This window comes from Narcine bancroftii, chromosome 1 (assembly GCF_036971445.1).
Source record: "Narcine bancroftii isolate sNarBan1 chromosome 1, sNarBan1.hap1, whole genome shotgun sequence".
NCBI lineage: Eukaryota > Metazoa > Chordata > Chondrichthyes > Torpediniformes > Narcinidae > Narcine > Narcine bancroftii.
The window spans coordinates 16,767,528-16,839,616 of NC_091469.1; the positions used below are offsets into that span (position 1 = coordinate 16,767,528).

The window sequence follows — 72,089 nt, forward strand, 5'->3', positions numbered from 1 at the left end:
GAGTCGCGGCAGGCGGAAGTGACATCATCATTATGGTAAGCCACGGCGCATAGGTTGGGGACAGTAGCAGGTAAGATGGCGCCCCCCCCCCCCTTAACACGCATGCAGTCGGTACCAGAAGTTCCTTGGGCACACACACCGCGCTGCCCCTGGACAGGGGTCTGGACCTATAGACCTTCTGGTAATGGCCCTTCTTCCCACAGCCCGAGCATGTGGTTCCTTTTGCGGAGTAGATGTGTCGAATGCCTAGCCTGCCCACAAAACTTGCACCTCGATGATGCTGATGGTGTCACCACAGCGGTGGTCGGATCGGTAACCCCGAATGCTGAGTCTCAGGATGGCGGCCCTCGTGGTGGGACATACGTGGTAGGTCCATTTCTGCCTGCGATCGACTCCGCGTGGCACTGGGCCAAGACTAGAGTTCTGATCAGGCTGATCACCTTTTTTAGCGTGAGTTGATCGTTCTCGAGGAGATGCTGTCGGATATAATGTGACCTCAATCCTGACATGCGGGCATTTCGGACCAGATCTTCCACGCACTGGGTCAACGATATTGTGGCTGTGGGGTTCCCCAAAGTGTCTTTTCCCAGTGTGACCAAGGATCAGATGAACTCTTCAGCGGACTCATCAGGCTGTTGTTTTCAGGACACCAGCAAATAATGGGAGTAGATCTTGTTCACTTTTGGCTTGTACAGCTCAGCCATCACCTCGACATAGGTCGCGCTACCTTGGATGGCCAGGAAGGCCCTCTGCCTGACTTGTGCCTGTAGGACCTTCAGCTTCGTCTTGTTGGAATCGACCACTTCTTCAGCGGCGGCATCGAGGAAATTATTAAAACAGTTCACCCACTGTTCCAAGAGTACAGATGCACCTAGGACTTGGGGGTCTACCTCTAGCCGATTGGGGCGCAGCAACTTCTCCATTACCAGAGACCTTCAAAATCTTGTGTAATAAATTGTTGGGTGCTACCAGTTGCCCCAATAGTTACAGAGACAAAGACTGAGGGGAACGATAGGCTTTATTATACAAGAGACTGCTGGCCTGGGTCAAGGCAAAGGAAAATGAGGAGAGGAAGAGGGGACTCGACCTTTTGGCCTGGGTCAAATGGGAGGAGATCAGGGAGGATGTCATCAGGAGGGCAGGCCATACAACCATATCATTGCAACCATTTACTAAACATCTTGGTTCAAATCAACATTTGAAAAAAAAAAGCAAAATATGTAGGAATATACTCATTGAAGGGTCATTGAATGAAACCATGCACAAGGTCAGAGTTGTTTCCATTGGAGAAGGAGGACAATTGTTTGTGTGTGAGCAGGTCCTTTGATTTTCAATTATTCATTCAAAGGAAGAGGGGAAATGATGAGACCACATGCACACAGTCCTATTTCGACAGTCACTCATCACTATAAAGTTAAATTTCCTTTTGTAGTTTGTCATCTCACATTCACAATAAAGTCATGGTTAGTATCGCATGAACATAATGAAATTTTCCACTCAAACAAAAACAACAGTGATGGAAAGAAGACACTTGGGAGACTGAAGATGCTGGAATCTGAAGCTAAACACAATCAGCTGAAGAAGCACAACTGGTCGAACAGCATTAATGGGAAATAAAGAATGGTTGAAATTTCAAGCCAAAACACTTTATTGAATCCCATTATGATGGAAACTATTGTTCTTTGTTTACTTTCATTTTTCTAGAATATAACAATACTTTCCAAATATGGATTTACCTTTTTTGCTAATAGGAACAGATAAGTGGGAAGATATTACAGGAATCTGAGTGATACCATCTCAAAATCAATCCGTCATCTCCATACTGGTCTAGAAACCACCAGATTTCAAAGAAATGAAGGTTTTGTAGACTTAATCTTCCATAAAAATTGACCTACTGAGGCACATTGTGATTAACATAACTTCACATCTCACATTCATCTACTATGGGATGCCAGCCAATTAAATCATCCTCTGTAGCTACGTGGTTCCCAAAATCTTTGGGGCTTCACAGCAGTGAACAATCTGCAACTTAAGTGGTTCAATGTTAGACCTCAAATAAAACAACAAAAGCCCCACAAAGAACCTCACTAACATCTTGCTGACAGCATGAGCTTCTGAAGGTGATGCTCAACTAACTGATACTTCTTTAAAAATAAATTAAAAACAATAATAAATGTACATGCAATTTTGATAAATTTGTTAAAAACATGATGAATCCTATTTTCAGGTACACGATCCATTATCCGGAAACCTTGGGGGACAGTGTGTTCCGAATTTTGGATTTTTCCGGATTTCGGAAAGCCAGATTTAAGCACACCCGAATTGAGCTGCTGTGTCCCCCCGCACCCCACCCCCTTCCAGTCACCCTGCTGTCTCCCCCCCCACCCCCGACCTCGCCCACCTGACTCATGCTGTCAGTCTCTCCCCCTCAGCCGGTCTCCCAGCTGCTCGACTCATGCTGCTGGTCTCCCCCCGCCCGACTCGCTCTGGCGGTCTCACCCCCCCTCCACACCCTTGCCCGCCCCACTCGCACTGCTTGTCTCTCGGCCACCTGATTCATGCTACCGGCCTCCCCCTCCCCCCTGACTCGCTCTGCCAGGCTCTTGCCCTCACCCGCCCAACTCGTGCTGCCGCCTCTCTCCACACTTGCCGGATTTTGGAGCTTTCCGGATTTTAGATGTCCGGATAAATGATTGTGTACCTGTAATATAAAGTTTAAAAAAAAGACACACTTCAATTATCCCTTCCATTAACATCAATACAGAGTGGTTAGCCACTGAAAGGATAGCCAGATTACAGTTTGCCAAGAATTTAAAAGAGCCTACAGAATTTTGGAAAAAAAAGTGTCACGTGGACAGACGAGACAAAGATTAACCAGTATGAGAGTAATGGCAAGAACAAAGTGCAGAGACATAAAGGAGCTGTGCAAATTCCAAAGCATTCTATATTTTCCATGGTTAGCATTTTGCAATGTAGCCTCTGCATTTCTGTTCATGAAGTATCCTGCGGACAGTAGTCATTGACATATCTATACCTACCTCCTGAAGAGTATTTCTGATCTGTTAGACATACATTTGGGATTTATCTTCATTGCAATGAGAATTCCTTTGTCATCAACAGTGGAGGTCTTCCATGCCATACCAGTCCCTTTGTTATTACTCAACTCACCAGTTCACTCTTTCTTCTTAATGATATTCCAAACTGTTGATGTTGGTAATCCGAAGGATTGGGCAATGACTTTTACTGTTTTATTTTTGTTTTTCAGCTTCATAATGGCTTCTTTGACTTTCATTGGCACAACTCTGGCCCTCACGTTGAAAAATAGGAACCACAGACTCCAAAGGTGATCAAAAGCTTAGAGGCAAATCTTGCTCACTTATACCTGTACCAATGAAGCAATTAAACATATTTGAGTTCTCAAACACTTGTCTCAAACATTCAATGTTGCAGAAGATGGCATCAAGAAAAATACATCTATCCTTGGATATACATGATATGCATCAACTTTTGCCTGCAACGCTTTGTGATACACTGCCCAGCACAGGTGCCACTATCTTGGCCACAGACCTCTGTAGTTGCAGGATTTTAAAAAAAACACTATCAGATCCTTTAACAGGTTGTTTGAAGTCTGAACAGAACCACTGCAACATTAACCAGGCAGTATGTCCCTGTGGAACAGTGCTATGTCTCTGGTACCCAAGGTCCATACCAGCAGCAGTGCTGACATTACAGTATCTCCAGAGTACTGCAGATCAACATTTAATCATTGCAGTAACTTCTGAAATGATGTTCATGGCACCAAGCACGGAGGAGGATGCACATGGTCATCTTGTGCAACCTCACAATAAACAAGTGTAATTTACAAACATATGTATATGACTTCTAATCAGAGACTCTGCTTGCAACCATTAATACCATTCCTTTCTGTGTGGCAAGAGATGGGAACTCCAGTTATTGAAGATACCAGAAAAATGCAAGGTCTTGATTCTGCCTCCACACTTGTTTCAATTAATAAAGTTAAAATGTCCCACTTGGGCCCTTCAATTCATTCACACATAGACCTTCAAATGGTGATTCAAAAAAATGCCAAAACTGCAATGCTGCACTTGACTTTATTTTGAACAACAAAGTAGCAGTCAACAATCTCCAATTATAGGTTCCTAACTTATTCATGAACCATGAACTGGGGTTTTTGCTATTGTCCACACATGATAATTGAAGCAGAGGTGAAACATTGAAGAAGGGCTCATGCACACAACAGCATTTCTCTACTTTTACCTCCTGTGGACACTACAAGACCTGCTGCATTATTCCAGCATTTCCGTGTTTTTCATTTCCCCACATGAAAGTCACTGGCTTGCCTTTTCATTCCAGTCAAATTTTTGCCCAGTTCTGCAACTCGCCCATGCTCCCACTCAGGCTCAGTGTCAGGGGCTTAAAATCCATTTAATGTTGTACTCAAAGTTTCAATGACTTTGTCGCTTTTGATGGCTTCACTCTGTTCATTACAGGGGAGAAGAATGTACACTCATTGAGTTCTTAACTTGCGATGAAGTCCATTGAAGACTCAAGGTAATCACACAAATTCTGTGCAGTATTTATTTCAGATATTTTGCAGTCTTCATTCAAAGTTCCCAGAAAACACTTTTTTTTTCTAATTGGAATAAATGGAATCCATTTTCAATTTCTCTTCTTATCAGGTCCAACACAGGCAATTTTGGTCTTCTGATTACACCCTTTACTATGTGTGGCTCATCTTCCTCCACTTGATCCTTTTGTTTATCTTGGATTTTTCTCCCTTTACATGGCATCTGCCAATCGACTGACTGTCTGTCCCTCATGCTTCACCTCTCCCTGGTTCACCCATCCCACATCGGCATCTGCCCCGCTCCTTCAACCCTCTCCTCTTTGTACTAGCTCCTGTTCGATAGTCTCAGTCTTGATAGAGGCCTTCAGCCTGAAATGTTGACCATTCCTTTCTCTCACTGATGCTGCTCAACCTGCTGAGTTCCTCAAGCAGATTGTGTGTGCTTTACTTCAAAATTCCAGCATTTGGATTCTCTTGCGTGTTCCCATCAAACATTATTGCAACTCAGGGAGCAACAAGTCCAACGACTAAATCCTGGTAGGGTTTGAAATAAATCAACAGGGGATTTATTGGGTGAGCCCTCCCATCCTAAAAGAGCTGAGCCGAGTGTCAGTACTTTCCTGAGTTAGGAAAATAACTCCAAACTGCCTCAAGCAGTTCTGCTCACTCTCCCACAGCACAGCAGGAAATGACTGCAAGCAGCAGAAGAAAGTAATATCAATTGAGCAGGCACTGTCACATATGGTGTGAAATAACCAGCAAAGAAGCAAATAACAGCTACGAGTGTGATTTTATCTGCTACTTAATTGGAAGTCCAATAGTGACTACTGAAAGAACTGATTAAATGTTTCATTTCGATAAGTTCCGGACACATGCATATGGCTCATTCATTGCTTTTCAGATTGCTTTTTTATTTTGAATTTGGGGACCAAAATGCTAGTATCTGGCATCAGGTACTGGGATCCAAATAGGATATACCCACATATTATAGGAAATTAATATCTCTGAAGCCAAACTCCAAGAATGAATTGTGAAAGGTGAAGGAAGTAACTGTCGTGTCATAGACAGGCACAATTCCAAATTTGGGTTTGAATTTTTTTATAATTTTTTAGAATATATATATATTTTTTAAAAAGGCGTATTTCTTTGATTATAGTCTTCATGGTACAAAATTGGTCAGAATAATTTTCACAAAGAAATAGGATTATTCACAAGTAGAAAATAATCTTATTGACTCAACTGATCTGAACAAGAAGGCTCTAAACTATTGAAACTAGGACAAAAGAGAATCTCAATCAAAAACCAGATTATACCCATCAACGTCCCCAGATCAATTATTTTAAAATATATATACCTGTATGATGACATTGTCACAAAAGTCAACAAGTAAGGCATTAGACAGTTTTATGAAATGATAACAGTAGTGGTTCTTAGACCAAATGAATTAAGATGATCTCAAACAAAAATACCTGTTCCATGCTGCTGAGTGGTATTTTTTGTTTAATAAAGTCCCTCAGGAGTTAATAGAATAAATTTCTCATGGTGACTGTCACACCATGCTGAAGGTGTCACATCTGCTGAGGCACAGTCCTTTTCCATGCAGTTTTCTTTTTATTTTTGTCTGAATAAATGAGGGGAAAGTGCATTTGCAGCAATAATTGTGGCAGCAATTATATCAACGTTCCATTGATTATACCACTTCATTCTTAACTGGCAAAGAATGCAAGGAGTTCCTCATCAAGTATATTTTGAATTGTTATTGAAAGTATTTGGAAGGAATCCATATTTTCATCAATTTTAAGATCCTTCCTGCGGTGAAAGACCTACAATCACCAAATCTCCCTCTGAGAATTTTCTGCAACTGGGCTAGAGCTAAACAACTGGCAGAGTACTACATTCCTTTCCGGGGAATGTGCTCACAGGATATGATGAGGGCACATCACATTTCATTGCATCTATCTCTGCTTCTCTTTATTCCATATGAATTCCAACTGAAATTCAATTTTTCATATCAGTTTACAGTGACAGGAAAATGCTATTCAGCTTTTCTTGAACCACAGATCTCACTACAGCACTCAATGCAATGCATCGGCATACACATGCCCTTGATGCCTCTCTCCAACTGGACAGACTCATTGTCCATCAAAGTTGTCCAGGTTTGCAGAACCACTTCATTCATTACTGCATTTGATGTTTCACCAAAAAATTATTCTCAGCCGTCAAATAATGCAAACTTCGATAACTAAAACCATTTCTGAATCTCTCTGCTACATCCACTTACTTTTAACTCATTCTCTCCATCACCCCAACTCTTAAGCCTTACGGAATTATCACAATTTCTTCTGATTATCCCCTTTTGAACCAGCTCACAATAGAGGCTTCTGTTTTTAATTTTCTGTGGCTCCATCTGAATACATGCTGAACCTGGCATGAATTCACCTCGACCTTTGGCCCATTGAGAATCACAATGTCATAAAGCAGGCCATTTGGCCAAACTCACCCATGCCAACCAAGTTGGCATTCTGGGCTTGTCCCATTTGCTGTTATTTGATCCATAGCCTTCTGAACCTTTCCTATCCATACAGCTATCCAAATGACTATTGAAAGTTGTGATTGAACCTGCTTCTGTAGCTTCCTTTGGAGGTCATTTGACAAGCACTCTGGGTGAAAAAGCTGCCCATCAGATGCCTCTTAAATTTCTCCCCCCATTTCATTGTCGAAATTATTTCGACCTCTCTGGCCCCTCATTCTCTCTGGATCTTTTCATCTTGTACTCCTGCACCACAGCACCTGTCTCAGTTTTTTCACTGCTATTACTCACTCGAAACCTATCTCCTTCTGAACCTACCCTACTTTTCTTATTACTAGTAAACTCAGCAATATCAATATACCTGTTTTGAACAGTCTTGCTGCTTTATCTTACCCAAGGGATAGCTTCCCCAAAGCCTGAATATCAGCTTCCTGAACATCTCCTTTATCCCACTCTGATCCATAATATCTTCACTGAGCCTCAAGCCATTGCTTCCCAGATGGTCAAAGATAACATTTCCTCTGGAAATCTTCCCATATTGGGTGCCAGTCTCACAGATCTGCAAGCGCAATCTGCTTCTACCTCCTCTCCAACACCCTCAGGTAGGAGTGCCCCTGTAAACTCTGTGTGCCCATTTGTTTTTGCCCAATAGAATTTATTCCTTGAATCTATTCTTTCCCTCCCAATGCAGTTTCTTCTCACTTATATCTGTAACATTTGCATTTATATAATTTCAATTTCTTTGTCCCTACCACCATTTTTTACTCATGGTCATCCAAACCTTGACAGCTCCATCCCATATTGTTCTACTACACTTCTTTGAAGAACAGCTCAACCAGTTTCCCATTCAACACTTGACTGATTTTATTTTCCCTCACATTGAGCAAGTCTGCCTTTAACTCCACTAACTTCCTCCAAATCAAAAGTGGAGTCATGGGAACTGGGTCCATTCTATGCCTGTCACTTTGGCAAATCTGTGGAATTGTCCTTGTTGCAGTTACTTGCTCTCATATTTTTTTCCTGGGGCACTGATAACTGTTCTGTTTCCTGTTCTGAAATAGAACACAGATATTTCATCAACTTTATTCCAATTCCCACTTTGGCCTCAATAGCTTATCATATATTTCCTTTTCTTGACTATTTTTACCTTCAGAGATAGGTCAACTGCCAACATCCATTTGAAGCCCAATGCACCTCACATTTATCTGGACCATACCTCCTTACTTTCTGTTTTTTTGCAAACAGAGCAAGAAACTCTGTTCTATTCTTTTATTTGCTCAGCATCTTTCACTTTTCTTCTGATAAAAATATTTTCTGTAAGTGCTTTTGAGTTTACTTCCTTTTATTCTAACTGTACCACCTTCCACCACAGCTGATAGGGTCACTCCACAATCTCTGTTCCATTTACTGTATTTAACACACAACCTTCTGATTTAATTCATGAATTTCGTACCCTTGACAGATTGCTTTACCATTTTACAGAATTTTTAGTCTGCAAAGGTAATTCCACTCTTGTTGCCTTTCACTTTAATTCTCCATCTCAATACAAACTCACTTTCACAATAACCTCACAGATTCAACTGCATACTTTACAGCCCACACGATTCAAATCATGAATCAACAATCCATGCAACTCATGAACCCAAGTCAGTATCAAAATCAGTTAATTTTAATGTAAGCTCATCAACCTGTGATATGAACTCATTTGATATACAAGTTTGCATTTAGAGATAAAACACAGTAATAGGCCTTTCTGGCCCATGAGCCCTGCCACCCAAATAGACCAATAACTGAATAATTTTTTGAAGGGTGGGAGAAAACCCAGATGGTCATGGGGAGAAGGAACAAACTCCTAACAGACAGCATCAAATTCAAACATGGGCTGCCGATGCTAAACCACAATACTAATCTTATCCTTTCTCACCAGAGGTGCTGTCTGACTTGCTGAGTACTGCCAGTGTTTATTTTTGATTTGCAATGCTTTTATCTAAAACACCCAGAATTGTTTCTTTCTTTTGACATTCCTGATTAAAAGATTTGGTTAGAAATACTGTCTCTCCCTCTATTGCCTTCTATGGATGCTAGCTGACCCGTTGAATTCCGCGAGCATTATATGCATTGCTCCAGTTTCCAGCATCTGCAATCTCTCTTTTTATCTCACAAACTGTCTAACTGGTTTTGATATTACAGCCGTCACTTGTCCTGGGAGAAGTTTCCATTTTGCACTGGAACTTTCTAGTCATCTATGAGCCAGAAGATAATTGAGCCCAATTAAATAATTAATTTTGAGGGTTGCAGTCAGAAGGCATGAAAAATCCCGTGGAAGCTGCAGCAACCTGGCCTACTACCCCCTGTCAATTCTTAATTTGCCAATTACTAATACATCCCTGCCTCCAATCTATTACTTTGCAACTTCAAAGTATTATGCTTCCAACAGTTGCAAATTCAAGCTACAAATTTAGCAATGGTTTGCTGTTAAACTCTCAGATTTCCCATCATGTCAATGATTGGCCTTATGTTTCCCCTGGTAATTCCTTTGCCCTTAATACACTAAAAGAACACCTTCAGATATACCTTTATTCTTTCTGCCAATTAATTTTCATGACTCCTCTTTTCCTTTCTAATGCTCTTTATTCATCATGTATCTAAACATTTTATGCTCTAGGCAGGCAACGTTTCTTTTTAGTTCCTTGTACCTGCCAAATGTATCCATTTTAGCCTTTATCTAGCCTTTAAATGAGGTACATGCATCTACTATCTGCATATTATTCATCAGGTTGGCATAGTGATCAGTGCCACACTTGTAGTGGCAGCAGCCCACGTTCGAATCCAATGCTGTAAAAAGTTTGAACATTTTCCCCATGTCCACGTGGGATACCTTTGGTTTCCTCCCACATTCCAAAGTTAGTAGGTTAATTGGTCATTTGGGTGTATTTGTGTGGTCTGTGCTTGTAGGCCAGAAGGGCCTGTTGCAATACTTGATCTCTGAATAATATCCCTGATATCCAAGGCTCCCTCAAATTGTTACCATTGGTTTTAGCCTTACAGGAACATGTTGACCTTAAATTCTTGCCACTTCACCTTTGACCATTTCTAACTGTGCCAAATTACATTTACCTGCAAGTAGATTTAACTTTCCATGTTGTCTCTTGTTAATGAAATTGGCTTTCCTCCAATTTAAGACCCTGATTATTGGTCCATTGATATTATTTTCAATATTATTTTAAAATACACAGAATTCATGGGCACCATTGCCAATATATTCCCCCACTAACATTACTTCCACTGGATCAGATCCAGTAATGTTTCTTACCTTATTTGTCTGTCTACATATTGCATAAAATGGCTCTTGGACTCAAAAATACAGCCCACTCTCATCCTTTAATGTGAAGGCAATCTTAGTTATATTGGGGAAATTGAAATCCTCCAAATATGATAACCCTAATTTTATTGCACTTCAATGATATCTGCCCAGAGATCTATACTCCTGTTTATCGTTGGGAAGCTTTTAATATATTCTTAGCATTGAGGCAACACCCTTTTTGTTTCTAAACTCTACCCATTTGGCAATATTGATTCCTCTCCTCAATTCTGAGGTAATGGACTCTGTGACTCACACACAAATATCTCTTCCCTTCATACTCCATCTGTCTCACCTGGAAATTCCATACCTTTGGAAACAAGTTAGCAATCTTTCCTGGCAGTAACATTCCCTGCCTTTCTCCCCATAACCCTTAATACCCTGACTAAGCAGATAGATACCTCACAATCACAGCTTTAAATACACCAAACAACCTCAGTTCCATGGCCACTTGTGGCCACAAGTTCCATGGACTCACAACCCTCTGAATAAAGAATTTTCCCGCATCTGTTTTAAAATGACATCAATTTATTCTGAAAATATGCCCTCTTGTCTGAGAATCCTTGCCACATCTAATTCGTCCAGGTCTTTCAGCATTTGAAATGCTTGTTTGAGGTCTCCCCTCATTCTTCTTTACTCCAATGAGTACAGTCCAAGAGATGACAATCATTCCTCATATGCTAACTCTTGTATTCCTGGTATTGTTACAAGGCCAGAGGACCCCAAAACCCAGCAGCAATAGAAATTCACCAAGACGTGGTTATTTAAACAAAAGTTACTTTTAATCATCTTTACACATGAAAACAGAATCACACTTTAACTTATCTCTATTGACTTAATTTACCTAACTTAACCCCCCTCTAATTCTTAGCGCACATGTGTGTAAGTTCAGAAAAGTTCTTTGATTCACAGTCCAATCTCACTTCTCATTCCTCCAAGTTCACTGGTTGTAGGCAATTCTTATACTCTGCACAGAATTTAACCTTTATAAAGTTCTCCAGGCATTGGTGCTTGAAAGGTAAATAGTTACCACTCAGAAAGGATCTTGTTGGTTTTCAGAGAGATATGTTGTTGGTTGGACACCCACAACTGATTCCTTTTTAATCAGCCACATCAATGTCTTGCTGAAGAAACTTGCCCCCTCAGGGTTCTCCAGATGATAACCTCTTTTATTCAGGTCACCACAGTTCCTTTTTGTTTTTTATTTCAAGTGAAACATTAGACAGCCAGCCCTCTCCTCTTGCATGAATCACAAGTGCTTTGACCAGGCTGAACTAAGAACTCATAACCCATCTTCCAAATGGGGTTTCCCACAAGTTTGCCAGCTTGTCCTGTTCCAGTCCCTGCTGCTGCTGACTGCAAAACTACACACACACACACACACACACACACACACACACACACACACACACACACACACACACACACATTTTCTCTGCTTGCAAAACCACGTGACCCTCCTATGACAACAAGTTCCACTCCAGACAGCCAGAGGCTCCGATAAGTTATTTCATCTGTCGTGTTAGTGAAGTGCTTTGGCAGTCTCCATGTATATTGCAAAGGCTCTGGGGCTGACATGTCTAGCACAAGCAGAACTCCAGTATTTTAAATAAGATCTGTTTTGAAGTGTTTGTATGTGACCTACATTAAAAAAAACTTGCACAAACTTATCTCCCAAAACCATATCTATATGCAAAATCTGTCACATTATCATTGTTACAAATATTTTCCAAAACCTCTCCAATGCCAACACATCTTTTCACAAATAAGGAACACAAAACTGTACACAGTACTTGAAATGAGGTCTCACCAGTGTCTTACATCCCTGCTCTCATATGCTAATCGACTAGAAAGGAATGCCAACATTGTATTCACCTTCTTCTTTACAGACTCAACCTGGAGATCAAACATTAGGGTGTCCTGAGGATGTTTCCCAAGTCCCTTTGCACCTTGGAAGTTTGAATTTTCTCCCCATTTAAATAATAATCTGCCATCTATTTCTTCTACCAGAGTGCATGGCCACCCATTTTCCACATTTTCAGCTGCCACCTGTTTGCCCATTCTCTTAATCTATCCAAGATTCTCTATAGCATTTCCATATCCTCAGCACAACCTTCCCCACCATCTATTTTGGAATCAGCTTGAAATTTAGCCACAAAGCTATCTATTCCATCATCCAAATCATTTATATACAACATAAAAAGTAGCAGCTCCAACACCGACCCCTGCAGAACACCATTGGTAACCAGTAGTCAACCAGAATAGAATCCCTTTACTCCTCCTCTGTTTCCTGTTGATCAGCCATGCTAGTAGCCTTCCTCTAATTCCATGTGCTCTCATCTTGTTTGGCAGCGTTATATGCAGCACTTTCAAAGGCCTGTTGAATGTCCAAATACACCGCATCCACTGCTTCTGCTCTATCTATCCTACTTCAAAAAATTCAAAAAATGTTTATCAGGCATGATTTTCCTCTCAGAAAACCATGTTGACTTGGGCCTATCATGTACCTCCAGGTATTCCATAACCACATCCTTGACAATTGACTCCAACCGCTTCCCAACCACCAAGTTCAAGCTAATAGGTCCATAATTTCCTTTAGGCTGTCTTCCTCTCTTCTTAAACAGCAGAGTAACATCCATGATCCTCCAGTCCAGCAGAACTATGCCAGAGTCCATTTATTTCTGGAAGATGATTACCAATAACTCCACAATCTCGACAGTTCCCTCCTTCAGGACCTGATGATGCATTCCATCCAGTCCAGGAGACTTATCTACCCTTGGACCATTTACCTCGCCAAGTACCTTCTCTCTCATGATCCCCACTGCACTCGGTTCTCTTCCAAGAGAGCAAAGAGAGTCTGGTACATTGCTAATATCTTCCACAGAGAAGAATGATCAAACATTTTCATTCAGTTCCTCTGCCATCTCATTGTTTATCATTACAATTTCTCCAGCATTGATTTTTATGTCAACTTTGGTCATTCTTTTACTCTTTATACACTTAAAACAGCTTTTAGTATCCTCTTTGATATTAGTTGCTAACATCCTTTCATAATTCATCTTTTCCTTCCTAATGAGCTTCCTGCTGGTCTTCTCTAAATTTTTAGAAGCTTCCCAGTCCTCTATGCTCCCATGTATTTTTACTTCCTTCTCCTTTGCTCTTACTTCTCTCATCATCCACAATTGTTTCACTTTTCCATTCACAATGCTCTTTCTCTTTGCTACATGCCTGTCCTGCACTTGGCTCATTTCACACACAAACTCCAGCCACTGCTGATCTGCTCTCTTCCCCATCAATGTGTTTTTCCCAATCGACTTTGGCTAGTTCCTCCCTCAAGTGACTGTAATTTCCTTCACATCACTGAAATACCGACATTGGAATTTAGCCTCTCCTCTTCAATTTTCAAAGTGAACTCAATGATATTGTGATCCCTCCCTTTACCTTAAGCTCTCTAATCACCAGGGTTCATTACACATCATCCAGACCGGAACAGCAGATCCCCTGGTGGCTAATCAAGAAGCTGCTCCAAACAAAAAACACCCTGTAGGCATTCCACAAACTCTCTCTCCTGAAATCCCGTACCGACCTGACTTTCCTAATCTATTTTCATGCATTCATGTTTAAGTCCTTCATGATTATCACAATGTTAGCCTTCCAACATGCCTTATCTATTTCTAGTTGTAATTTGCAATCCACATCACAGCTGCGGATTGAGGCCCTGCATACAACTGCCATTAGTGTCCTTTATGTTTACCAATCCTTAACTCCATCTCTTCTATTCTTATGTCCCTTCTTTCCAATGATTTAATAGTGTTGCTTACCAGCAGAGCTATGCCACCCCCTCGGCCTACCTGCCTATCCTTGCTGTGCACTTACCTTCACTTCATTGCCTTTTCCCAATTCTTCAGCCCTGTCCCTCTGGCAAATTAGTTTAACCTTCTCTAAAAGCTAGACAAAAACTGCCCACCAGGGTATTAGTCCCCTTTGGGTTCACAAGCAACACTCCTTTCTTGTATAGGTTGCACCTGCCCAAAAAGAGATCCCAATGATCTAAGAAGCTGAGGCCCTGCCCCAGTTTCTCAGTTACTTATTTATTTGCCTGATCTCGCTATTATTGCCCTCACCAGCACATTCTACAGGCTGTAATTGTGAAATTACCATCCTGGTCCTGCTTCTCAGCATCCTCCCTTATTCCCAGTTCAGGACCACTAGACTTTTCTTATTAAGGTCATGGGTACCAACATGTAACCAAGACTTCTTGCTGTTCACCCTCTCCCCTCAGAGTACTCGGGACTTGATTGTAGACATCCCATACCATAGCACTAAGGAGGCAACACACCCTCCAAGTGTCTGTATCATGCTCACAATGGAATCTCCCATCATTATTGCCTGCTCTTCACCCTCTCCACTACAGAGCCATGCTCAGTGCCAGAGAACTGGTCCCTATCGTTGCCCTCTGTCAGGTCATCCTTCCGAAACCTATCTAGAATGATAAACTTGTTGCTGAGGGGGAATTATCATAGAGGTGTTCTCTACATATTCCCTGTGACTCCAATCTGTCACTTCCTCACTCTCCCCAATGAGCCATAGGTCATCAAGCTGCAGCTCCAGTTCCTTAACACGGTCCCTTAGGAGCTGCACCTCAGATCACATGGTGGAGATATGGGTATCAGGTCTCGGAGTCTCCCTGGAGCCCTACATCCAACATTCTTCACAGAAAACTAAACCTAACATCATATTGCCTAATCCATTAGCACTCATAAGTATTGAGCAATACACTCACCCCCACCTCATACTTGTTGTTGCTGAACCCTGTTGAGCTAAAGGTTTACCACTCTGCCTCAACAAACACTCTGCTACACAGTTCCTCACTTTTATGGTGATGCTCCACTTGAACACCCGATCACATCTCCACCAATTTTTATCTACCTATTTTTGTATCAGCATCAAATCAGGCAATATCAGATAATCCTGTCAACCAGCCATTGACGTAAATTGTAAATAATTAATGCCTCAGTCCTGATCCCTGTAAAACCCCTTAAATACTGATTATCCATCCATATGTCCCACTCTTTTTCCTGTAAACTCCCCTTTCTATGCTAATCTCAACCCAGAACACAGATATCCTGTGCAGTAATATCTTCTGTCGCACCTTCTCAAATGCCTTTAAGAAATCCAAATATTGGTGTTTCCCTTTAGCTCTGTTTGCTACATTTTCAGAGAATTGGCCAAACCAAGCTAACTCTGCTTAATTATCAAATAATTCTCTAATTGTTTTGGTACTAACTACTTAATAATAAATTCCAGCATTTTTCTCTGACAAATATCCAACTCTCTGACCTATCATTACTCCTTGAGAATATTAATGATCAAGTTGTTCAAAATGCTCAATCTACATTTAGCTATGCAAAGGCTTACTAAAATATCAAAAATCCATCAGCTCGGTAAACAATACTGTGGACAAAGAAGGAGACTGTCACTTTCCCTCTAATTGTTCTAGTTCGAGCCTCACTTGAGTTGACTTCACATTTTTGAATGTCCCCTCAAATCTTGTATATCAAATAACTCCATCTGAACCCCCTGATACTGCATTTCAATCACAAACCAATTGACCTTCAATCATCCAATCTTAAAAAGTCTTTGAAGTTGCACTTTTTTTGTACATGCTTCAGCCTGACTTCATACAATATTCTCACCACCAAATGTGAAACTTCAAAAATTTCCAAAAGTAATACATTTTACAATCTTTTCAAATATCCTCATGAGAGACCTCCTCCTTAGTGCACACCATCATCAAACATATTGGCATGTTGTAAATCTAGTCTTTTTACCGTTGGCCACATTACCCTTTTCTACATCCTCTCCTGAGACCTCAACATCATTTATTTTTCTCTTTGAACTCTGCATAGAGAGAAAGTAGCAATAATTTCTCACACTTTTCAAATTCACCCACATATCCACAATGCCCATTGATTATCATGGTACCCATTTAACCCTGAACACTTTGTTCTCCCTTCTTTTGCATAGTTATTGTCTTGCTGCTTCTTTTACAAAAATATTCAAAATTTGCTGCAACTTTCATCACCACAGATTGTTCCAGAATAACCCAAAATATAAGACAGAGCTTCCAAGAAGACATCTTTTGTTGAAGACAAACAACACTCAAATAACTACATTAGTTTATGCAACAGTACAATCTTAGATTACAGTGTTTATGAGAATATCTACACTCCATATCAATCACACAATTTTCTGGAAACGTTTGGTGGAAATGTGTGAACATTTCAAACACAATGACATCAACATAAAATCAGAAAATGCTTGAACGATTCAACATATTGAATACCATCTGTGGTAAAAGAAACAGGGTGAAGATTTGAGGTCAATGATCTGGAAAACTGGAAAATATTCCAGACTGTAAGCAACTCCAGATGGGTGATGTAAAATTTACTCAAAACAGGTTGTGCCATGGCCTTACTTGATTATTCTTGTTTCTCTTTAATCTTTGCTTCTCAACCCTGAGAAATAAAATGCACCCAGTATCAGAAAATGAGATCAGACTTCTTCCCATATTTAAATTGGTCAAAAAACAACTTACCTTTCATGATTACCACCTCTGGGGCTTCAAAATATAAGGCACTTTGAAAGATAAGCAATGATCTACCTGAACAAAAGACATTTTCTAAACAATAAGGTTTCAGTTGCACAAGGATCTTTTCCATGAATATATTCTGCAAAAATAAATCTTAACACCAAATATTCATGTACACTATACTAAATATAGGGGAGAATAAAAAGATTATTAGCACTCCAATTTGTCTTCCTTTCCAACAAAGCGCTCTGCAGTGACATTACAGGTGATGATTCCTGTTGATTCGTGGAACTGTTTTTGCAATTTCAGACAAGTACCAAGGAAAAAAATGAGAATCGCTGTCAACACTGACATACTGTTGGACATCCATATATCACATATATTGAATTTTTTTTAATGATGTATAAAATCTGGTTGCCAATTACTTTATTTGTATAGAAATGACTTTCAAGGGACTTTATTATATTCTTGAGCAAAAGTTTTCAGGTTGGTTGATACTTGTAAAGTCAAATCTTGTCAGTTCCAGTTTTAAAAGTGAACACAAAAGCAATGAGAATATTTTAAGCATTCAATTTACAACATAGTAACATGAGCATTCCCTTACTACTGCAATGAGGTGCATTTATTCATTAGAAAACACATTTAATGTCATGCAGATATATTAACTTTAGCTGGGCACATATTTGTTATCCCTTGCCTTGCAACAGTTGTATTTGCTTGTTTGCAATTGCTACTGAGGACCAAATTGACCTTCAAATACATCCCAACTATGGCAAGGAGTGCAGGCCATTACAGCCTACAAAGTGAGGGTGAACATTATAGATGGCTGTGATACTTCATTACTCAATGAGCTGAACACCTTCTATGCTCGGTTTGAGAAGAAAAACAAAACAGTGCCTACTAGAATCCCTGAAAAAGGCTGAGAACTCTGTGATATCGGTTTCTGAGGGTGACGTCAGAACATCATTCAAGAGGGTGAACCCTCCCAAGGGTCAACCCAAATTTAAATACAGATCATGAAACACAGTAGAGTGTTATGGAGAGATCATTTGGAAGGAAGCAAGGGTATGTTATTTTACCAATGTTTAGAAGACCAGTAGCAGTGGAATAGAAACTTCTCTTTAATTTTATGGTGTGCGATTTCATAATTGTGAATCTTCTTACTGTCAGATAGAGGAAGTTGCAGGGGTGGGATGAGGTCTTCAATATGTTGGCAGCTTTCGTGAAGCCAATAGAAGGTTTGTGTGATGGTCTGAGTCGTCTGTGCATTTTCTTGCAGTCTTAGACAGAGCAGTTCCTGATCAACAAAATGGTGCCTCCAAATTGGATATTTTCAATGATGCATCCATAGAAGTTGTTGAAGGATACAAGTGAAATGTTGAACTTCTTCAGGCTTCAGAGAAAATTGAGGCTTTGGTATGTTTAGCCATCACAGTGACATGGTAGGACCAGGACAGGTCATAGGAGTTATTTACACTTAATTACTTAAAGCTGTCTTCCCTTTTCATCTCAGTGCCATTCATGTAGACAGGGAAGTGAAAAATGTATGACCAACTCCTTTGTTTGGCTGACTTTGAAGGAGAGGTTGTTATCCTGGCATAAAGACATGAGTCTCCATCTCTATTTCATTGTTTGAGATCCAGTTAACAACTGGAGTAATCTACAGATTTATTGATGGAGTTGGAGCAGTATTTAGCTACACAGTTAAAGGTATATAGGAAATAATAAGGGGCAGAATCTGCAGTCTTGTAGGTACTGGTTCAAGGGAGGCATTATCTCCAGTCCACCTGTCTTCATTGGTCTGCATTACAGGAAGTTGAGGACCCAGTTTCAGGAGTACTTGCTGAGCCCAAGGTTCCAGGGTTTGGGGATGAATTTACTTGGGACAGCAATGTTATTTAGGTGAGATTATACTCATTGGTTTTTCCAAGGAATATGGTTTCCTCAACAACAACATTATCTACCTTTAGGAAACTTATTGTCTTTTGCAATTAGGACCAGTGTTTCCCAGAATTGATTTGTATTCTCTCAGTCTTCCTGAAAGAGCACCGTTATTCCCAAACTTTAATCAATAAAATGTCTGCTTTGTTTAAGGTTCAAATTGGGAAATTGATGTGGTATCAGAATAAACTTCGATCAAAGGTATAAATTTAAAATAAATTTGTAACTACATCCTAAACCTGGTTCGCTATTCCAAAAGTGATGGTGTTTACTCCATCCAGGTTAACAATGACTGCATTTTTAGAGTGTTTAATTGGTTATGAAGTCCATTGGTATTTTTTTTTCAATTTTCTCCACAAAGGGTTAATGCTTGAACCCCAAATCACAGTCAATTTCTGTACAATTACCACATCTGTTAACAAACATTTGCACAATAATTTATTCTGTCACCTTTGACATGTTTGACACTGACAACCTGCAGACAGTAATGACATGTAGTCCATCCATCGGCTATTTACATTTTTCTCTTCATACCATAGAATAGATACATGGCTAGATGCTGACTGTCTTTTTAGAAGCTTGTGCATTGCCATAGCTTAACATCTACAAATGAAATCAGTGGATAGAATGAAGCAAACTAATCCTCTCAGGCCACAAAGCTTCCCATCTGCCATTTGCTGAAATACAATTGACTGCGCTGTTACAAACTGCTTGAAGGAGATGCATGGATCAGTCCCAAGCTGAAGGGAAAAGCTGTATGTTAATGTAGAGATCTATTATTAACAGCATCAAGAGAATAAAATAATAGAAACATTTTTATGACGAAGAAATCAATATTTAAACATACGTTCATACTGTAAACAAAATATGTGCTCAGATAAGGATCTTCCAATTGCAGAAAATGGCTGGAATATTTGGCAGGTCAGACTGTATCCATGGGAAGAAAAACAGAGACAATATTTCATCTTGATACCTTTAGATTTCCAGCATCTGTGGGTGTTATTTTTTTCAGAACATAGAACACAGAATGTTAGAGCATATTTTTGGCCTTTCAGCCCAAAATATTGTGTTGATCAATGTAAACCTACACCACAACAATCTAAGGTTTTCATTCCTCATACCCATAACACTTTATTCTTCTTACATCTATGTGCCTATCTAAGAATATTTTGAATGTATCTGTGTGTGTATATATATGTGTGTGTGTGTATAGACACATACACCGGATATAGTGTCTGTAAATAAATAAAACCTTGAAAACCTCTATTAAGTCATCTCTCACCTTTCATTATTCCAAAGAGAAAAGCCATAGCTCTGTCAACCTTGCCTCATATAACATGTTCTCCAAACCAGGTAATATCATGGTAAATCTTTTCTGCACCATCTCTAAAGCAAATCCATCTCTCCTATTGCCTAATCCTTCCAAATAGTCTCTAACAAAATACCACTAACATACCAACTGAAATACCAGAGGAGCCAACACCTCATAAAGAATGCATGCAGAGCCATCCCATGAACACACTTCAGAAAGTCTCATTACCTGGCTGTACTTCTACTCCTGCTGAACAAGCAGAAACTGAGGGTGACAGCACAAGTGGCTAAGACAGCGACTGTACAGTCAAGGGAAGTGGAGGAGCACCTGCCAGATTGCTTTGATTTCGTGGACTGGACCATATTCAAGGACATCCTGAGACCTGAATGACTATGCAACAAGCCTCACAGACTTCATCAATTCCTGTGGGGCAAATGTGCGCACCCACACACATAGTAGAAATACTCCAACCAGAAGCCTTGGATGTATCAGAAGATTTAAAACCTGCTGAGGGTGAGATCAAGTGCTCCAGTGATCCAGATCTCTAAAGAAGTCTAAATATAACCTGCAGAAGACTAGCTCTGCAACAAAGAAGCAATTCCAGAGGAAGATAGAGGCAGAGACAGTACCTCTGAGAATCCCTACAAAGGCTAAGGGCGGTGTCAGTACATCATTAAAGAAGTTGAACCCTCTCAAGGCGCAAGACCCCAATGGGATACACGACAAGGTACTGAAAATCTGTGCCAACCAACTAATTGGAGTGGTCACAGATATTTTCAGTCTCTCACTGCTGCAGTCATAAGTTTCCATCGCTTCAAAAGGGCATCAATCATTCTGGGGCCCAAGAAGAGTAGTGTGAGCTGCCTCAATGACTATCACCCAGTAGCACTAACATCTACTATGATGAAATGCTTTGAGAGATTGGTCTTGGCCAAAATTAACACGTATCTAAGAAAGGGACTGGACCCACTGCAATTTGCCTACCATCACAATCGCTCCACAGCAGATGCAACATCTCTGGCTCTCCACTCAGCTTTGAATCAACTCAAAAACAGAAACTCATACATATGGCTGCTCTTCATCGACTACAAGTTCACCATTCAACATCATTATTCCTTCAACAAGCTCCAAACCTGGACCTCTGCACCCCATTCTGCAACCGGATCTGTGACTTTCTCATTGGAAAACGACAGTCAGAATAAATTGAAAATATTGTCCTCTCCTCACTGACTATCAACACAGATGCACCTTAAGGATGCATGCTTAGCCCACTGCCCTACTCACTCTACACCATGAATGGCTAGACACAATTCCAGTGCAATCTACAAATTTGCTAATGACACCAGGGTTGTCGGCAGACTCACAGATGGCAATGAGGAAGCATACAGGAATTGATGTGGGAAATCTCTGTCACTGATATGGACTAAGTGAAGATGTCCAGTGAAACAATCTACCAGTCTGCGGTCAGTCTCTCCGAAGTAGAGAAGGCCACAATGGGACCACCATATGCAGTAGATCACTCCTGTGAATACACAAGTGAAGTGCTTTTTCACTTGAAAGAACTGTTTGTTTGGGGCCTCAACTGGTGGTGAGCAAGCATGTATGGATGCTAGTGTGGCACATCCTGCAGCCACAGGGGAAGGTGCCAGGTTGTGATTGGTGGGGAGGGATGAGTGGACAATGAATGGAGGGAGTGGTCCCTATAGAAGGCAGAGAGGGGAGAAAAGGGAAAGATGCATCTGGAAGTGGGTTCATGTTATAGGTGGCAGAAATTATAGAGGATAAAGTGTTGGATGTGGAGGCTGGAAGGGTATTAGATAAGTACAAGGGAAATCCTGTGTTTGTTATCTCTGGAGGCAGAGAGGGCCAGGGCAAATGAGCGGGAAATGGAGGAGTTGAGGTTAATGGCTGAGTTGATGGTGGTGAAGGGGAAGTCACAGAGGGGGTGGTGGTATCTTGTCAAGAAATAAACAAATGACTTTGAGACTTTCTGTTTGGGGAAGGAGGTATAAAGGGAAAATGAGATGGTCAAGTTAAGGGAATTCAAAGTCATTGAAGAGATAAAGAGCATGAGAGCTATGTAGGTGGAGAGGGATTAGACCTGGGGAGAAAAGATGGAATCGACCCAAGATTAAACAAGTTCGGTGGGGAAAGAACAAGTGGAAACAAAGGATGTACCCAGACAATTGGGTTTATGTATCTTGGAAAAGAGGTAGAAACATACAGTGTGGGGATGGGAAATTATGAGATGAGGCCATATGAGGGAGGAGACTAGAGGTGATGAGGTTGGAGGTGGTCATGGAGGCAGTGGCTTGATGTGGTGTGGTTGGGTCCTCTGAAAGGGGTAAGTAGGAGGAAGTGTCTGAGAGCTGTTGTTTGGCCTCAGCAAGGTAGTGGTCAGTGCGCCAGATAGCAACAGGACCACCCTTGCCTGTGAGTTTGATAGTTAGGTTAGGATTGATGAGGAGAGAGTGGAGGGCAATTCTTTCAGAGTAGGTGATATTGGAATCAGAGAGGTTAATACCTCGGTGACAATTGGAAATAAAAAGATCCAGAGTAGGCAGATGACCAGGAGGAAGTGTCCAAGAAGAGAAGAAGGCTTAAAGCAGGAGAAGGGGTCTTGGATGATGTGGGGGGGGGGCACAAGGGGGGGAGAGTCATGGTCGTGGAAATAGGTTTCGAGATGGAGGTGACAGGAGTAGAGTTTTGTATCATTGTGTGCGCAGAACTCATTAAGGTGTGGCAGAGGAGAATGAAAGTAAAGCCTCTACTGAGGACGGAACACTCCATCTCAGAGAGGTGAAGGTCAGCAGGGATGGTAAAAGCCAAGCAGGGGTCAGAGTGGGAGTTGGTGTGGTGGAGGATAGGAGAAGTCAGAAGGGGGAGGTGGAGGATTAGGAAGGTCAGAGGCTGGAGGTTGAGGTGGGAAAGGTCAGAGAGAGGAAGTGGAGAGTGGAGGGGGTCAATGGAGAGTTGGGGAAGATGAGGCAGGCACAGATGAGAGGTTCTGAGAGTTGGGGTGGGAAGAAATGGGGAGCTCAGAGAGGGAGATGGAGTAGGGAGATTGGAAGAGATATAGGGGATTAGGGAAGGGTAAGAGGTGGTGGAGGGCTGATTCTTGGAATCCAGTAGTGAGGCCACGTGGAGCGAGTCAGCATTGGAAGCTGTGGCCCAAAGATGGCCGTTGTCTCAGTGAGACATTGCAGTCGAGGTATCAGGTATTCTGGTAGGTAGCCAGATAGGGTCCAGGCCTGAGGTTACGGTCAAGCTGTCGGGAGCTCCAGAGGATGGACAGACAGCGTCCAGGCAAAAGGTTGTGGCTGAGGCATCGGGAGGTCTGTAGGGTGAGTGGCTGGAGCTTAGGCTGGTGTAGGTGACCGACACTGAGGGAGGTCTGGTGGGTGGGCAGCAGGAAAGGCTACTTCTCTTTATTAAAAACAGATCTAATTTTGAAATTGCTTCACAAAATTGATAAGAAACTGTAATACTTTGCTTTGCACATTATTCGTAAAAGCAATGCGCATTTATGTACCAGTAGAGCAAAATAACAAAAAAGTCCATTATTTTGCATAAAACGTTCAGTTAACACACTGCAAGATCAGCATTGCTTTACAACTGAGATGTCGATTCAGTAGTTTGATAACAGTGCAGAACAAATTGTCCCCTAATCTGCAAGTGTGTGTTATCAAACTCAGGTATCTTCTGCTCCACAGGAGTGGGGTGAAGTGAGTATTACCAGGGTGGGATGGGTCCTTTAATGTGTTGGCTGCCCTCTCAAGGCAGCAGGAAGTGTAGACTGAGTCGATGGAGCATGATGCTCTGAACTGCATTTACAACTCTGAATGAGCTACTCGACCAGAAACATCTTCCTGAGCATATTTCATAAGCAAGAATCTAAATAAATGTTGCTGCAAAAGACTAATTGCATTCATAATGATGAATATAACATTGGTATTTTATTTTTTGTCAATCTCCCAATACTGTTCATTTTCCAATCTTGGAAAATTAGGTCGATTGAACATATCTCATGAGTTTACGACAGATACTCTTGTTTTAGTTGCTTAAGGATCACGGAAGTTCCATCTTCATACATTGATATTGAAGCCAAGTTAAAGTAATCAATTTAAACTATGTTAAAAAAAAGTAACTGATAATCCAATGATCCAAATAATGGAAAAGAACTATTGGAGAAAAATACTTTGTACTAAATTTGCCATTGGAACTTCATAAAGATAACTTCCAAAATAAAGTTAGTGTTTGATATAAGTAGCAAATTACAGAATTTGATTGAAACGAGCAGAGCAAATATCTTAACAGAACAGCAGAATACTTGGTTAATTGTCAGTGGACTGATATCCTTTCCCTTCAATTCAGTGGATCTCTTCAATGAAACAGTTAATTGCAGTAGGATGAAAATTATAACCATAAGATGGCTAAGAGGTTGGCTTGCCAAGACCAGATTCTTAAACCAGGCATTATTATTCTGAGCTGTGTCATGGAAAGAGATCAACAGGTGGACAGAGGGAGATGTTCAAGTTGTATCTAAAACTTCCTTAAAGAAAAACAATATCCGACTGATTCCTCTGGCCTGTGGCTTCACATGGAAAAGGAATATTGGAACAGGAATAAAAGGACATCAAGCCATTCACTGTGAGCACATAAAGATCCTGCAACAGAGACGATTCCCTCACTAACTACCTATCAAACTGACCATTGCACCTGCAATTACATGTCCTATGGAAAGTGTTTGTAGTTATTCAAAAAAGTGTTTATTCACCTGATAACCTACAAAATGGAAGTAGCAATTTGAATGAAAAGGGAGCAGGAAAAGTAGAAGGAGAAGAAAACTTCAACAATGATCCATAATTTGCAATCAGATCGTAAATTAAGAAACTCAATGAATCAACCTGTAGAATACCGTCTTTGTGTACATTTCTATTTATTTATTTATTTATTTAATTAATATTCAACATGGTAACAGGCCATTCGGCCTACAAGTCCGTACCGCCCAAAAATACCGCAAATTAACCCATACCCTCAATACATTTTTAACCAGTGTGAGTAAACTGGAGCCCCTGGAGAAAACACACAGAGAGACAGGGAGAACTTACAAACTCCTTACAGACAGCGAGGAATTAGAACCCAGGTTTGCTCCCAATGGCTAGTGCTGTAAAGGCCTCGCACTAACCGCTATGCCAACTGTGTCGCCACATGAATATCAAATTTTCCCCAAAGTTGAACCTTCATTCTAGATAGGTAAAATATTCTGAGATCAGGCAGATAAATGTGTGGCTGAGAAATCGTTGCAGAGGCCAGGGCTTTAGATTCTTGGATCACTGGGATCTCTTTTGCGGAAGGTATGACCTACACAAAAATGTTGGAAGACATCTGAAACCAGAGGGGTCAAAAATCCTGGCAGGCAGTTTTAATATAGCTGCTAAGGAAGATTAAAACTCATTTTGCAGGGGGATGGGAACCAAAGAGTCAGAGGTGATCAAGGGTGAAATAGAAATAAACTAAGGATTGGGTGCAGCAAGGCTGACAAGCAGGTGATGGGACAAAATTACAACTGGAGGGATGACAGAGACACAGTGCGTACATAAACTGGTCTAAAGATATTACACTTAAATGCACGCAGCATTAGAAACAAAGTGGATGATCTTGCAGTGCAGTTGCAGATTGGAGGGTATAATTTTGTGGCCATTATTTAGTCTTGTCTCAAGGATGGGTGTCTTTGGGAGCTGAATGTCTAAGAATACATGTTGTATTAGATGGACAGGTGTGCAAATGGGGTGGCATGGCTCTGCTGGTAAACAACAAGCTCAAATCATTGGTAAGAAGTGACATAGGATCGGAAGAGGTAGAAACCTTATGGCTTGAGTTAAGAAATGATAGAAGTATAAGGACCTTAATGGCTCTTATACTGGGCTCCAAATAGTAGCCAGAAGAATCTGCACTACAGAATACAAAAGGAAATCGAAAAGGCTTGTCAGAAGGACAACATTACAATAATCATAGGGGGTTTTAACATGAAATAAGATTGGGAAAGTCAGGTCCCTATGGAATCCCAGCAAGGAGAGTTTGTGGAATGCCTCTGGGATGGCTTCTTGGAGCAACTTGTTGATGAGCCCAACAGGGGATCGCTGTTTTGGATTGGGTTCTATCAAATGAACCAGAGGTGATTAGAGGGCTTAAGGTAAAGGGACCCTGAGGAGGCAGTGACCACAATATGATTGAGTTCACTGTGAAATTTGAAAAGGAAAGCCTGTGTTAATATTTCAATGGAGTAAAGGATATTTCAGTCATATCAGAGAGGATCTGGACAAAGTCAACTAGAAAAGTGCACTAATGGGGAAGGCAGCAGATCAATAATGGCTGGAGTTTCTGCAAAAATTAGGAAAGTGCAGGAGAGGCACAAACCAAAAAGAAAGAAAATTGTGAATGGAAAAATGAGACAATTGTGGGTGACAAGAGAAGTCAAAGCCAAAGTAAAAGCAAAAGAGAGGGCATACAAGGAATCAAAAATTAGTGAGAAAAATGAGGACCTGGAAACTTTGAAAAATTTAGATAAGAAGGTGATTATGAAGGAAAAGAGAAATTATGAAAGGAGGTTTGCAAATACAGGTAAACGATCCTTTATCCGGACTTCTAAAATCCGGAAAGCTCCAAAATCCGGTAAGTGGGGAGAGGGCCCCCTGACACCTGGGGGAGATGGCCGAGGGACCAGCGCTTAGGGGGAGATGGGCGAGAGAACGGTATTTGGGGGAGGAGGCCAAGTGACCGGCACTCAGGGGAGGCGGCCGAGCGGCCAGTGTTCGGGGAAAACGGCCGGGTGGCTGGTGCTTGGGGGAGGTGGCTGAAGGACCGGTACTTGGGGGAGACGGCTGGGCAGCTAAGGGACCGGAATTTGGTGGAGAAGGCCAAGCGACTGGAAGGGGGTGGGGGTGGATATAGCAGCACAATTCGGTGGGTTTTCCAAAATCCAGAAAAATCCAAAATTCAGATCACACTGTCCCCCAAGGATTCTGGATAAAGGATCATGTATCTTTAACATCAAAGATGATACTACAAGCTTTTTTAAAGTTTATAAAAAGCAAAAGAGAGACGAAAGTAGACATAGGTCCTTTAGAAAATGACTCTGAAGAGATTGTAATGGGAGATAAGGATATGGCAGGGGAATGGAATGAATATTTTGCATCAGTCTTTACTGAAGAAGATATTAGTAGCTTTTCAGTCTCTCACGGGTCTCAGAGAAGTGAAGTCAGCGGTGTCAAGTTTATGAGAGAGAATGTACTTGGAAAGCTAAATGATCTAAGGATAGATAAATGTCCCAGACCAGATGGAATGCATCTTCAGGTTCTGAAGGAGGTTATTGCATAGAATGTGGAGGCATTGGTAATGATCTTGCAGGAATCAATGGATTCTGGCATCGTTCAAGAGGACTAGAGAATTGCTAATGTAAATTAGCAATTTAAGAAGGGAAGGAAGGAGCAGAAAGGAAACTATTAACCTATTAGTCTGATGTCAGTGGTTGGGAAAATGTTGGAATCATTTGTCAAAGATGAGGTTATGGAGTACCTCAAGATAGGTCCAAGTCAGTATGGTTTCCTTAAAGGAAAATCATGCCTCTCAAGCCTACTATAATTTTTTTTTAGGAGAGAAGGAGATGATGTTGTATACTTCAAATTTCAAAAGGCCATCAATAAGGTGCTACATATGAGGCTGCTTAACTGAATGAAAGCATGGAGTTACAGGAAGAGTACAGCATGCGTAAAGCATTGGTCAATAGGCAGGAAACAAAGAGTGGGAATAAAGGGATCCTATTCACGTTGGTTGCCTGTTACTAGTGGTCAATGTTGCAGCCGCTTCTTATTACGTTGATATAAATTATTTGGATAATTGATTAAATAGCTTTGTGGGTAACTTTGCTGATGACACCAAAATAGGGGGTAGAGCTGGTGGTACTTAGGGCATGGAAAGGCTGCAGAGAGAATTGGATAGATTAGGAGAATGGACAAAGAGATGGCAGATGAAATACAATATTGGGAAATGTACAGTCAAACACGTTGGCATAAGAAATAGGCAGGCAGACAATTATTTAGATGGGAAGAAAATTAAAAATTCTGAGGTGCAAAGGGACTTGGGATTGCTTGTTCAGGATCCCTAAAGGTTAACCTCCAAGTTGAGTTGGCATTGAAGAAAGCGAATACAACGTTGGCATTTATTTGTAGAGGAATAGCATACAAGAACAATGATGTAATGATGAGACTCTATAGGGCACTATTGAGGACTCACTTAAAGTATTGGGCACTGTTTTGGGTGCCTTTTTTGAGAGAGCATGTGCAAGTATTGGAGAGGGTTCAAAGAAGATTTACTGGAACTACGCTAGGAATGAAAATGTTAGCATATCAGGAACGTTTGTCAGCTCTTGAACTGTACTCGTTGGAGTACAGAAGGATGAGGAGGGACATTGTGGAGACATTTTGAATGCCAAAAAGTCTAGACAGATTAGATGTGACAAAGTTGTTTCCCATGGTAGGGAGTCTAGGACAAGAGGGCACAATTTTGGGATAAAAGGGCATCAATTTAAAACAGAAATTTGAAGAAATTTATTTAGCCAGAGGGCAGAGAGCCTCTGGAACTTGTTGCCACAGGTGGCAGTGGAAGCAATTGAGAGTATTTAAGACAGAAATTGACAGGCATTTGATTAGTCAGGGCATCAAGGGTTATAGGGAGAAGGCCGGGCAGTAGGGTGGAGTGATAATAATCAGCTCATTCTGCTCTTATGATCAAAGCTTCCAGCTCCATTTGCATCACACAGGAAATTAAACCAGGCAGTTTCTGGCGTGAATTGCCTTTATAGTTTGTGATCTGGAACCACATGCAACAACCACTTTCCACGTCAAAATGATCTTGCAGGCAGAAATTAGTCAATATGGTTCCAAGATACACCCAGCTTTGGATATACTCAGTCTCACTCAGTTCTGCAGGATTCTACAGAATGATGATTCAAAGAATGTCTCTTTAAAGTAGCCCTAGGCTGATTTCTGTGAATTAATTCTGATTACAATCCTTTTCAATTTTTGACAGGTCTGCTCTAATTTGGTGAATTAAGTATTTTTCATTTGATGGACACTTGACCAAAAGGTTGTTGATACATCACATAACTTTGATGGTGTAAATGAATTTCAAGGTCCATATGTTTTTCCTTTCACAGCAACAGATATTTCAAGTGAGCACCTTGCAAAGAAAATGACTAAATTTGGCCATTTACACTCTTGGGTCTGTTCTGCTAGCCAAGGAAATCATATCTGATCTCTCACCTCATTTCCTGCACCTATTTTCACCCTCACTTTCACATTTAAGGTTAATAGCTTATTGAGTCAATTCTGACACTGGATCCCAAACTTAAAATGCACTGTATAAAACATGAAAGTCTGTAGACACTGTGATTAAAGTTAAAAACACAATGCTGGAGAAACTCATCAGGTCAAACAATGTCCTTTATTCTTTCTTTTCTTTGGCTTGGCTTCACGGACGATGATTTATCCAAAGTTTTGGGCATGAGCCCTTCATTAAGGTATGGACAAAAAGTGGGCAGATGCCTAAACAAAATATTGGGGGGAGGACCACAGTCCCACAGGCAGGAGGTAACATGTGGATAAGGGAGGGCATGCCAGCAAACAAGGGGAGGGGGGATGGCTCTGTAAATGGAGAGCGAAGGAGGTGGAAACCTGAAGGTCAGAAGGTGGAGACTAGAGGGAGACTGGGAAAAGGATGGCAGAAACTAGAGAAGTTGATGTTAATGCCATCAGTTTGGAGAGTGCCCAGTTGGAAAAATAAGTGTTGCTCCTCCAATTTATGGTGGTTTGCGTTTGACAGTACATGAGGCCATGGACAGACATGTCAGCATGGAAATGGGGCAATTAATTGAAATGCTTGCCCACTGGGAGATCACTTTCACTGATGCAGACAGAGCGAAGTGCTTAGTGAAGTGATCTCCCAGTCTGCACACTGTTCCTGTGGAAGTTACTTCCTTATTTCTCTGTTGAAAGGCTTGGTTTTTCTCTTTGTTCTACCCTAGTTCTAGATACTCTAACTAGTGGAGCAAGATTATCTCTATCAACATACCTCCCCCCATAAAATTATTTCAAAACAATGATTAATTTAACATAATATTCACATTCCAGTGAATAAAACCCTAGTACTTGTACTCTTTCTTGGAAATTAATACTTGTCATCTGAATATTATTCTGGTAAGTTGATTTTGGAGTGTTATAGCATAACTTCTTTATTTCAATCCTTTTGATTATGGAGTGAACATATCCATGTCATTTTGATTACATTTACATTTATCTCCAATGCTCTTTGGAATTCCGCTGCCTCCAGCTCTGCACTTGTCAGAATGTATTTACTTCCAAAATATTTGGGTCAGAGAGAAGGACCTCCACATGTACCTATTTTGGAATCACTTCTTGTTTCCAATTTCAATCAGTTAGTAGCTTTGTTATTTCATCCTTTCATTTATTTACATTCAAATAAGAAACTAGTGTGATAAACTCAGCTCCTGGCATTATGCAAATCAGCCATAGAATGCTATAGCAGAGAAAACAGGCCATTCAGCACCTCTAATCTGTGCCAACCATCATATCCCTAGTCCCACATCAGATGACAGCTTATTCCACACTCACACCACCCCCAAATGTTCCCCTTAAACGTCTCTCCCTTCAGCTTAAAACTGTGACCTCTCGTATTTATTTCCCCAACCTGTGGAAAAAGCTTATCCACATCCACTCTGACTATATTTCACGTAATCTTGTAAACCTCGATCAAATCTCCCCTCGTTCTTATTTACTCCAAGGAATAAAGTCCTAACATGTCCAATCTTTCCTTGTAATTCAACCCCTGAAGACCCAGCAAGATTCTAGTAAATCTATTCTGCACTCTTCAACCTTATTGATTCCCAGAACTGGACACAATATTCCAAATTTGGTCTTACCAATATCTTAGACAATTTCAACATAACACCCCAACTCCTATTCTCATTGATTTCTAAAAGCTAAAATACCAAAAGCTTTCTTTACAACCCTGTCCAAATGCGACACCACCTTCAGGAAACCATGTATCTGCACTCCTAGATCCCTCTGCTCCTCCACACTTGTTAATGCCTTATCATTTATTGTATATCTCCTACCTTGGTTTGCCCTTCCAAAATGAGTCACCTCACATTTGTCTGCATTAAATTCAATCTGCCACTTTCTGGCCCATTCTCCTAGCTGGTCCAGATCCCTCTGCTATCTTTGACAACCATCCCCCTGTCCACAATACCCTCCTAAATTTGTATCATCAGAAACATGCTGATCCAATTCAACACTTTATCATCCATTGACGTATACAATAAACTGTCCCAACCTGGATCCCTGAGGCACACCACTGGTCACAGGCCTCCAATCTGAGAAGCAACCATCCACTACCACCTGAAATTGCCTTCTCCCACACAGCCAATTTTGAATCCAGTTTACCAAGTGTCATAACCTTCTGAACGAAACTCCCATGTGGGACTTTGTCAAAAGCTTCACTAAAATCCATATAGACAACATCCACTGCCCTTTTTCCCTCATCCATCTTCCTGGTACTCCCTCAAAACATCCCACTAGATTTGTTAAACATGGCCTACCACACACAAGGCTATGTTGACTATCCTTAATTAGCCCATAACTGTCCAAATACCATATATATATATATGTATATTATGTACTGCCTCTCAGAACTCCATCCAATAATTTACCTACTACTGATGTCAGGCTCACTGGCCCATAATTATCTGGTTTACTTTAGAGGCTTTTTTAAACAACGGGACAACTTGACCTACCCTTCAATCCTCTGGCACCTCACCCAAGGCTAAGGACATATTGAATTTATTTACCAGGGCCTCTGCAATTTCTACACTAGTCTCCCTCAAGGTCCGAGGGAATATCATATCTGATTTATCCACTATTATTCACAGACAGCAAGCACCTCTTCCTCCTTAATCTCCATCTGTACCATAACTTTTCTGTTTGTTTCCAGTTCTTCGTTATCCACTATGCAAGTTTCCTGAGTAAATATTGATCCAACCTCATGTCTTCTTTTTGCCTTCCTAATTTCTTCCTTGAGTATCTTCTTACTGTTTTTGTACTCTTCAAGAACCTCATAAGCTCCTTGTTGCCACACTTCCCTCTTTTTCTTAACCAGGTCACCAATATCCCTTGAAAACCAGAATTCCCAATGTCCAGTAATTTTGCTTTTAATCCTAACAGGAATATGCAAACTCTGCACTCTCAAAATTTTGCCCTTGAAGGCCATCCACTTTCCTAACACACCTTTGCCAGAAAACAACATATCTGAATCCACTCCTTCTAAATCCTTTCTTATTTCCACAAAATTTTCATTCCTCCAATTTAAAATCTCAATATGAGGACCACACTTATCCTTTTCCATAAATAATTTGAAGCTAATGACATTATGGTCACTGGAATCAAAATGTTCAGCTACACATACATCTGTCACCTGACCTGCCTTGTTCTCTAATAGGAGATCAAGTATTGCATCCTCTCTCATTCGTATCTCTATGTATTGAATTAGAAAACTTGCTTGAACACATCTCACAAACTCCAAGCCATTATTCCCTTTCAATATTTGGGAAGTTAAAATCCTCCACTATGACAACATTCTAGTTCCTTCATCAATCTGCTATCTCTCTACAGAGTTACTCCTCCAATTCTCTCTGACTATTGGGCGGTCAATAAAACAATCCTATCAGTGTGGCCACACCTTTCCCGATCCTCAACTCCACCCTTATAGTCTTTGTAGACAAGTCCTCCTGGCTGTCCTGACTTCGCATAGCTGAGATATTTTCCCTGATAGCAATGTCACTCCACCCCCTTTCATCCCTCTCCCTCTATCATGTCTGAAGCAACAGAATTCCAGTATATTAAGATCCTAGTCCTGTCCATCCTTTAACCAAGTCTCACTAATAGCAACAATATCATAATACCACATGTCAATCCATGCATTAAGCTTGTCAGGCTTTCGAACAATACTCCTTGTGTTAAAATAATACACCTGAGATATTTTCTATCATATACAATCTCCTATTACTAATCTCTCCAGGACGTGGCATGGGAAGCATTCGTGAGATCACTACCCTGGAGGTCCTCTTCTTCTGCCTAGCATCTAACTCCCTGAACTCTCCTTTCAGGACCTCCTTACTCTTTCTACCTATGTCATTGGATATGTGCTAGAAACCTGATTGCCATGGCTTGTGTGTGGTAAGTCATCCCCCTCAACTGTATTCAAAACTACACCCACCAGATAGCCCTTGCTCCCTTGCTTAACCGTAACCCAACAAACCTCTAACTGTCACCTAGGTGTAATAGTTTCCCTATAACTACTATCTATCGCACCCTCTTCCTCCCAAATGCTCCTGAGTTTTTCCACTGCCTGATCCAGAGCTTTAATATGGCTTGTCAGGAATATCATCTGGATGTACTTCTCTCATTTGCAACCATCTTTTGACTCTATCTATACCTTCTACTCTCCTACTCTCTCTTACAAGGCACTAAAATATTGAAGAATTTATCCAAAATCCCAATCATACACTTTTATTTGCTTTACAACAGACAGAAGATATACAAGCTTGAAAGCCTATCTCCAGATGCAAGGATATTTTTTTTTTTCCAACTGCTTTAAGATTTCTGAATGGATCTTGTGCTGATAAAAGATATTTCTTTTTAAATTAAATTTTAAAATTTAGACACACATCATGGAAACAGGCCATTTCAGCCCATGAGTCTGTGCTGCCAAATTTCCATGCAATTAACCTACACCCCTGGTACGTTTCGAATGGTGGCAGGGAAGACATGGGGAGAACGTACAAACTTCTTACAGACATTGCAGGATTTGAACCTCAGTTCTGACTGCTGACACTATAAAGGTGGTACACTAATAGCAACACCAACTGTGCCACCCCACACCAACTGTACTGCTCAAGCTGTCCTTTATATTTCTATTCCATTGAACATATTTTTTTTTAAAAATCTGTGCCCTACACTGTTTGGTGACTGTTCATTGTGTATTTGTTATTGCACTATCCTCCTGTATGAAATGTAATACCTGGATAGCAACTTAATAAAGTTTGTAACTGTATTTGGTGCACATGATGGCAAAATATAATTGATTTGTTTCCTTCATACTGCCTGTTGCGGAGATTCCACAATAAACATGGATTATGATAAATAGACTTCCAAGATATTTCTAAATTTGGTGAGTGGCTACTGTCCCAACAAATGTTATTGCAGATTCTTCTGGCTACATCTTGCAAAGATAAGTACTTTGCAATTCTTCCACCCTCTTTCTCCAGCAATTTATCCAATCTCTTAACTTGCTTTCATTTGTCAAATATTCAACCACATCAAACACTTACTTAAGGATAGTTTAATCAAATATCTATGGATGGCCAGCTAGATAATATCAACAAGTTACTCCCTCCAAATGAACAACAGTACAGAATCATGAGAATTTTGAAAGATTGCAACTCAGCACCTGCAATATCCACTATTACCTCCTCAAAACCAAAATGAAAATATTCTGGTGTCACTCTTCCATCCCCATAATCTACAGAGAACTAGGAGGCACATGACAGAATAGGCCAAAGCCAGCATGGTTTCCATGAAGGAAAATCTTTAAAAGGAAACATAATAACTTGGGAAGAGTATTAGCTGATTGTCAAAAAGTAGAGTAAGAATATTCTGGGAGGCTGCCAGTTTCTAGTGGTGGTTGACAGGGATCAGTGTTGGGGTTACTTCTTTTTACCTTGCATATAAATGATTTGGTTAATGAATGGCTTCATGGCCGAGTTTGCAGATGATATAAAAGTAATAGTGGAGCAGGTAGTGTTGAGGAAACAGGCAAGCTTCAGAAGGACTTAGACAGATTAAGAGAATGGGCAAAGAAGTGGCAAATGGAATATAAATGTCAGAAAGTGCACAATCAATGCACTTTGGAAGAAAAATTAAATGGGCTATTTTTTAAAAGGGTAAAAAATTGAAAATACCAGGATGCAAAGAGACCTGGGGATCCTCATGCAGAAATGTAATGCTGGCATTCATCTCAAGACGAATAGTATACAAGAGCTGGATGTGATATTGAAAGTTTATAAGGCACAGATGAGACCTCACTTGGGGCATTGTAAGCAGTTTTGTGTTCCTCATTTCTGAAAGGATGTGCTTACATTGGAGAGGGATCAGAGGAGGTTCAGAAGGATGTGTCTGAGAATCAAAGGTTTATCATAAGAGGAGTGTATTTAAAATGTTGAAAGGCTTGGACAGAGTAGATGTAGGAAGGTTGTTTCCAATGGTGGGAGAGTCTAGGACAAGAGGGCACAACATCAGTATTGAAAGGTGTCCACTTAGAACAGAGATGCGGAGGAATTTCTTCAGCGAGAAGGTGGTAAATCTGTGTAATTTGTTGCCAAAACCCATTGTGGAGGCCAGGTCACTGAGTGTATTTATGGTAGAGATTGATAGGTTCTTGATTGGCCAGGGCATCAAATGTTATGGGGAGAAGGCCGAGCAGTGGGGCTGAGTGGGACAATGGACCTGCTCATGATTAAATGGGGGAGTAGACTCGATGAGATAAATATCTTATTTCTGCTTCTATTTCTCATAGTCTTATTTTTCTTTCTCCTAATCTTAATGACTTGCACAAAACCAGCTAAAACTACAGCATCGATACAGAACCTTTGGTCCAAATGGTCCGTTCTGAACTTCCCTTGAAAATAACTGGCTTGTTGGCTTTATTTATTTGTACCAATGCAAAGTAAGACTTCAACATACCTTCAATTCATGTACATTATTCACATTTTAGAAATATTCTTGGTTAAAAAATTGTCACTCTTGACATCACTTTCAAATGTCCCAATTTAGTCCTTGTATCTTTTACATGTACTTCGTATTTCTGCAATTAAATGCATGTCTGAACTATCACTATAACATGGCCAGCCAGTTATTGGTTCTAAGACACACAGCTGCAGTAAAATAGCCGAATGCTCCAAACTACTTTCCAGCCATGAGCTATAGTCGACTTATCCTAATCCAAGCATTATTTAATCACAAGGCATCCAATATTACAGAAGGCATGTTGAATCACATCACAAAGGCAGTGAAATATCCACCACTGGTCTCAACATCATCTTTAAAATTCAAACAGATTTTAATCCTATTACAATCTTTAAGAAAATGAATATTTTGGGTCAAAATTTGAGATATTGAGAATCTTATTTTGGTTAAATTCTTCTTGTCACCACTAGTCTGTGCTGCTGCATTTAAAATCTGTACTTTTTTTTCAGCGACTCCTCATTATATTGCAAACTTATAATCGAAACAGCTTTCAAATTGATCAAAATCTTACCTTACAATCATTGCAAATTTTGACTCTTCATTTTTTTTTAATCCAAAGTAAATAAATCAGTCTGCCATCAGTAATAATTGACTTGATGCTAGCTCAAGGTAAAAGCATTTCTCCATGTCTGCCTCCATACAGGCTTTGAAATTGCAGGAGGTTTGCTTTCACGAGAACCTGAACATTTCCTTTCTGAAGAACAATGAAAACCACTTCGAGTGGAGTCAGCGGAGTTAACATGGCCCAGCATACAATAAAATTAAAGTTACGAGAATGGTGCAAAACCTACTCCAAAGGGACTTAATTATGTGGTTGCAGCATTATTTTCCTGTTTAATAATCAGATTCTTCCTTTAGATTCAAGTATCCACAAGAAATTTTTGAAATGCTTTTCATATTCTATTTACATGTATCAAAAAGATATAAAAAGAAAGCATTGTACAATTATTAGACCGTTTTACACAATGACAGGCTCATTCCGATTCCCTCAAATCCCCGAACCTCGGTTCTACAATTGATCTTCTTGATTTGCCAATAACCCGTTACATTTCCCAAGAGGTTGTATGCATCCTGTCTACATTTATTTTGTGTACAATGTGTGTGTGTCAGCTAAAATTACTCTTCTCTCCTTTCCCCTCCTGCCAGCTCAGCTTTCTTACTCTCCTGCATCTGCAATTAGGTTATTTTCCATTTGCACTTACAGATTCTTGAAGAAATGGGGAGATGGTGATCTCCAAGATCCAAAATAAAAATCAGGGAGGTGATCAGTTGAACATTTTAAACAAGGACAGATGTGTTCACAAAAATGTAATTAAATTAATCCTAAATCCTCATCCAAATCATGTGTTATCATCTGGTTTATCACAGCAAATGTACTTCCAGATCTGAAAAGGGCATCGCTGTTTCTTCTTGCACTGCAATCAAACTCTGAGAATCTGGAACCCTCAGGACTATGGAGTGTCCAATAGATAGATTTTCCAGACTAAGGGGTGATTTCTGATTTTTAATTAGGTATATTCACTCTGTGACAGGATGTAATGAAAATTCCATTGTTTAAGCTTGCTGTTATTGGAAAAACAAAATTCCATACCAGGTAGAGAATGGTTAAAATAGAAAAAAATAATCCTGAACTCAAGACAAAACATGAGAATGGCCTCACAGCTGAAAGGACATACAGGTGAAAAGATCCAGAAAACAATCTAAATGTTCTTAAAGCAAAAACTTTAACAGAGAGAGGTGAATATGCAAAGAGGGTTGGAGATACATGTGAAAGGGAGAGGGAGGTGATGGAAGGAAGTATGGAAATGATCAGAGGAACAGGGTCTAATTACGTTGCAAGGAGGTCAGTGAGAACGGCACAGTGAGACCTTGAAGACATCTAAATAAGAACATTTAAAATGTTCATAAAGATTATCAAAATGTTTGGGAACAAATAAAGACATGTAATTCTATGGTACCTTTTATAACCTTAGAGCATTTCACAGTGCTTGATAGCCAAGCAAGTCATTCAAGAATGCAGTTTTTGAGGCAGATGTGCTTATTGAAGCTAAGGATTCTACAGAAAATCACCAATGAGTCCAGTGTCAGAACATTGAGGTGCCACCTCCTCTTTCAATGAGAGAGGATGGGGTATCAACTACAAGCCTATTTACTTTGATTTGGTCCACCAAGCATGTTGGAAAAGGCAAATACAGCCTAGACTTTTTTTTCACGGTACAGTAATATTTTGATTTCTCGGTTTTCACTGTGATGTCATTGGTATTTTGGGTTATAAATTATTTACTTAAAAAGACAATTTACACTTTAATGAAGAACAGACTAATTCTTGTGCACAGGAAAAACTGAACTGAAATTTAAAGGATGCATTTTGCCCCACTTCTGGAACTTCGCTTCATGTAACATTTCCAATATTGATGTTTCAAATTTGTTTGCATTTTAATTAATAATGCTTATTTTTTTCATGCATTTTAAAAATTATTTGTATTTATTTTGATATATTTGAAATAATTCTGTCACAGGTATCTCAATTCTGTTGAAACATCTCAGGTGTGAGAATAAAAAGACTTTCTGCATTGATGAGCCCTAAACGTGAGGGAATGAGAACTGGGAACATTTTGATCTTGCATCCCCAGAAGTGTATTCATGGAAATAGGGCGCTATCAATGTGGAAAGATCAAGTAGAATGGAATGCATCATGAGGATATAAAAAAAAGGTTAGAAGTTTTGAAAATTTAGATTGCAAGAGGTGGCAATTTATGTTCTTAAGATGGTGACGCATGAAAGCTTTCAGGCGCTGGACTCTGGAACAAGACACAATCTGCTGGAGGAACTCAGTGGGTAAAGCAGCATCAGTGGGAGAAAAATGTTTTTGACTGGAACCCTGGTCAAGACTGGTTTTCTTTTCACTCTGCTCGACCAACTGAAATCATTCAGCAAATTTTGTTTCTGCTCTTAAGATGACACACTATTTCATTTCCATGTCTGACCATTTTTGTGGCCTAATGAAGTTCTCTATTTGGTGACATGTTTTGCATCAGTAATACCTTTCTTCAACAAGCAAATTCATTATAAGAGGCTATTATATTGAAGTATATTATGTCAATATACTAAGCACATAGATTTTGAATATATTTTATTCCATATAACAAAAGCTGACAACTCTTGCACACCTGCTCCCTCCTCTTTAGTTGCTGAAACAGAATTTTATGCAAATGTTATGAAAGATGGTTAGCATTGAGAATTTTTAAAATGTTGTAACTGGTGCAAGAGACAATACCTTTCTCTTTCACATCCTAGTTATTCTGCAGGACCCTGGGGCTCCGTGGAAAGGCATAGGGGTTCAGTGTAAGAGATGACAGGGATTAATAACGATCTACCTGTTTTTCTTTACTTTTTACCTCTGCCTTTAATTCAACTTGTTTCAGAGGAGGGGAGACAAGATGGCAGCCGGAGGGGTGGGGAAGGAGGAGACGCGCCCGACCCTCTGCTGACACTCATCTCGGCCACTTATTTACATAATACTCTCCCCCTGCTCCAATCAGCGTCAGGGCTCGGTCTGTCCATTAAACGCTCCAGCAGCAGGGTTCTGAACCAATTAGCAGGTGGAATGAATAGGGGGGGGAATTCTGATGTCTCTCCCCCCCCCCCCCGCCTACCAATCACCAGGCCACAGCATCATTGTGACATCAGCAGGAAGATGGACTTGATGGGGGGGCACGCTACACTCACTCACCTTGCCTGTCAAATAACCAACCAGTGGTAGTGGGTGAAGTCACTAGTGCATTGTCAGTCGCCACCTCAGCCAATTACCCAGGTGAGAGAGGATGGGGGAGGGAAACTGTGACATCCCTGCAGCCTGCCAGCGCAACCCCCATTGTGACGCTCAGTCGAGGGTTATGCCCATTCTCGCCTGTCAATCAGCAGCCCGTTTGTCTCCATGCAGCCAATCATCACTGGATACAGCCAATCATCACCCAACTGTGTCGTCGGTAGGAGGACAGACTCCTGTCCATCTCGCCTGTCACTCAATGGCCAGCGATTCTGGCATGGCGGAGGAGGTGACATCAGAAGCAGACTGGTCTTCTCATGTCAGTTGCTGCCCTGACCAACTACCAAGCATAGACCTCCCCTATTGTGATGTCGGAGTGCTGACGGGCATAAGGATACAAAGAATGTGCCCAACATTAACAAGATCTGTGAGGAGAAGAAACAATTTTATTCATACCATTAAATGTAAATTAGATTTGAACAGGAAATTATTTGAATGTGGAGAATTGTGTTTATTTACTTCCTTACTATACTTGTGTAAATACCAGGTCTTTTAAACTGCAATTGATGATTGGGGTTCCACAATTTCCAAGTGCTTCTCAAAGGGTTCTGAGAGCTAAAAATTTGGGAAGCCCTGGTCTGGTGCATAAACTGATAGTGAAGTAATTAATGTTTAACCAATAAAAGGTCCTCTTAAAATATCTGGGAAATAAATTCATACATGGTTACTCAGCCTAAATGCAAATACATTTTCTCCAAATCTCATGAAAACTTTGGACCTTTCATTGTGAAGTAAAACCTGAATCCCTCAGTGAGAGTGATTAGCCTGTCCATCAAGTCAGAATTTGTTGGTGTGTGGGATTTGTAGCTTGATTAAAACTTAATTCATAATTAATTCGTTGAAAACTTCCTAAAATTTTTTCAGGCAAAGCAAGTTCATCCATAACCTTCCCTCTGTTTGCTGGATAATTATTTTGGTCATGATCTGATGAGGTAAGACATGGACAACATTCAAAGATGGTCAGAAAATAAATCTTAATTGTCATTCATACTGCAAGCCAGGCAATATGCAGCTTTCACAACAGAAGATGGTTTCAAATTGCAGTACCCGGGTAGCCCCCCTGGGACCTGGGTGTGATTACTGGGTTGTGGGTGCAGGATGCACCTTTCAAATCGCAGTTGAACCTACCTTATAAATTGCCAACATGGTGATTTAAGGGATCCTGCAATGACGTGGTGGGTGATGTGTTATGTAGTCAGTTCCCTTTCTGTTTTAAAGTTATCTAAAACACACCCCCCCCCACCCCACCCTGGTCAGCCTCCCCCAGCCATCACTAGCCCCAACCCCCCACTGTCAGTTGCCCCTCCCCCCCCACAGTAACGTGACACTGCCACGAACAACGGGAGTGGTTGCTATCACAACGTTCCACTCTAGTTCGTGGCGATGGCTCTGTGTGGGAGCAATGGCTGTCTTCCTTATCCATAATCCCCCCACACTGCTGGAACCGCTCTGCCAGTACATTTTCTCCAAACGTCATGACAACCTTGGACAAGAGGTATCTCTTGTACAAGAGCGGTTCCAGTGGTGTGGGGGGATTATGGGTAAGGAAGATGGCCAATGCTCCCACAATCCCGAATTGAGCCATCGCCACAAACTGGAGCAGCATTCATGGCAGCGCCACACCACGCCCGTTCCCTGTTCGTGACATCAACCATTCCCCCTTGTTCATGGCAGTGGTATATTGCGGCCCACCTTCCCGATCGCGGAACCAACCATTTCCCCCCCCCCCACTCCCATTGGTGGCAGCGGCATTTCAACCAGGGGTTTCCCTGTGATGCACTTACACAAGCACTGATGTCACCAGAGTAAATGGGTCAGCCATTTCCTCTATCAAATCGCCAGAGCAGGGTATCAGGGTAAGTTTTCCTGGATCCCCTGACCATCTCTGAGTTAGGTCTGGGAACCTGTTGGGTTTTGACTGGATTTGACCCTTTCAATAGCCATTTACCTGGATTATTAAATGAGCAAATTGCCCAGTTAACCCCCATTTTATATGGCCATTTGAAATTCAGGATGACAATCTGCAGGAGGGGGAAGAGAGGCCGTGGGAACAATGGAATTCAACAATGAACAGAAGTAGAACCTTGTCGTCATGTGAGAACTGTTCTGTCCTGTCTCTTTAAAACATCTCACCTTCGATCAGGCAGAAACAGGGGATTACTTTCAGAATGAGGAAAAACACACTATGATTGATACCCATTCCTTATTTACATCAGTCAGTTCCTCCATCAACAGGGCACCCTGCCGAGCATGACAACAGCACTGCAACAATTCACCAGGGCTCCTTCGATATAATCTCCCAATTATTTGGACTGCAAACATCTTGCACAAGAGTAAACAATGACCTCTATTTTCCTCTGCAAATCATTCATCATCCAGAGGAGGAAAAGTATTATCATGCTATCTGTTGGTAGGTTAAAATACTGTAAATCTCTCACAAGAAACCACAGATCTTTAACAGTTCAAGAAAGTGAATCAGAACCACCTTCTCAGGGGCAATTAGAAGTGGCTATGAGGTGTGAATGAGTGATTAAAAAGGTTCAGAACACCGTAAAATAAATGCACTGTTAATTGGAACAGGAAAATAATCACAAGGAATGGGCTTGAATTACTGTTTCCCAACATTGCATTAGTTTACTGAAATGATTTTTAAGTCACATTTCCACTCAAATATATAAGCATACCGATAAAATTAAATCTGCCACCAATGAGGAAAATAAGGCTGTATTTTAGAAAGCAACTTTCCATATGTTTTTTTTAAATAGAAAATGCAGCTTAAAGAGCATTGCACAATAAATAACAGATCTGTAATATACGTGCAGTTCACTCCTATAAGTCTGATTTTAATTGATTGAAAATGGTATCAGAAAATATTGAATCATCTACAAACTTCCTTGATCAGTTTCATTGTGAATTTTGTCTTAAACAACAATGGTTTGGAAAACATGCCTTTGGTGTTCTTGTGCATTAAAAAAGTTTCTCTTGTGTCTTGGTGTGAGCTTGCAGGCGCCTCAGATTGAAGAGACTGCCATCCGTGCGGTACCGGATGTAAACAGCGTCTTCATTGTTGGGGTCTTTCATGGCTTGGTTCAGCATCATGCTGAAGAAGATTGAAAAGAGGGTTGGTGCGAGAACACAGACTTGCTTCACGCCATTGTTAATGGAGAAGGGTTCAGAGAGCTCATTGCTGTATCTGACCCGACCTTGTTGGTTTTCGTGCAGTTGGATAATCATGTTGAGGAACTTTGGGGGACATCCGATGCGCTCTAGTATTTGCCAAAGCCCTTTCCTGCTCACGGTGTCGAAGGCTTTGGTGAGGTCAACAAAGGTGATGTAGAGTCCTTTGTTTTGTTCTCTGCACTTTTCTTGGAGCTGTCTGAGGGCAAAGACCATGTCAGTGGTTCCTCTGTTTGCGCGAAAGCCGCACTGTGATTCTGGGAGAATATTCTCAGCGACACTAGGTATTATTCTATTTAGTAGAATCCTAGCGAAGATTTTGCCTGCAATGGAGAGCAACGTGATTCCCCTGTAGTTTGAGCAGTCTGATTTCTCGCCTTTGTTTTTGTACAGGGTGATGATGGTGGCATCACGAAGATCCTGAGGCAGTTTACCTTGGTCCCAACAAAGCTTGAAAAACTCATGCAGTTTGGCATGCAGAGTTTTGCCGCCAGCCTTCCAGGCTTCTGGGGGGATTCCATCCATACCTGCTGCTTTGCCACTTTTCAGTTGTTCGATTGCCTTATATGTCTCATCCAGGGTGGGAACCTCATCCAGCTCTAGCCTTAGGGGCTGTTGAGGGAGCTGGAGCAGGGCGGAATCTTGGACTGAGCGGTTGGTACTGAAAAGAGATTGGAAGTGTTCTGACCATCGGTTGAGGATGGAGATCTTGTCGCTGAGGAGGACTTTGCCGTCTGAGCTGCGCAGCGGGCTTTGGACTTGGGGTGAGACACAAGAGAAACTTGTCCGTGAACTACTCTTTGCAGATGATGCCGCTTTAGTTGCCCATTCAGAGCCAGCTCTTCAGCGCTTGACGTCCTGCTTTGCGGAAACTGCCAAAATGTTTGGCCTGGAAGTCAGCCTGAAGAAAACTGAGGTCCTCCATCAGCCAGCTCCCCACCATGACTACCAGCCCCCCCACATCTCCATCGGGCACACAAAACTCAAAACGGTCAACCAGTTTACCTATCTCGGCTGCACCATTTCATCAGATGCAAGGATCGACAATGAGATAGACAACAGACTCGCCAAGGCAAATAGCGCCTTTGGAAGACTACACAAAAGAGTCTGGAAAAACAACCAACTGAAAAACCTCACAAAGATAAGCGTATACAGAGCCGTTGTCATACCCACACTCCTGTTCGGCTCCGAATCATGGGTCCTCTACCGGCACCACCTACGGCTCCTAGAACGCTTCCACCAGCGTTGTCTCCGCTCCATCCTCAACATCCATTGGAGCGCTCACACCCCTAACGTCGAGGTACTCGAGATGGCAGAGGTCGACAGCATCGAGTCCACGCTGCTGAAGATCCAGCTGCGCTGGATGGGTCACGTCTCCAGAATGGAGGACCATCGCCTTCCCAAGATCGTATTATATGGCGAGCTCTCCACTGGCCACCGTGACAGAGGTGCACCAAAGAAAAGGTACAAGGACTGCCTAAAGAAATCTCTTGGTGCCTGCCACATTGACCACCGCCAGTGGGCTGATAACGCCTCAAACCGTGCATCTTGGCGCCTCACAGTTTGGCGGGCAGCAGCCTCCTTTGAAGAAGACCGCAGAGCCCACCTCACTGACAAAAGGCAAAGGAGGAAAAACCCAACACCCAACCCCAACCAACCAATTTTCCCTTGCAACCGTTGCAATCGTGTCTGCCTGTCCCGCATCGGACTGGGCAGCCACAAACGAGCCTGCAGCTGACGTGGACTTTTTACCCCCTCCATAAATCTTCGTCCGCGAAGCCAAGCCAAAGAAAAGGCATTAAAAAAAAACTGGTTTGGACATGAACATAACTTGCACTTAAAATTCCGCATTTTTGTTCTCTTTTGGATAATTCTGGTTGAAAAAAACAAATGCCTGTGCCTAACACATTACACAATGAAAACTATTAATCAAGCATTATTTGAATTCAGAGAGAGATCAATAAGTACACATTTTCAAAAGTTGTCAATCAATAAATATTTAAATTCCTCTCTAATAGTAAGAGTCCATTCACTCTGTTGCAAAGGTGGGAGGGGTGGGGGGGGGAGAAGAATCGGTAGTGCACAATCAGCTTCTGATCAGTGGCACTGAGGGTGTCATTTGGTAGCAGTGGCACGTTGTGTTTCAGTTCTGATGTGTTTGCCTGGATTGAACTAAGCACTTCCATCTTTGTAATGCATTTCCAAGTGTTTACTCATAATGTGGCCCAAGATGCCATAGGTTAATTAAATATAACAAAATAATTTCAAATATGATCTTGTTGTGGAATATGTTATGGGTCAAGCTCCCAATAATTTCTTTTTTTCTTATTAGGTTGAGTGAATGGGGGAGGCATTTATAAACAGCAGCATTGGAATGTATCCAATCAATGTGTTACTAAGCATTCATTTGCAGTTCTTATCTTTGATGATGACTCAATTGGATTATAGTGCCAGAAGTCAAGCCAACATCTTGGTGTCCTTGCTTAGTTTTGAAGAATGCACACCTGTCAAAGATTGTGCCTTGGAGAAGATTATAATTTTTAATCAAATTATAATTTTTATGGCATCACCAGCAAGTCCAGCATTAATACTCCATCTTTCATTGTCACTTCAAAAGCCAATCAGGGAACTATCTGGTACTGGGAAGCTTCTGAATTGATTTCAAGGGAATTTAAATTATTAACACGTGGCTTTGTGACACATATGCCAGACTGCACTGGCAGAGCAGATTTTTTCTAATGATGGTTGTTAGGGAACCAGATGGATTTTTACTAATAATGCTGGAGCATCTTGGTGAAAGACATTAGTTGGACACTTCACTGCACCATAGGATTTAAATATTTAAATATGTTCCAGAAGGGTCCCAAATCTCCATTTGCTGACCAATCAATGTGTCATCAGAAAAGGTAGGTTGTCCAGGTACGATTAATGAATGAAGAACTGTATATTGGTTCTTGTACCAGCTGCACTGTTTCTTGCAGCTTTTTTCTTTCACCCATTTTTAAAATTCTTTCACCCTAGATCAGATACTTGAGTGCAGTCACATCAAGAACCTTCCACTCAACATTAGCAAAGCTAAGAAACTGATTGTGCATTCAGGAAGGGCAAACCAGGAGAACACAAACCAGTATTCACCGAGGGGTCAGTAGTGGATATGGTAAAAAACTTCAAATTCCTGGAAGTCAACATCTCTGAAGATATATCCCGGGGCCATCATGAAGATGGCCGGCAGCTATATTTCTTTAGGAGTTTGACGAGATCTGGTATTTCACCTAAGACTCTTGCAAATTTCTACACGCATACGGTGGAGAGCATTCTGAATGCTTGCATCACTGTCTGGTAATGGAGGTACCAATGGACATGATAGGAAAAGGCTATAGAGGGTTGTCAGCCAGCACCATCATGGGCATTTATATTCACTCCATTAAGGACACCTATAAGAGGTGGTGTCTCAAGAAAGCATCATCAAAGACCCTCAGCTCCAGGCCATGTCCTCTTATCACCGCTACAATCAGGAAGAAGGTACAGGAGCCTGAAAATGTACACACATTACAAAATTAGCTTCTTTCCTTCTGTCATCAGATTTTTTAATGGATAATGAACCACTGACATTACCTCACTTAATTTCTCTTCTCTTCCACTAATTTATATATTTTTAAATAATGCATTTATGAAAATGTAATTTACAACCATTATGCTTCTGTAATGCACAATATTACTGCCGGAAAACAACACATTTTGTGATGCATATTCCACATAATAAAACTGATTCTGATTCTGACACAGTAAAGGATCCATATCAAGCCATTAGCTCTGGATGTCCTACTGCACCCAGAACAGCACCTTCAACATGGAATAGAGCACATGTGAGTCGTGTGCAAGATCAAGGTTATGCACTCAATAAGAAGAATAACTCATCACAGGAATAGTTTGATATCAGAATTTAATAGTGGGTAAAACAGTCAAAAAGACCAATGGCAATCAATGTATCAGAACAGTCGCAGAGACGCACTGTGAATAAAAAAAAAATCCTCTACATCCTCTGTGATTGGATTGGTGGGAGATTATTGAATTGGGTAGAGTCACTGAATTGGGGGGTTGGAGAGGTGATGTGGGGTTCGGGATGTTGAGGGCATGGCATGGAGTGGGTTAGCAGCATTGAATTGTTTATTATGAGGTGAGAGATGGTAAAAATATTTATAAGATAGTTGCCTATGAGCAATTGGAAGCTCAGTGAAATCAGGGGAGAAAGCAGCCAAGTCAGACATGAGGTCAAAGGGTCAGAAGTGAGGGGAAAGGGTCAGTGTGCACAGAGACATATATGGAAATTGTAACCCTGATAACATTGGGAATTCGAAAAGCAGGGTTGGAGCAATTCACTGTCAAGGTGGAGAATAACCTGCAGAGGATAGGTGTCTTGGATTCCATAGCAGTGAATCACAGAAGGTTGGCTCACCTAAAATATATTACCCACTCTCAGTTATTCAGTTACACACTGCTTTCCAGTATAGATCACCTCCCGTTAGTTTTGAATATGCACAAAGATTCAGTCTTATTGACGTGACACTGAGTATCCATGCTGCCTGCCGGCATTTCACACATTCATTGTGAATAAAAACCTTTGCTCCACTTGTACCTTAGAGAGGTGGGAAGACCAGAGAGGGCAGGCTAAAGGATGGGTTGGCAGCATTTATAGGTCAATAGCCTGTAGGCAATTGGGAGAACTGTGAGATCCAAGGGAGGTAACAGGGTGAGTTGAGAAGCTAATGTGAATTTGCCGAAAGCTGCTCCACGAGTGCCCAAATGCATCTTGCAATTCAGTTTGAGGTGACATTCAGTCAGTTGTGCTGCACAACATGAGGAAATTTCAAACAATATTTTGCCAGGGTTTTAACATTAATTTAACTTAGCTGCTCTCCTGACATAAAGCTCGTTAAGCCATTGTAGTTACGTCTAAAGCTCTTAGAATTTATATTTTGTCAGTAGTAACAGCAGCAGTAAACACAGCAGGTGGTATAAATCTTAAAAAGAACTCCTGAGTAGTGCAAAATGTCTTTCCAAGTCCACCATCTGATCTCTTTTATCCCCATGGATTATGGTAACCAGAAGCAAACACCGAACTTTTAAAATGCATTTAGAAATTTCTTTCAAATTCTTGGAACGATATTGTGGCACCTCACTCATTACACAATCATCCTGTCCTGCTCTGTGTCTCTGTTCTATTAATTGATCTATTCATTAACGGATGTTCAATTAAGAATTAGTCAGAACATCAGACAGCACAGGCACTAGCCCTTTTAGTTACCATGACCATGTGAATCAAAATACATTTGCCAGCACTTATTCCATGTCCTTCAATTCTTTGATGATTCCAAAATATTCCCTGATATCTCTTGAATGTTATTGGAAGAGGATACTTCCACCAGTCAATCAGCCTAGGCATCCCAAACTTCAACCACTTTGTCTGTATACCCTCGATCCCATCCTTATTTTAGATTTCCCATAATTAACCTTATCAGTGCCCCTCATAACTTTCTATCCTTCTATCAATTGTTCAGTTCCAAGGAAAACAAACCCAGCCCAAATCGCCTCTTCTTATCATGAAACATTCCATCCAGTGCAATCACGTCCATTGCTATTTTATTTGGATCACGGCTTTGTTCCTATTTCACTGAAAAGTCCGAAATGTTACAAACACTATTCTTCCCATTGAACCGAAGAAATCGCAATGGATAGAATTTTGAATTGTCAGATACACTGTAAAAGATGGAAGGTGAATAGCAAGCAGAAAATACTGCCAGAGAGAATTATTGCTTACAACTGTGAATGGTGCTCTGTTCATTGGTCTCTGCCAGAAGATCACCTGGTTTTTCAGTTATTCAATTTTCTCCAAGAAAAATAGATGTGAAATATTTTGTATGGGAAGATGCAACATGCACAGTACCTGTAACCTTTTACTTTTATAAGTAGAGTATTCAAAGCACATGGTTTCAGATTAAAAGTTAATAATGTGCAGTTTTCAATACCAAAAAAGGTTGTTGACTGCTATCAGAATTATGGATAATCAAAAGTGAATTCAGTTCATTTTATTTGACCTGTACAACTGCTGCATCAATCAGGCTGAGTTTTACTTTACACATTCAAACAAACACTGTAACATTGTTCTAATCCATTAAACTGAGTGGGAAGAACACATTATCTTTGTTTCTTGAGAATGGCCTTGTAATATTCAGACAAAATCACACAGAACTGAGTGAAAGACACACCGACACATGAAAGATATGTGTTTAGGAAGTGCCTAGTAAAAGCTTTTCTCTACACATTAAGTGTAAGAATTTCTGGTGTTCCATTCACCAAATGAAACCCCCATCCAATGAGTAGAGTCATATAACAAGGAACAGGCTCTTTGGAGTACTATGATGTGAATGCGGAAGTGGGCGGGGTGGGGGCACCATGCTGCAGGAAACATAGTGAGGGAGGGAATCACAACATTGAGGGAAGTAGTAAAGAGGGAGTGCTGCACTGAAAAAGGGGCAGTGGCAAAGAAGGAACCATGCTGAGGAAGGGTCAATATGGTGGTGTGATTAGCATAAGTGTGTGCTTCATGTCAGTACTGATTTGGTGGGCTGAAGGATCTGACTCCATGCCGTATGAATGTTGTCAAAGGAACATCATCAATCAATTAAGATCCTTAAAAATTCTAACTGACCACATTAGACTCTGGCAACTCACCCTTCCTAGCAGAAATCTGGCCCATTGTTTATAAATTTGCCATCACATTTGTGCATGAAAAGTTGGACATTTGGGAACTGAATTAAAACAGAAGAATCCTTACAATCCTTGTTAGCTCTAAGTAGGTCAGGGGAAGACAAGCATAAAAAGATCTGCTTTTTTAAGAGACACTGAGCTGAAAAATGAGTAAAGCTGTTCTTAAATTAACCTCAGTGGGAGTACAGTCACTTGCTTCATTCTTTCTGGATTGGGATTGAGTGTGAAATGTTGAATAATTGTTGAAAAGGGCTGATTTTTACCACTTCTCAGATGGCTGCTTGAGGAAAAAAAGACCATGAAAATAACTACATTGTCTGAGTAAATTATCAGGCACACTTATCCTTATCCCTCAATGAGATTAACCTTCCGAACTAAAGATTTGAACAAATAAAAATGTAATTTTTGTTGAACTCAGTAAAACAAGGATAACTGTTTGAATAAAGTTGATGGACATCCCGGAATGGAGCATATAAACAGTCACTAATACCAATTTTAGATCTTATTGATCCAAAAGGTTTATACATTGGTTTGGGATTGATATCTGCTTTACTCTTCTCAGACAAGCCTGGAACTAACCTTGCATGAGATCAGTAAATCTATACAGGAACTTCCCTGAAATAAAAGCTTTATTTCTAAACTGAGAGATAAAGCGTGGTAAAAATCAGTATCAAATACAAATCTGCAGGGAGCAGCCAATGTTGGAATAATCAATACAATTAATGCAACTTCTGCAAATCCTGAGAGATGTCCATCAGCAGTTATTGCTTGTCTCTATTACCAAGTCATCAAGTATCCTAAATTTAGAAAAGATGCACCAATGATACTTGGTGCATGTTCAGAATAACCACATGCAAAAGTGAAAATCTTCTAAACCTTGATCTGTGCCTCAAATTTGTAACAAATGCTCATTACATATGCATAATATTACAAAGAGGAAAAAAAATCCTATTACAGGGATTACATACCTTTCGTTTTATTGAAAATCTCAAGTTCTCAAGGACATGCATTTAAGATGAAGGGGATGGTTTAAAGGAGATGTATATGGCAAATGTTCCAAGTAAGTGCCTCGAATGGGTCTAGGATATTTTGGGGCCCACATTTTGGTGCTGGACATTTTAGCCCTCACAATTTGGTGCCCACAATTTGATACCGGACATTATGTCAGCCAGAGATTGGTGCCAAGCATTTTGACTCACTGCCGCACTCACTGTCTGCTGGCCTACTCTGTCCTGATGCAGTGCCTGAACTCCTGGCATTGCAGAAATACCTCCCCCCCCCCCCCCAGGAAACCTCTCCCCTGGAAAACAAGGGCTTTTCACAGTGTGACAGAATATATAAATATATATATATTATATATAAATGGATATGTTTTTGGGAGATACATTGGGAAAGGTTTGTTGGAGTAAGTTACATACAAACACTTTTAAACAGATCTTATTTAAAATACTGGAGCTCTGCCCCATGGTAGATGTATCGGCTCCAGAGCTTTTGCAAGAGCTTTGAAGAGTGCTCAAGAGACTTCACTAATGGATTATTGTTTACAAAAGGCAACAGATGAAAGAGCTTGTCGGAGCCGCTGCAGTCTGGAAGAGAACTTGCTGTTCTAAGAGGGTCATGTGATTTTGCAAGCAGAGGGAGTCAAACAGGATTTCTCTCAGAGAGTCAGAAACACAGAGATGACTTGTACAGTGTTACAGCCAGCAGAAGCAGCTGGGACTGGAACAGGACAAGCTGGCAAGCTTACGGAAAGTCCAGTTGTAAGATGGCCTGGTCAAAGCCCTTATGGTTCATGCAAGATGAGAGAACTGGCTGTCTAATGTTTCACTTGGAATAAGAGAAACAAAAATGAACTCTGTGATGACCTGAAAGAAAGAGTTTATCATATGGAGAACCCGGAAGGGGCAAGTTTCATCAGTAAGACACTGAAGTGTCTGATTAAAAAGGAACAACAAATCTCTCTCTGAAAACTGACAAGAACCTTCCTGAGCAGTAACCAATTACCTTTCAAGCACCAAACCCTGGTGACCTTTATAAATGTTTAATCCTGTGCCTGCAACCAGTGAAATTGGAGGAATGAGAAGTGAGATTGGACTGTGAACCAAAGAATTTTTCTGAACTTACACACATATTACATACACATGTGCTTAGAATTAGAAGGGGGCTAAGTTAGGTTAGTTAAGTCAATAGAGATAAGTTAAAATTTGATTCTATTTTCATGTTTAAAGATAATTAAAAGCAACTTTTGTTTAAGTAACAATTTGTCTGGCTGAATATCTATTGCTGGTGGGTTTTGGGGTCCTCTGGGCTCGTAACAATAGCTTTTAGTGATATAGTTAAATTATTTAAAACAGTCATGGAACAATCACAAACATTGTAAATTACAAAGATATATTTATTATATTTAAACTTGTATAATGGAATATATAATTAATTGAATTAAACATTATGAAACAAAACACTTGGAAACAATTCAGTTGTCATAAAAATTATTAATTAAATTATTAAAAATTGTTTATTAAAATTAATCTAATGGTTCTTTCTCTCCATATGAAGTCACTAACTTCAAGATTCTTTGTTCTACTCTACACATCTGGAGTAATTCACTGCATCCACTGTAGCTATGACCACTTTCGCCATTCTCTCTCTCTGTACAGTCGTTCATCCAGCTCTTGACAAGAAATTGCGATAAAACAATCGAAAGTAAAACCCACCATAAACCAAACAGAGGAGTCTATAGTAACAGCCCTCAGTACAAGTGATAGGGTGCAGATAGGCATTATTTACAAAAATTTTGCATACACATACATATATTTAATATCCTGCAATATATTGTTAATGACCACTACAGCTGCTATTTCCTCCATGGGAGCGGTTTCCTGGCGGGAGGGAATTTCTGAAACGCTGTGGGTTCAGGCAGTAGCAGGTGATGAATGGGGCAGGAAACCAGGCCAGCACCAACCTGTAGGTGCCAAAATGTCTGAAGGGCAATAAATGTCTTTTCTTTCTCCAAAATGTCCAGTGCCAAAATACCAGTCGCCAAAATGTCCAATTTTAGCCTGGAATGGGCTGCCAGATGTAAGGTGGACTCTCCTTCTGCCTCTTCCTCCCTCCTTCCCTGCCCCCACCTGGCTCCTGCTTTTCTTTTGATCATACCTTGATAATGAGCAAAGGTCCAAAACAATGGTTAGCCTTTGTTTGCTATGGATTCCTGTGTGATCTGCTGATTTTCTCCAGCACACTTGTGTATTGCATTCAATCTCTAGTTTAACACACATATGGTAGTGTTTAAAAGGCTTCTTGATGAACACATGATTGAGGAATATGGATCAAGTGCAAGCAGAAAAAAAACAATCTTAATTTGAATATCTTGTTTGATGATCTTAATTGCCTGCTCTTTGTTCTGAATTGTTCAAATAACAGATTAACATACAGAATTAAAAAAAAGGCTGTTGGGACTAGCTTAGTTTGACAACTGAGCTGAAATAGTCAAGTTGGACTATAGGGGTTATTGGAGGTGTGCTGCAGAACTCCTTCACTCTATGAATTAAAATTCCCATTGTTATTGCCTTATTGTTATTGTTGGAATACAGTTTTTGTAAAATAAATTTCAGTTTTCCAGATAAATACCAATTGGGTTTGACTATTAATGACAAGTCATTATTTAATAATTAAAGCAAATTCAAATTGTTTATTGAACAAAATCTTTCTATTGATAAAAGCATGCTGATAATTTCTGATTAAATTGGCTCAGATTTTGCAGGGCGTGGCCAGCTCTGGAAGTCTCAAATATGAGCTCTTCTGGCGATCTCCCTGCTATGGTCCACCAGTGGTCTACATAATAACAAAGTAAAAACACTTTAATCTGGCACAGGATCCACAAACTTATTCACTTCAATGGGAAAAACTGCTGAACAGGAGGAATGAGTTAAGTTACAAGTTTAAAATTAAATTTAATTCAATGCTTTTATTTATTTCAAGTGATTTCAGTTGATTGCATTTAGGAAGGAAGAATAAACTTTTAGATATTTAAGGTGCATATTTCAGGTTGAATAGTTTTCATATGTTTCAGGATCCCATGGACCTTTGGAAACATTGAACTTTCTCGACTGGCAGTGAAAATGGGTCGGGCATTGGATAACCTTCAAAAGGCTTCCATATGAATTTGATGGGAGTGGCTTCAAATAAGAATAAGGAAATAGATAGAAGATTGAATGTCAACCCAAAGGCAGAGCTGACTGCAAAAATTTGAAACATATTGAATCAGTTTGCTATTTATGATTGTAAAAATAAAAACTTTTAGCCAGATGAAGGATGAAGCGGGTTTGCAGGGTGGATCTTTCTCTGGATTGGATTTAACTAATTTTATACAATTTGTTTTATTCAATCTGGATGTACAAACATGATACTGTATTATGTGAAAGAGGTCCTTAAACAAAGCTCAGTCTTTTTTATGAAAAAAACACAAGTGGGCATATAGCACAGATGCTTGTAGAAAATGTGAAATTCTGAGGGCTATAATTTTAAACTATTTCCAGTTCTGCATTTTCAAAGACCTTGTGTAATAAGCTTCTCTTAATTGTTGCATTGTCCATTAAGATGCTATAAGAATGTATTTATGGCAACAGATAAATAAAGCTGTCACTTTCCGTCATTGGACTCCAGGGAGAATAATAAAGGGAATGTTCTTGAGACTGTTTATTAAATAGGAGGAATATAGTGCATTTTGAAATATGGCTGCAATGATTTTTTTCTAAAGTGAAATAGTTCAAAGTGTGCGAGTAAAGAAGAATAATTTAATTATAAACAGGAAATGGATACTAAACACATCCCTTATTCCCTCCGAACTGGGGAGGTAATTAAGTTAAAGAAACATTTTTAAAAAAAACTGCAGATGCATGGATATAAGAGCAACCAATGAGAAACCAAGGGACTTATCAGATCAGGCAGCATTCATGGAGAGAAATGGTCCGTCAATCTTTCTGATCTGGACTTTTGATTGAGAGAGAGGTAGGTGTAAAGTCACACATAGCCAATGAGAGCACATTTCCTTCCCTGATGGACATTCATGAACATGTCAGATTTTCATATATTTTGTTATTTCCAGGCTATTTTTCTTGATGCCAGCATTTTAATTCCAGGTGCACTTGAACTCGTAGCAATTCTATAACATTTTCTGATTTTGGACACACATGAGAGTCTGCAGATTCTGGTGACAGAACACATCAAAGCACACCTCCCAGAGATACTGGACCTATTTCAATTCATCTATAGACAAAACTGTTCCAGAGACAATGTTATAGCCTTGTGCTTTCTCTCTGTCCTAACCCACCTGGAGAATGACACTTCATACACAAGCCTGCTGTTCATTGACTTCAGCTCAGCATTTAGTACAATCATTCCTAGAGGCTGGTGGAGAAGCTCACATTGCTGGTACTCTATGCTTCTCTCTGTAACTAGATTCTGGAACGTCCTTACAGAAAGACCAGAGGCTGTCTGGGTCGATAGCAGAACATGGAACACCATTCCCGTTGAGTACTGGTGCTCTTCAAGTATGTGTGCTCAGCTGCTATTCTTCACAGTACTGATCCATGACTGCATCGCCAAATCCACCTCCAACTGTGTCATCAAATTTGCACATGACACAACCATAGCTGGCCTCATCAGCAACAACAATGAGTTGCATTATAGAGAAGAGGTGGAAAATCTTGTGATATGATGTGCGAGTAACAGCTCAATTCTCAATGTGACAAGATGAAAAGGATGATCGTGAACTTCATGGGGACCAGGAACTACCATCCTTCACTACACATCAATAACTGCAGGGAAGAGAGTGGAGAGTGCTAAATTTCTTGGAGTTCACTTCACTAGTGACCTATTGTAGAAACCCAACATCTCCACACTTGTCAGGAAGGTGCAACAGTGACTGTGCGTCTGGCTGGCTGCATCACAGTGTGGTATGGTTGCTGGAGAGAAATGGTTCAGAGATCAATTCATAGGACATTAGAGTGGCAGATATGATCTCTGCAATCTACCTCTACCCCATCGATATGATCTATCAGGATCATTTTCTGAAGAGGGCACAAAAAGTCATTTAAAGCCCCTTCCACCCCACACACAGCATTTTTCAGCGATTCCCACAGGGAAACAGATACAGGAGTATCAGAGCCAACAACACAAGGCTGAGGAACAGCTTCTTCCGACAGTCAGTGAGAATGATGAACGACTAAAGAAACTGCTCACACTACCATCCGAGACTCTCATATTTATTGTATTTATTGATTTATTTGTATAAATGAATCCTTGTCCTGCATTTGTATTGGTTCTCTGTGTGTGTCATGTCTAGTCGTGTGTCTGCATGTTTTGCTGTTTCATCGGATTGTAATTATGCAATCAGATGTCAATAGATTTGACTCTCATTTTTTCATATCCCTGCTCACAGGTTGCGGATCAGCTGTGAAGTGAAGCACAAATATTTTTGCTGTGATCAATCTATTCACAACTTTGAGTTTATCAAGTTTGCACTCTGGATACTTATAAAGTAATATTAAAAGTGTTTATATGTGTTGTACAATGGAGGAAGTGTTTACTGATGTACTCATGAGTTTGAGCCATAATTTGGGAGGGAAAGTAATCACTTTTCAAATTTTTCAATTAAGGCAAAAACTCCAATTTTGGATATTTTCCATCAGCGTACATGGGCACTGGGAATTAACTTTGAAAAGTATTCATGATTTTATTTTTAATTTATTGAAGATCTGACTTCTGTGCACAAGGACAATAACTTATTTGGTACTAAATAGCTTGTTAAAAATAATTTCAATTTTGTGACTGATTAATTAATATCAGCATTTTAACTGAATATATTTAACTGAGTGCAGAGAATAGTTTGCAGTCCTATAACATGCCAGACATAAACTTTATAGTTTTATCGCACCACTTAAATTTTAATTTGCAATGTTTACATTCATGATCAAAGAAATGTGAAGTCTGTTCAAATTCCTGTACTCTTCATGAAGCATGCAAGTGGTTTCCCACCTTATTTTATCTGAAAATTTCATGCAATTACTGAACAATTAAATGCATTCCCTTGATCAAGCAGCAAAATCACTAACAAAATGGCAAAAGTAATTTATATCTTAAGAGTTATACCTTATGGAACCATGTGTTGCTGAGAAGAGAGTATGATTTCACAACACCATGAAAATTAGTGTGAAATTAATTTTAATAAAGGCAACTTTTCATGCATGTGTAACAGATCTGCTCAAAGTATCTTGCTCTTTGCTCATCTTGAGTGATAGCGGATGAATGGTTGTGATTTTGGGACAATTCAGTGGAACATCTAGGCCAAAGTCTTGTCTGAAATATCGATAATACAAACAGTTCCATTTTTACACACCAAGAACATAATAAATGGATGCACACAGGAAAAGAAAATATAGATGCATGGATGATGAAATGGAAGATAATTTAAAACATCAACAGAAGTCACATTTGAAGTTTCCTCCATTATTTTAATCCCTCTGGCCTTGGTTACTGTTATGGAATATGTTTTAACTTTCAGAGTATTGGATCACACTAGTTCCTTTACAGGATAGATTATGGAGCATCTGTTCTGTACATATGTATATTGTGCAAAGTTTTTGACAATAAACTCATTTTCATTCACAAAATTTTGTCAGAAACCCTTACTCAATGATCTGTCTGTGATATGCTGTTCACCTGTTAGCTGCAATGATATCTTCAGCCCTTTTTTTCATCCTGTGAAGCTTGTTATTTTTACAGAAATAACATAACTATAGATTATATCCAAATATCCAGAGAATGTCAAAAGAACACAATTTAACACTATGAATTCAACTTAATTCATGAAACATGTCCACAGTGTTAGAGGGCAAGAGGTGAACTTTTAGAGGCTTAGAAATCATGAGGGGTGCAAATAAGGGGAATAGTCTTTTTCCAAAGGTTGAGGCTGGCAAAATTTAAAATAAACCTGACAGGCATCACACATGCATTGGTGGGTGTTTGGTACAAGCTTACAGATGAATAACAACTTTCATAGGACAATTAGACAGATAAATAATTAAGGAATGTTTACAGGATATGACAGGCAAATCAGACTAATTCAGAAGGGCATAGACAAGTTGGGCTGAAGGGCCTGTTAACCTGCTGTATAACTCTACATGTGTCATTTGTCGCACTGCCTTCAGCAAGAGAAATAAAGATGTTTTCTGGGTTATGAATGACACTGTTAAAATTTATATTTCTATGCTAATCCAGAAATGACAGTCATGAGAAAAGCACCACTGGTTTTATTTTTATTAAATACAGAATTCCCAATCTTTAAAATCTGTTGGTAGGAAACATCCCATGCGTATGTGTACTGAGCAGGCCTGCTTTTTCCAGACTGACTGAATCACCAATTAAACTAATTATTCAAAAGCACACTTAAAATGTACATTGTTCTGAACATTTTACAAAGGTGTTAATGGCCCAGAAATTCTTCCCAAAATTGGCTTAATAGCGCTATAACAGATTTACAGAATCCATAATGCCTTTCAACACAGAAGTCAACAACCTGTCAGTGAGCAACCCATTCATAAATGGCTTCCCGGGCAAACCCAGCTGATGTTGTTGAACTTTACAACGTGTCAGTCACGTCCTAACTTAACAACAGCCATAGTACACACACAGCAACACTGAAGGCGCCAGTTAAGTTTCAATGTAATATTGTCCCAGCCTAGAAATTTCTCTCCCCTGATGGTTTAAGATTATTGAGAGACCAACCATTTACATGTGATAAAGACTACAACTCTGGCATACAGAATGTGGATGTTACAGTGTATTAGAAACTATCTTTCTAGACTTCTATCAACCTCCTTTGCAAGAAATTATATCTTTTAATTATGGCTTGTACATATAAATAACTGATTGACGACAGGCATTTTCCTGACTTTAGAATGAAGATATGCAAAATATAAAATATATGCATGTAACAATAAATTAAAAGAGATGTCTATCAGATTTGCATGCAAGAATATGCCTTAAATATTGTACTGTTTCACTTGAACCTTTAAATGAAATTCTGGTATTAGCTTGGGTGACTTGGTCTACTCATTCCTGCTCGTGTAATTATAATAAAGATTTTTGTATTGCTCCATAGTTCTTGTGTTTGTATTTCTATCTTGACAGTGGGGTCGAACTATGACAACACCACTTTCAGAAGCCTGACTTCACATAAATGCATCTTCACTTTTTAAAAACATTTTCCAAGTTAGTAAATAATACAAGTAGAATTTATCATCATATTCATTCTTGACTCAATTCAGTATATGTTCTATTTGTTTAATTATGGGTAGTGTTAGGATAATTACTCATTGAGTTGAAAGAATGAGAGCAAGCCAAAGTAGAGCAATATGATATGGGAAGCAACACAAAATTAATGTTTCTGACTTATGGATGTGACAAAGAGAGCCAGGTGCATTACAGTGCCAAGTCACTTTCTTTTTGCATGAGGATAACTCTGAATACTTATCATCGGTCCATATTTCTGTACTTATCATTTTACTCTTGATGTTTATTTGTTTTGTGATTTTTTTAAAAACTGAACTGCACCTACAAAACACTCTGTGACTCTACAAGTTATTTAACAATATTACTTATTATTTTAATAATTGTATATACATACTCTGCAAATGTATTTTTTTTGTCTGTATATTTGCAGTGCTTTTCACCGAGGACCAGAGAACACTGTTTTGTCGGATTGTACTTGTGCAACCAAATGATAAACAAACTTTAATAAAGTTCATGCAGCAAGTAAGAATTTTGATGCATTTGAACATTGTAAAATGTATTTGAACATTATCTCATTATCTTTATCACCATTATTATAATTTATTGAGACAGTTTTCAAGAATTGAAACATTGTGCAACACAGGGACTGCTTATATTTGGCATTAACACAGAGAAGGCAATGGGGAGAGAACAATAAAAATAGAATAAAGGGAAAAGCTATCAATTTGTTAAATTAGAAGGTGAAAAGAAATATCTGGAATTAAGGGCAGATTCCAACCTTGAATATTTTTTTTCCCTCTCTGAAACTCCTTGCCTCCACTGAGTACCCTTGTGTATTTAACTATGAGCTAGTTTAAAGCAGTGATATTCAAACTTTTTCTTTCCACTCACTTTAAGTAATCCCTTTGTCATAGGTGATCTGTGATTGGTAAGGGGTTACTTAAAGTGGTATGTGAATGGGAGGGGAAAGTTGGGAAATCACTGCTCCATACCCAATTGTTACTGAAATATTTTACTTGAGAAAAATTGTCATTGGCCCATTTCCTTTGGAGTTTTGAGACTGTGCCCATAACAAGTCAGTTAGGTATGATTAAATCAATGGTTTTCAACCTTTTTGCTTTCCACTCACATACCACTTTAAGTAATCCCTTACTAATCACAGAGCAATTATGGAATAGGGATTACTTAAAGTGGAAAAACCCAACCCCAACCAACCAATTTTCCCCTGCAGCCGCTGCAACCGTGTCTGCCTGTCCCGCATCGGACTTGTCAGCCACAAACGAGCCTGCAGCTGACGTGGACATTTACCCCCTCCATAAATCTTCGTCCGCGAAGCCAAGCCAAAGATGTGAGTAGAAAGGAAAAGGTTGAAAAACACTGGTTTAAACAATGTTCAAACTACAGATGACATCAATAATAGGAAAAGAGCAAAAAAAAGAGGATCAGAGAAAGGGAAGAAGAAAGTTGCAAATTATTGCAATGCTGAGAACTCATATCAATGTGACAAATTGACTTCCACGTAAAGGTACCACAGTGCAAACAAATTATAAAGTATCCTTCCAATAAAGTCAGATAGAGTAAGACACAAAAAGTAGATTTGAAATCTATTAAAAAAACAACTCACATGAATTTTTAAAAAAATGGTTGGATTACTGTCATAGCAATCTGAATGACATTAGCTCAATACAAAGTAATGGTACAGCAAAGAATATCACATTGATTTGTGCGAGTACTCACTGATATGTGAGGGCTTGAAGAAAGCAGGTGAGGAAATTTATAATCGCAGAATACTTTGATGGATGTCCATCTTACAAAGAAATTGAAAATGGTGGAGAAAACCAACAGTATTTGAAATGTCCGTAACAAAAGCAACAAGGTCGGGTCAGATACAGCAATGAGCTCTCTGAACCCTTCTCCATTAACAATGGCGTGAAGCAAGGGTGCGTTCTCGCACCAACCCTCTTTTCAATCTTCTACAGCATGATGCTGAAACAAGCCATGAAAGACCTCAAAAATGAAGACGCTGTTTACATCCGGTACCGCACGGATGGCAGTCTCTTCAATCTGAGGCACCTGCAAGCTCACATCAAGACACAAGAGCAACTTGTCCGTGAACTACTCTTTGCAGATGATGCTGCTTTAGTTGCCCATTCAGAGCCAGCTCTCGAGTGCTTGACGTCCTGTTTTGCGGAAACTGCCAAAATGTTTGGCCTGGAAGTCAGCCTGAAGAAAACTGAGGTCTTCCATCAGCCAGCTCCCCACCATGACTACCAGCCCCCCCACATCTCCATCGGGCACACAAAACTCAAAACGGTCAACCAATTTACCTATCTCGGCTGCACCATTTCATCGGATGCAAGGATCGACAACGAGATAGACAACAGACTCGCCAAGGCAAATAGCGCCTTTGGAAGACTACACAAAAGAGTCTGGAAAAACAACCAACTGAAAAACCTCACAAAGATTAGCGTATACAGAGCCGTTGTCATACCCACACTCATGTTCGGCTCCGAATCATGGGTCCTCTACTGGCATCACCTACGGCTCCTAGAACGCTTCCACCAGCGTTGTCTCCGCTCCATCCTCAACATTCATTGGAGCGACTTCATCCCTAACATCGAAGTACTTGAGATGGCAGAGACCGACAGCATCGAATCCACGCTGATGAAGATCCAACTGCGCTGGGTAGGTCACGTCTCCAGAATGGAGGACCATCGCCTTCCCAAGATCGTGTTATATGGCAAGCTCTCCACTGGCCACCGTGACAGAGGTGCACTAAAGAAGAGGTACAGGACTGCCTAAAGAAATCTCTTGGTGCCTGCCACATTGACCACCGCCAGTGGGCTGATATCGCCTCAAACCGTGCATCTTGGCGCTTCACAGTTCGGCGGGCAGCAACCTCCTTTGAAGAAGACCACAGAGCCCACCTCACTGACAAAAAACAAAGAAGGAAAAACCCAACACCCAACCCCAACCAACCAATTTTCCCTTGCAACTGCTGCAATCGTGTCTGCCTGTCCTGCATCGGACTTGTCAGCCACAAACGAGCCTGCAGCTGACGTGGACATTACCCCTCCATAAATCTTCGTCCGCGAAGCCAAGCCAAAGATGGCAGATTAAAATGGAAGGAGATTTGGACTGAAAGTGGAAGAATGTATTGAATAAATACAGGTATGAAGTTGAATGGAGTCCACTGGTAGAGTAAATAACTGATTTCAACAGTTCCTTTTACATTCTTATACATCACATTGAAGAATCAGTTGAATAAAGAGTGATGGAGAGGTGCAATGGATGGTCTTTCAATAAGAATTGATGGTTTCTCAGCAATTTTACTTTGCTATTGCTTCCATTTGTAGGAAAATCATTTATAAATATTAGCCTGGACATTGTCATTTCAGCCTTATAATCAATGATCAATGCTTATTGATAGACCATCCATTGCACCCCTCCATCACTCGCCCCTTTCGCCCTTGCATCCCACTAAATCGGACGTTTAGTGTCCTGGGATAGGAATTGGAGTTTGGCTTTTTACACTTGATCACTCCTAACTGGGACACTGAATACTTTAAAAAATCTTGTAAGGAGCCATCCCCGGGGTTAGGACTGTTCTACCTTTTACTGGTGATGTCATGTCACATAGAGTGATGGTGGACCTGCCCTAAATCCTGATCAGTGTATTATGACTTATATTGGAACAAAATTAATAATACCTGATTATAACATAATTAAGCTTTATGTAGACCAGTATGTGCCCTTCAGCTCCTGTTGTTGTTGTGCTGACCTATATACACCTTTATAAGGTACCGTGGGAAAGTGTTAGTAATAAATAGCAATGGCGGACAATTTTTAAACAGGGTGGGAAAGTTGGCAGCAATTTAGCACACTATTTGTACAACATGGGAACATTTGTTGTGCTATAGTGCGCAATTTATAGTGTGGAAAAGTTGGTAGCACTATTGTGTTCAATTTATACAGCGTTGGAAAGATGGTAGCACTATTGCATATAATTTATAAATACCCATGGGAAAAAGTAATGGCAGACCCGCCCTCCCATAATTATATGCGGTATGGAGCATTCATAGTGTGGTTTCTCTGTTGCATGGCTTTCTGGGAAGTCAAGTCCTCCATTGCTTTTTCTCCACAGTCTTTATAAATTGTCTGCTACAGCACTAACAACTTTACCACCCTGTTTAAAAATTGTCCGCCATTGCTATTTATTTCCTTTCTTTCTCCTGCTGTGACTTTCCTATGGCAAAGTTTATACCTTCATTTTAATCTTCTCTTACTTCATGTTCTTGCACTCGTAAAAGATTGGGTCATTTCAATTCCACAATGCAATCGCCCATTTCATACTTGTATGATTGCAATGCCAACATCTACAGATACCGGCGATTGTACTAGGGGTTGAGGACGTCAATCCCCGGAGGGAGATGACATCATCTGATGCCGGCGTTGAGCTGATTTTGCTTTCACACTAGATACTTTAAAGGCCGATTGGCGATTAATTCCTGGGATCACTTGCAAGTGGTGACACTCCATTTCAGTCTTCCACAGATAACACAAATTGTCATAACATTCTAATGCAAAGCTTTAGCTAATCAAAGCCAGGCAGTTTTACCTGAATAGAGAAATGTCCTCGTACTATTGAGTAAAATATACAAAATAAGATGTTAACCTACACGAGTGGCTATGGCAGAGTGTCAGAGATTGATCTACTATAGCTCAGCAAAAGCTTGGGGAAGCTTGTATAAAAGACAAATATCTTTCAGATCAAGTCAATTTCAAATTTGTTTTGGAAATACACCAACTCTAATGACAAGATTATACAAATATAATACCGTTAGACGGAATTCACTTATTACGTATAAACCTCGTGAGATTAATGATGAATTCTGTCCATTTTATAAAAAGTTATATACATCTGATGGAAAACAAGAAAACGGATCGGTTGATCTTTTTTTATCACAGTTGAACTTACCGACATTAGAGGATGTAGATATACAGGAGTTGGAAGCACCATTTACTGACTCGGAAATTAAAATGACTATGATGGAAATGCCGAACAGTAAATCGCCTGGTGATGATGGATTTTCGGTTGAATTTTATAAAGTTTTTTATGATGACCTTTCCACAGTTTTTGAAGATGTACTACGCCAGGTTGGAGAGCATTATGAATTGCCTGAGTCTTGTTCTAGTGCTTTAATTACAGTAATTCCAAAGAAAGATTGAGATCCTTTGAAAGTATCTTCATATAGACTGATTTTGTTGTTGAATGTAAATTATAAAATTATAGCTGAACTTTTGGCAAATAGATTAGCTAAGTTTTAACCTAAGTTGATTCATATGGATCCAACAGGTTTCATAAAGAATATATATATCTCGGATAATATTTTACATGTGATTAGTTTGATTAATAGATTTCGACAATCTTCAGACCATCCAATGGTAATATCTTTAGATGCCAAAAAGGCGTTTGATAGAGTTGAGTGTATTTTTTGTTCAAAGGTTTGGAGAAATTTAAGTTTGGTCCTCTTTTTATTGGTTGGATTAAGGCTTTATCTAGTAAACCGGTAGCCAGAGTACTGATGAATGGTTTGATTTTGGAACCGTTTAAACTGACCCGATCTACTCATCAAGGTTGTCCTTTATCACCAGCTTTGTTTGCGTTAGTGATTGAACCTTTGGCACAGTTGATAAGACAGAATACACAGATACAAGGTATGAAAGTTTTAGATGAGGAATATAAAATTAATTTATTTGCTGATGATGTATTGGTGTATCTAACAAATCCAGCTCAGTCACTTTTGCATTTGAAGGAGTGTTTGATGCAATATGGACGTCTTTCTGGATGTAAAGTTAATTGGGAAAAAAGTGAAATATTACCGGTGAGTGAAGGAGATTATTCAGCTCATAAAAACATTCTTAACTTGAAATGGATGGATTGAATTAAGTATTTGGGTATAATTATGGATGTTAATTATCAATCTTTATATAAATTAAATTATGTTCTATTAATAAAATAAATTAAAACTGATTTGATTAAATGGAAAGATTTACCTATTAATTTATTGGGTAGAATAAATACAATTAAGATGAATATTTTTCCACGTGTACAATATTTATTTCAATCTATTCCTTATTTACTTGATAATATTTTTTTCGAGATTTGAATAAAATGGTTAGGGAGTTTTTATGGAGAGGTAAATTTTCAAGAGTAGCTTTGAATAAATTAACTTGGAAGTATGAACTAGGGGGACTACGCTTACCACATTTTCAAAATTATTATGAAGCAGCCCAACTTAAATTTATTAGTTCATTGATGGATTTGGAACGGCCCCCTAGTTGGGCCAAAATTGAGATGGCAAACATTTTTGAACTTGAAATATATCAATTTTTGTTCAGATGGAATGTAAATTTGTTACAGCAACATAATGTGCCTAAACTAAAACATATAATGAAGTTATGGAGAAAGAAAAAGAAAATGATAAGTTCTAGTGGTGAATTGTTGGCCTTGACTCTGTTGTATAATAATCAACTTATTTCTTTTTCAATATATAATTGAAGTTTATTACATTGGAGATTGTTTTAAAGAAGGTAATTTTTTTATCTTTTGATCAGATGAGAGACAGTTATGGTATTGATAAGAATTCTTTGTTTCTTTATTATCAAGTTCGATCTTTGGTAAAACATGTGTTCGGTAGAGATATGATTTGAAATGACTAAATTTGAGACTTTCCTCATGAAGGTACCAGAGAAGGGTTATATTTAGGTTATGTATCAAATATTGCAGGATGGTATGAATAAAAAGGGTTGGGATAAATCTAAGGGTAAATGGGAAGTGGAGATTGGTTTTATTTTTTCCACGGTTGATTGGTCAGATATTTGTTATGATAGTGTAACTAGACTGATAAATGCATGTTATGCGATGATTAATTATAATTCTTTACATCAATTATACTTAACACCTGAAAACTCTCCTTAGGAGAGTTGGCTGAAAGGGGGGGGGGTCCTTTTTTTTCTTTTTCACTTTTAAAAAAAATATATATAAAATATAACATTCATGCTTTGTTTATTGTTATATATGTTACTTACTATCTGTATTTTGAATGAATAAATAAAGTTTTTTTAAAATTTATAAAATAAAGGTAAAGATTCCATGTAATACGACATTTAGAATGTAACGTACCTTAAATTCTTTAACTTTGTTATCCATAAGTGATGCTGACGTGTAAATCCAACAATATTTTCCTGGTTTATCATCATAAATACACCACAACATAGCTTCCTGGGCTTTTTTCCGTCCACAGATTACTTACCATTAAGGAAGAAGAGAGCTTAAATTACTTTGAAGAATACCTGCTCCTTTGTGGGACTCCACAGTGAAATATCAGTAAAAGTACAAATGGATTTTATCGTTGCACTTTATTTTACAGGGAATGTAAGTTGTCCTTTGAGTATCATGCCTTGTGTATAGCTTTGATTTTGGTTGCACTGCTATACTGCTGTTTCATAAATAATGCTAGTTACTTCAGAGCTTGTGTTGGAGGCATGCCATGAATCTTTTTAACTGCTCTGATCCATCTTGGTCAAAGAGGTAAATTTAAGAACACATTTTTCTTACAGTTGAGAATATCAGTGATCAAAAGGTAGCTACTTGTTTTACTTAACTTAATATCTATCTGCTGGAAAGAGTGAATTTATCAAAAAACCTTTGAAACTTGTAGATATAAACATTAACAGGTAGGGAGCAGAGGGATAATTCAAATTGGCATCATTGTCAGTGCAGACATTGTGGGCCACAAGACCTGTGCCTGTGTTGTACTATTTGGTGTTCTAACTCAAAATGAAACATAAGAAATTGTGATAAATAAATTTTCATCTTAAAAACACTCCACCAGAATAAACTTGCACTTTTAATTTTGAACTTTTGAACTTTGTGATGACTTTCGGTGTATCAGACAAAACCTTCAGAAAAGATGTGTCCCCAATTTTAGGAACATGGCAGAGACACTCCTAGCAACAACCCAAGCTTTGTTACAAACCCAAATGCTTAGTAACAAATCAGCCTGAAGAAAACTGAGGTCCTCCATCAGCCAGCTCCCCACCATGACTACCAGCCCCCCCACATCTCCATCAGGCACACAAAACTCAAAACGGTCAACCAGTTTACCTATCTCGGCTGCACCATTTCATCATATGCAAGGATCGACACGAGATAGACAACAGACTCGCCAAGGCAAATAGCGCCTTTGGAAGACTACACAAAAGAGTCTGGAAAAACAACCAACTGAAAAACCTCACAAAGATAAGCGTATAAAGAGCCGTTGTCATACCCACACTCCTGTTCGGCTCCGAATCATGGGTCCTCTACCGGCATCACCTACGGCTCCTAGAACGCTTCCACCAGCGTTGTCTCCGCTCCATCCTCAACATTCATTGGAGCGCCTTCATCCCTAACATCGAAGTACTCAAGATGGCAGAGGCCGACAGCATCGAGTCCACGCTGTTGAAGATCAAACTGCGCTGGGTAGGTCACGTCTCCAGAATGGAGGACCATCGCCTTCCCAAGATCGTGTTATATGGCGAGCTCTCCACTGGCCATCATGTCAGAGGTGCACCAAAGAAGAGGTACAAGGACTGCCTAAAGAAATCTCTTGGTGCCTGCCACATTGACCACTGTCAGTGGGCTGATATCGCCTCAAACCGTGCATCTTGGCGCCTCACAGTTCGGCGGGAAGCAACCTCCTTTGAAGAAGACCGCAGAGCCCACCTCACTGACAAAAGACAAAGGAGGAAAAACCCAACACCCAACCCCAACCAACAAATTTTGCCCTGCAACCGCTGCAACCGTGTCTGCCTGTCCCACATCGGACTTGTCAGCCACAAACGAGCCTGCAGCTGACGTGGCTTCGTCCGCGAAGCCAAGCCAAAGAAAGAAAAGATTGCAATAACAGTAAAAAGAAGATATGGTCTTTGGGCAGTAAGATGCCAAATGGAGCTGAGTCCATGTCTTTAGCATTGGCTGTAGCCGGAGTTGGTGACGGTGACTCAATTCTTTGCATTTGCATCGAAAAAGTCACCTCAGGCTCCCGGGCAGGAGTGTGGACCTGGGGCTCTACAATTCTTTTTTATTTACTATTTACTACTGTATAATGTCTGGGTGGGTTAACGAACTGGTGGTGGTGGTGGATAGGTATTGGGACCAGCGGTGGTGGTGGGGAGATGTTGCAGACAGGCAGCAGCGGTGAGGAGGTGGTCAGGGCCAGTCCACTTCTCCAGCCAGAATTTTCAGGTCACGTTTTTGTATCTGGTCTATACGAAAACCAACAAGGTCGGGTCAGATACAGCAATGAGCTCTCTGAACCCTTCTCCATTAACAATGGCGTGAAGCAAGGCTGTGTTCTCGCACCAACCCTCTTTTCAATCTTCTTCAGCATGATGCTGAACCAAGCCATGAAAGACCCCAACAATGAAGACGCTGTTTACATCCGGTACCGCACGGATGGCAGTCTCTTCAATCTGAGGCGCCTGCAAGCTCACACCAAGACACAAGAGAAACTTGTCCGTGAACTACTCTTTGCAGATGATGCCGCTTTAGTTGCCCATTCAGAGCCAGCTCTTCAGCGCTTGACGTCCTGCTTTGCGGAAACTGCCAAAATGTTTGGCCTGGAAGTCAGCCTGAAGAAAACTGAGGTCCTCCATCAGCCAGCTCCCCACCATGACTACCAGCCCCCCCACATCTCCATCGGGCACACAAAACTCAAAACGGTCAACCAGTTTACCTATCTCGGCTGCACCATTTCATCAGATGCAAGGATCGACAATGAGATAGACAACAGACTCGCCAAGGCAAATAGCGCCTTTGGAAGACTACACAAAAGAGTCTGGAAAAACAACCAACTGAAAAACCTCACAAAGATAAGCGTATACAGAGCCGTTGTCATACCCACACTCCTGTTCGGCTCCGAATCATGGGTCCTCTACCGGCATCACCTACGGCTCCTAGAACGCTTCCACCAGCGTTGTCTCCGCTCCATCCTCAACATCCATTGGAGCGCTCACACCCCTAACGTCGAGGTACTCGAGATGGCAGAGGTCGACAGCATCGAGTCCACGCTGCTGAAGATCCAGCTGCGCTGGATGGGTCACGTCTCCAGAATGGAGGACCATCGCCTTCCCAAGATCGTATTATATGGCGAGCTCTCCACTGGCCACCGTGACAGAGGTGCACCAAAGAAAAGGTACAAGGACTGCCTAAAGAAATCTCTTGGTGCCTGCCACATTGACCACCGCCAGTGGGCTGATAACGCCTCAAACCGTGCATCTTGGCGCCTCACAGTTTGGCGGGCAGCAGCCTCCTTTGAAGAAGACCGCAGAGCCCACCTCACTGACAAAAGGCAAAGGAGGAAAAACCCACACCCAACCCCAACCAACCAATTTTCCCTTGCAACCGCTGCAATCGTGTCTGCCTGTCCCGCATCGGACTGGTCAGCCACAAACGAGCCTGCAGCTGACGTGGACTTTTTACCCCCTCCATAAATCTTCGTCCGCGAAGCCAAGCCAAAGACAATAAGATGATCCTGATTTTGGCATTTTTTTGGGTGCTTCAAGGGTCATTTTATATGCCAAAATGTACAGTAGTTTCCCATCCATTCTATGACCACAATTAATAAATGTCCTATATATTTACACAATTATCCCAAAATTATCAGTTATCACTTGAACCTGGGTTTGTCCATGTCCGTAGTCATCGATATAGATTGATCAGCAAGATTCACAAATTACTTGATGTTGGATTAAATTAAATTTGCATTATTTGAATTTAATTTGCTTCTTTTGGGGAATAAGATAGACAACTTTAAGATGAACACAAAGATAATTTCCAATTTGCTGAATCACGTGGGATGTTGGAGAAACATTAAATCAACTTTTATTGGATTTAGCATGTTTATTCGCAACTAACCTAAAATGTTTTGTCACTGATTTTGATTTGTACTCAGCATCCGATGCCTCTTGTGTCAGTGTCCAACGATAGTCAGCCAGAATTGATAGATTCCAGTTGCCCTGATACCGCTCTTCCATGGTTGCAATTTCCTGGTGAAACTTTGTACCATGTTTGTCACTGACTGCACTAAGATCAGTAGGGAAGAAGCACAAATGCAAATATTGAAAACCACCTTTCAATGTTTTACGTTGCAGACCAGCAGCAATAAAAATTCACCAAGGCAGTGATATTGGTTTTCTATTCAATCACTATATTTATTAATAACTACTAATAATATAATGCATTAGTCAAAGCAAACCCAACTCTGTGTGTGTGTGTGTGTGTGTGTGTGTGTGTGTGTGTGTGTGTGTGTGTGTGTGTGTGTGTGTGTGTGTGTGTGTGTGTGTGTTACCCAAACCATTACAGCTTAGGCACAATTCTGGAAAATCATTCCAAAGTTCAGTCTTACAAATCTATTGTCGAAACGCAGACTTTTAAACTGATGCACAGAATTAATCACGAAGGAGATGGGAGAGACTGAGTGACTGGACTGCCAAAAACACACAAATTCCCATTGAGGGTCTTCCAGAGAAATATCCTTTCATCTGAATAGCTGTCACAACTACCCCTTTTCCCTTGAGTAGGGGAAACAAAATGCTTGACTTCCACAGTGCTTCCAAAACTCAGGTACGGGTCAATTGATATGACTATTATTTTCGTCATAATCCGATGCAGCAATTCTCTTTTTCCTGACAGGGAGAATAACCCAAATTCCCCATGTGTCATTCCTGCTAATGTTCAATGAGGTGGCTGCTGGTCATAATGTGCTGTTCCTTCAGAACACCACACCCAGGACCATCTTTCACCACCTATGTCCCAAGAAAAAAAAAACACCCATGTCCTTTCTCATTTACAAAGTAGCACATTTGGGTACAGCCTGTACTAGCTGATGCCACCCAGTCTCTCCAAAGCTGTGAATGGTTGCAGCCTGTACTAGCCCTTAAAGTGATTCTCACACTAAATGAAAAGGGAGTTCGCAATACCTCCTCCCATACGAACAAAATTTTAACTGCAACCTACAATGTTCTCAATAATACATTCTCTGTTGTTACATGATATAATACAGATAAATATCACATTTTTCAGTAGTGGATACAAATAATAATTTTCATTTAGTTGCAAAACATCACAAACTTAACATCTTGAAAGGCAATCAGCAATTACATTATCCTTGACTCTAATGACTTAACATTAAATCATATTCCTGCAGAATTAGCCTCCAGTTGAACAATAGTCTATTTTTATGTTTCTCATTTTACTCAAGAACACAAAGGGATTATGTTCAGTATACACAAGTGGTCCTTGAGCTGTGCAGATGTAAACATCGAAATGGTAGAATAATTAATTTGATATTAATTGGATTTCTTGGATAAATAAGCCACGGGATGGTTAACATCATCACAACCGTTCTATTGTAATAACACTGCTCCTGCAGCTTCATCACTAGCATCTACTGCTGCAGAAAATGGCTTCTCAAAGTCAGATGACTTGAGCTCAGGCTGGTTACATAAAATAGCCTTCAGTTTTTTCTAATGCTTCCTGACAAAGTTCTGTCCAAACAAACTTTTCACCCTTCATTAGAAGGTTAGACAAAGGAAGGGTGATATCAGTAAATTTTTTACAGAACATTCAATAATACCCTACCATTCCCAAAAAAAACCTTCCAAATAGCTTTCTTACCTGTGGAATAGGAAACTCAGAAATCATCTGAACTT

At 40.2% G+C, this 72,089-nt stretch overlaps 1 long non-coding RNA gene across 1 annotated transcript; it reads right to left on the reverse strand.

Moving 5' to 3' along the window:
• Positions 1–7,966: 7,966 nt before the first annotated feature.
• LOC138763476 (uncharacterized) lies at positions 7,967–40,127 on the reverse strand. Its single transcript, XR_011357607.1, has 3 exons — positions 39,996–40,127; positions 16,958–16,997; positions 7,967–8,170 (listed from the first exon to the last, which is right to left on the reverse strand). It is a non-coding gene; the product is annotated as an uncharacterized lncRNA (long non-coding RNA).
• Between the last annotated feature and the right edge of the window lie 31,962 nt (positions 40,128–72,089).